The 72,089-nt window shown below is 46.7% G+C and overlaps 1 long non-coding RNA gene across 3 annotated transcripts; it reads right to left on the bottom strand.

Annotated features, from left to right (window-relative positions):
* Positions 1 to 22,629: 22,629 nt before the first annotated feature.
* LOC141172924 (uncharacterized) lies at positions 22,630 to 70,529 on the bottom strand. 3 transcript variants are annotated; one of them, XR_012252552.1, is made up of 5 exons: positions 70,445 to 70,529; positions 63,945 to 64,061; positions 62,452 to 62,541; positions 24,192 to 24,451; positions 22,630 to 23,167 (listed from the first exon to the last, which is right to left on the bottom strand). It is a non-coding gene; the product is annotated as an uncharacterized lncRNA (long non-coding RNA). The 3 variants fall into 3 exon arrangements; XR_012252551.1 differs by lacking the exons at positions 22,630 to 23,167; positions 24,192 to 24,451 and adding exons at positions 45,793 to 46,666; positions 68,904 to 69,184 and having other exon boundaries at positions 70,445 to 70,521; XR_012252550.1 differs by lacking the exons at positions 22,630 to 23,167; positions 24,192 to 24,451 and adding an exon at positions 45,793 to 46,666.
* Positions 70,530 to 72,089: the final 1,560 nt, after the last annotated feature.

Here is a 72,089-nt window from a genome sequence, read left to right as displayed (position 1 = left end):
TGTGCAGGGGGTACGGGTCGGTATCTCTCCTTTATGGGAGGATGGTCTCCCGTGGGGATGTGATGTTCTACCCCCTTTACTCACCCGAAGTCTAGCGGGTGTTTGCTAAACACTCTCTCGTACTCCTGAACCACCCGATAGACTCCCTGTTTTTGGTGTGAGGGAGTGGAGTCAGTACCCAAATGCAGTTGCTGACACCAGTCCTCCATTGGTTTCTTAGAGCCGTTACCTTCCTCTGGTTGAGATGGAGGCAAGGGTTCCACGGCCTGTATAGAGTTCTGGTTGATGGTGAACAATTTGGCTAGCGTGGCATACCGGGGCAGGTATACTTCTCTCTCCCCGATATTTATGATGCGGATGGGCACCCTCCCATGGCGTACATCGACCACCCCCCGTGCTGTCAAAATGGTGGGCCTACTGTCTGAGTAGACGGGTTCTACCATTGCTTGGTAGTCTCTACCCCTTAGACCAATAGCTGCCCGGCACCAAATCATCATCTCACTTTTTGGGGGCATGGCAATAGGGAACGGGTCACACATTCTCACGCTACCTATCTCACCACCAGATAATTCCACCTGTTGCCGCTTCATCAGTGCCCGGATCTCTTTTTGGAGGACACGCTGCTGGCTGGAACTGGCGTTCTTGGCAACCTGTTGCAAAATAAGAATCACCTCTGCAAGACAGTTTTCGATTACGTTAGTACCTAGGGTTATTTTTGGGTGACTCTCGCGACGGTCAATGTCCACAATGATCAGTCCTTGTGCCGGCAATTCAACTTTATCGACCTTGATGGTCACCTCTTTAAATCCTATCTGGGGCACGGGCTGACCATTGCTGGCTATAATGCTCAGGTCGTCATCTGGGTAGCGGGTTATGTCCGAGTCATTCCAGTACCGCTTGAAGAGCACGTACGGGATGGTGGTGACCTGTGACCCGGTGTCTAGTAGGGCACTCATAGGAATGCCATCCAGTACCACAGGCAAGACCGGACGTCCCCCTACGTATTTGTCACGCCAGTTTGATGGGCCTGATGATCTTAAGCCTGGGGGTTGGCCCTCTACCCCAGGTTGTGCCCGTTTAAATGACAGTACCTTGCCATATGTCCGGGTTGATTGCAGCGGCGGCAGATGGGTCGTCTGTCCTCGTTGTATCTGTCGCTGGGTCTTCCTCTGGCCGGCGGGGGCCTCCTCAGTCGGCGCCACGGGACGTCCTCCGGTCCGGATGCCAGCTGGATCTTTCCTGGAGAAGTGACCTGTAAAGACTGCACAGTTCTGGTTAGCGCGGCAACGCTCTTAGTCAGTTCTTAGACCTGATGGTGCAGGTCTGTTGCCGGGTCATTGTTCAAAGCCTGCGTATCAGCTCCCACAGGCCCTGCAGACAAGGGCGCCGCGTCCTGGTGATAAGTGATAGCAGGGCGCCTCTGGGTCACAGCGCCACCTGGTGCCGGTTCTCGGAGCACCCGGATGGCTCTGTCCTTGAACTGTGCAAAGTCCAGGTCAGGGTCCTGTAAGGCCATTGCCCGCAACTGGGTTCGGTGGGCATTGCACAGTAGACCCTCAATAAATTGTTCGGTCAACAGCTTGTCTTCATTTCCCACGCTGTCAGGGTCTGCCTGTTTAATGGCTCTCAGGGCCTCTTGTAAGTTTAGAGCATAGTCCCTTATACTTTCATGTGCCCGTTGTTTGCACCCGTAAAATCTGAGTTTTATTTCAGCTGAGGTTCAGGTGTCAAATGTGCCTTTCAGCCGGGCTAGTATTTCTCTGACAGTCCTCTTCTTCCCAGGTGACCAGGACTTTACCTCCCTTTGGGCTGCCCCGATTAACTGGGCCACCAGAATGCTCACTTTTTGCTCTTCTGTGAGGGGGTATACTTGGAAGAGGCTATCAAGTCTTTCCCTAAAGTCACTCAGGGTATGTGACTCCCCTGAGTACTGGGGTAGCCAGGTTACCCCTGGGATATAGGGCATGGTGAATGGCATGACCGCTGCAGCGGTTGCGCTGGCGGCCGGTGTGGCGGTGGAGCTCCCCACGGTGTCCGACATCCTCCTTCCCCCCTAGTGGACCGTGGCCTACCTTGCGATGCTCTTCTTCCGTAGGCCGCGGCTCCGCAGTCGATCGTCGGGGTTGAGGACCTGGCGTCGCGCTCCGATGACGTCAGCGTCGCTCTTCCTCCCTTCCAGGACCTTGCGCAGCGTCAGTGCGTGGGGCGGAGCTTCGAATCTCGCGCGCTTTCGGCGTCCACGCCCCTCTTCTTCCCGCGCGGCGTCCCGAAGATGGCGTCCGAAGGCGGGAAGCAGCTGCGGACGGCGGGAAGAAGGCAGAAGACGGTGGGAAACGGTCCAAGATGGCGTCCGATGGCGGGAAACGACTCTGGACGGCGGGAAACTTCGCCACAGGTAAGTTCAAAAGTCTTTTTCAGGCACGCAGTACCCGGTGGTTGCGGGCACGAAATCCTGCCGACTACGCCAAAGTTGACGCGCCCCCTGCGATCCTCGTCTGAGTTATATGGCCATCTGACTCTTCCTGAAAAATGAGAGAAGAAAAGTTGTTAGTCAGCATGTGACTGCAAGTATGCAAATCATATGAAAGGACGACTGCTCGATGTGATGTGAAGTTGACGCGCCCCCTGGGCCTGTGCTGCGCAGGGGGATACCCGGAGCCGGATCGCTGGGGGTTGTAGTTCTCCGTGGCGGTGACCCGGTCCGTGCCCAGAGCGGTCAAACCAGTGGCAGTCTTAGGTAATAACAATGTCCGACTACGCCACCCATGGATTGCGGTCAGTGGGGACCGCCGCTGCGCTGCAGACCGCTGAGGCTGATTTTGTTTGCGCAGCCGAGTATGGGATAACTCCCCACGGGAGAAGTATTGCCTCAGGGCAGCTAGTGTGGATGATGGGAGTGATGGTGTGAGCGTCCCAGTACTGATGGTGCTGGTGCGGCGATGAAACACAGAGACGTGTGGTGCAGTTCAGGGTCTTTACTGATGGTATAACACAGACCCTCCCGGGAGTACTGGCTAGCAGTAGGGGCCTGGTCAGTCTGTGAGCAAGCAGGATCTCCCCTGGCCAGGTGGAGTTGTAGGCCTCCCCGACTATCTGCACTCTTTCCTGGCTACCTTGCTCTATGCGGGTAGAAGTAGCCCACGTCCCTGAGTATACCGTGTGGTGCTCACCCGTATGGCCGGTGACTTGGGGCCTTCCGTTAGCCTCCGCTTCATGATGGCAGTGCTGGTCCCTTGCTTGTGACCGTGACTTCGGGTTTCTAAGGTCAGAGGACATGGAATCCCCTGCCGGTTGGATTCTGCTGCTGGACCTGGATGTCCCCACAGCCTCTGACTCCGTGTCCAGGTTTAGTGTCTTCAGCCAAGGCGAGCTTTCTAGCTTCCAGCCTCTGGCACTCGCTCCTGCTCCTACAGAGCTCCTGTTGTCACTTTCCCTGTGTCTGGAACTACACTCCAGGCTCTGACTGCTCTGCTTGTTCTGCAGGCCCTGTCTGTCTGACCTAATCCCGCCCCAGACCCAGTTTATAAGGGCAGATTCCTCCCCTCCCAGGTCTGGGTGGGCCGTGTTGCATGCTTAGGGCTCCTGACCAGAGAAACCTCCCACTTGCTCTCAGACATAATATTTCTATTACTGTGGCAACCAGACCCCTGGGGTGCCACAATAGCTACTTCAATTAAAAATTCTTTACCGTTTCCTCTCTACTCCATCTTCCTGCTTTTTTTTTTTTTACTTCCATTTATTTAATTCCATTGCATGCTGGGATACTCAAACGGGATGTCATCAGGGGGCCGGGACTGCAATCATTGCTGCTGCTATTTTCCCCACCCTGAAGTGAAGCATCATTAGTGACGTGACATCCTTTTCAGGGGGTGCGTTGGTCTCTGCTATACTGAGCATGTGCCAGTTGTCAATTCCGATACATGCTCAGTGTACGCTCCTTGCTCACAGTGCAAAACATCATCAGAACAGAAGTAAAAAAAAAAAAAACAGGAAGACAATGCAGAGAGGGAACGATAGGAAATTTTTAATGAAAATATATTAGAAAAGTGATTTCATTACTACATTAAACAGACAATAAGGGTGAAATTCAAATTTGTTTTCGGACGACCCCTTTAATAACTTGACATGCTCATTCCTGTCTGTTTACCAATCTATCTGTCTATCTATTTATCTATCTACAGTTGAAACCAGAAGTTTCCATACACTATATAGAAAGACACATCTTCATGTTTATCTCAATATCTGACATGAAATCAGAATAAACCTTTCCCGTTTTAGGTCAATTAGGATTACCATCATTTTTAATATTTACCAAATACCGGAATAATGAGAGAGAGAGAATGTTTTAAGACATTTTTATTACTTACTGCAAAGTCAAAAGTTTCCATACATTTCATTAGTATTTGGTACCGTTGACCTTAAACTGAATGACTTGGGTCAAACGTTTGGGATATCCTTCCACAAGCTTCTCACAATAGTTGGTCGGAATTTGGGCCCATTCCTCCTGACAAAACTGCTGTAACTGATCCAGGATTGTAGGTCTCCTTGCTCGCAGCCTTTTCAGCTTTGCCCATGAATTTCCAATAGGATTGAGATCAGGGCTTTGTGATGGCCACTCCAAAACATGGACTTTGTTATCCCTAAGCCACTTTGTTACCATTTTGGCAGTATGCTTCGGGTCATTGTCCATTTGGAAGACCCATTTCCGCTCAAGCTTTAACTTTCTGGCTGATGTCTTGAGATGTTGCTTCAGTATTGCCACATAATCTTCTTTCCTCATGATGCCATCTATTTTGTGAAGTGCACCAGTGCCTCCTGCAGCAAATCAACCCCACAACATGATGCTGCCACCCCCATGTTTCACATACAGAATAATGGCCCCACATAGTCCTCCATACAGTATAATGGGCCCACATAGTCCTCCATACAGTATAATGGGCCTCACATAGTCCTCCCTACAGTATAATGGGCCTCACATAGTCCTCTATACAGTATAATGGGCCCACATAGTCCTCCAAACAGTATAATGGGCCCACATAGTCCTCCATACAGTATAATGGGCCTCACATAGTCCTCCATACAGTATAATGGGCCTCACATAGTCCTCTATACAGTATAATGGGCCCCACACAGTGTTCCATACAGAATAATGACCCCAAATAGGGTTGGTGGTTCTGGTGTCGCGGGCCAAATGTAACCACCCTGCGAGCCAGATTTGGCCCACGTGCTGGAGTTTGACACGTATGATGTAATATCTATCTATCTATCTATCTATCTATAGTGGGATCGGAAAGTATTCAGACCCCTTTAAATTTTTCACTCTTTGTTTTATTGCAGCCATTTGATAAATTTTAAAAAGTTCATTTTTTTTCTCATTAAAGTACGCACCCCATCTTGACTGAAAAAAACAGAAATGTAGAAATTTTTGCAAATTTATTAAAGAAGAAAAACTGAAATATCACATGGTCATAAGTATTCAGACCCTTTGCTCATTATTGAGTAGAAGCACCCTTTTGAGCTGGTACAGCCATGAGTCTTCTTGGAAATAATGCAACAAGTTTTGCACACCTGGATTTGGGGATCCTCTGTCATTCTTCCTTGTAGATCCTCTCCAGTTCTGTCAGGTCGGATGGTGAATGTTGGTGTACAGCCATTTTCAGGTCTCTCCAGAGATGCTCAATTGGGTTTAGGTCAGGGCTCTGGCTGGGCCAGTCAAGAATGGTCACAGAGTTGTTCTGAAGCCACTCCTTTGTTATTTTAGCTGTGTGCTTAGGGTCATGGTCTTGTTGGAAGGTGAACCTTCGGCCAAGTCTGAGGTCCAGAGCACTCTGGAAGAGGTTTTCATCCAGGATATCTCTGTACTTGGCTGCATTCATGTTTCCTTCAATTGCAACCAGTCGTCCTGTCCCTGAAGCTGAAAAACAGCCCCATAGCAGGATGCTGCCACCACCATGTTTCACTGTTGGGATTGTATTGGGCAGGTGATGAGCAGTGCCTGGTTTTCTCCACACATACCGCTTAGAATTATCACCAAAAAGTTCTATCTTCGTCTCATCAGACCAGAGAATCTTATTTCTCATAGTCTGGGAGTCCTTCATGTGTTTTTGAGCAAACTCTATGCGGGCTTTCATATGTCTTGCACCGAGGAGAGGCTTCTGTCGGGCCACTCTGCCATAAATGCCTGACTGGTGGAGGGCTGCAGTGAGACTTTGTGGAACTTTCTCCCATCTCCCTACTGCATCTCTTGAGCTCACAGTGATCTTGGGGTTCTTCTTTACCTCTCACCAAGGATCTTCTCCCACGATTGCTTAGTTTGGCTGGACGGCCAGGTATAGTAAGACTTCTGGTGGACCCAAACTTCTTCCATTTAAGGATTATGGAGGCCACTGTGCTCTTAGGAACCGTGAGTAATGCAGAAATTCTTTTGTAACCTTGGCCAGATCTGTGCCTTGCCACAATTCTGTCTCCTAGCTCCTTGGGCAGTTCCTTTGAGCTCATGATTCTCATTTGGTCTGAGATGCCCTGTGAGCTGTGAGGTCTTATATAGACAGGTGTGTGCCTTTCCAAATCAAGTCCTATCAGTTTAATTAAACACAGCTGGACTCCAATGAAGGAGTAGAACCATCTCAAGGAGGATCACAAGGAAATGGACAGCATGTGGCTTAAATATGAGTGTCTGAGCAAAGGGTCTGAATACTTATGACTATGTGATATTTCAGTTTTTATTTTTGAATAAACTTGCAAACATTTCTACATTTCTGTTTTTTTTCAGTCAAGATGGGGTGCAGAGTGTACTTTAATGAGAAAAAAATGAACTTTTTAGAAGTTGCCAAATGGCTGCAATGAAACAAAGAGTGAAAAATTTAAAGGGGTCCGAATACTTTCTGTACCCACTATATCTATCATCTATCTATCTATCTATCTATCTATCTATCTATCTATCTATCTATCTATCTATCTATCTATCTATCACTCTCAGCCTGCAGCAGATTACGGTACACTGCTTATATAAGGAGGTGTCAGCGGTACACGTGGCTCCGGCGGCTGTTTGCACAGTGCTCTCTGTACACATATGTTGATATATTGCTCTTGCTTATTCTGACAGCAGTCTCTATACCGACCCTGACAGCACATGTAATATATTACAGTATGTTGTTCTTATCTTCACACCTTCTGCACATGTTGTAGAACTTGTGGGACTAACTTCTTTTCTTACATTGTTGGATTAAGTTTTTTGTACATCATGACTTCTGATAACGCAGGTATTCCTGCTATGTGCGGTTTAAGAATAGACAAGTACAGATGAAAAAAATAATAGGATTGAGAAGCTCCTGGGCTCCAATTGAAGCCCCCATCTGCCTGCACTAGTAAATATATACTATATATACCAAGCAATCCCCTTTTGGTGAGCTTCCTCCATCCTGGCTAACATTGTAAGCCCACATGGTTCAACACGATATTCTTTGAAGTGTCATCGTCAAAGCAGAATGGAATCTGTTCAAAGGGTTATGTGTGAATTAAAAAGGGTCCATATAATTTTTTGTTCTTTAACATGTCCTATATGTTGAAATAAGACTCTGCATCCCCTTGCCACGCCACGCTGGGTCTGTCTGAATGAAGAGACATGCTCAGTTATCTTCTATAAGATGACCTTGGCTTCCAGATGTCATGTGACATACAACCGGCAGACCACTACGATTGCATTTTATAGGGGATAGCAGCACCCACTGGGAACAAAGCAGAATAATGCAGCTGCAACACACATTAAAGACTAATTAAACTTTCTTTTTAGTTTAATTATCCTCCGGACATTGAAAAGTTCTGCATTTTTGTAACATTTTATTTTGGTCCTTCTTTCCCAAACTCTATGCTGCAGTGCTGCTTATATAATCAGTTTATGCTGCTTTATAAGCTGCTTTCAGCTGCTGCTCAGCAAGATCCATACACTGTATTCATACAATCAGGGTATGGGACTTTCCCTGTTTGAGTAGGGAAGATTTGGAGACAGAGGCTCAAACAGGGAAAGTCCCATGTCACCTTCACATTGGGGATTGAAGCTTGGCTACACCATATATTGAAGGGAAAAAAAGAGCTAGCACTCTAAACACTCCCCATGGCCCTTGTTGCTCTACGTCCCACTGCTGTGAACAGATAATTGAAGTAGGTTATCTGATGGAGAGCAGACATAAAGTTCAGACATGGAGGCTGGAAGGTGACACTTTTCTTGCATGGGAAAATAAGTTTCCTCTCTTCAAAGCCACATTTGGCTAAGAATATCAGATGCTCTGTCACCGATATCTTGTTATGAATATTGTTTTTTTGTGACAGACGCAGGTCTTATAGTTATGGGAGACATATTTTCGGGGTCATCATAAAGTGGCAGACACAATGTATTTACTTGCATCGCCATGCATTCTGCTAATCAGTCCTGAATTAATATCGGCCGGATAGATAATAATGTATATGCCATGTTTCCTATCTATCAAACTCATGATAGGAAACATGGCATTAATATCTTTCACCTGGGACCACCTGGAGGGCAGATATCCTTAAGATTGGGAATCTTATAGTTTTTTGGGCACTGATACAAATCCCATTGACCAGCCCCATCTGAGGTCACCAAGGGAAGTTATGTAGAAATGACTCTTATCTGATAAAAACAGATTTTGAATTATTGTCATTGCTCAGTGCTGGGAGATACAGCTTGCTGTAGTTCTGTACCGTTTCCAAAATGTATTGCTCTCATTCGCAAAGACCGGCACCATTTCTGTGACATCAGGTCTAGTACTTTTCTTTTGTTATCCCCTTTTATATTATGTGATTGTATATACTGTATTGTTTTGTCCCCTTACATAATATCTTTTGCATATTTTTATAAACACTGCCCGCTTTTCAGATTAAATTTTGGAATCGGAGGTGTATATACTATACATTCACTGTGAAGTTCCAATAACCTGCGTAGTAGCGAAAGCAGCCGTGACCTCATTCATCAATCGTCAGTCAATTGTGTAATTGTCATGGCGATTGAAGGCAGCAGAATGCTGCCCTTGACAAATTGGTGGCAGTGGTAGGATCTCGGCTAGATCGCCTTGCTGCCCCCTGACATCCCATATTTGTATTGCTTAAATACAGTGTATGGATCTTGCTGAGCAGCAGTTCAAAGCAGCTTCTAAAGAAGCATGAACTGATCATTGAAACAGCTCTGCAGCATGGTGTTTGGGAGAGAAGGATGCAAAATAAGATAATGAAATAAATAACAAATCATAATTTTTCACTACATAGAGGATAATAAAATAAAAAAAAAAGTTTTAGCAATATAATGTAAGTAGAACTAAGGAACCAACTTAGTCCGAGCAGCTGACATCTTTCTCTAACAGCTTAATATCTGTAGATCAGTGGATATATGATGAATGCAGGCGGACACAGAGGCTTGAGGCCAAGAAACATCCATTCTCACCGGTCTCTATGTATATTGTCATCTTTGTAAAGGGGAGATTATGAGCCCCTGTTTATTGAATGTCTGAGATGACAGACGGATATTAAATAATAGAAATCCGACCGGTCTCAGGTCTGTGAATGGGACAAGGGCCGAGGTAATTATTAAAAAGGATTAAAGATTGTCCCTTGTTTCCTTATCAGGAGCCGAAGTTTAATTAAGTCTTCTCATAATAAATAATCTTTCTTATGTGTAATGAGGGACATAATGAGCAGGTAGACCTGTATTATCATAACTTTTCAAGCTGCGACTGGGACTCTCGGTGACCCAAGCACAAGCTCATATGTATATTGTAGCTTTTCCAGTGTTACATCAGATTGTTTTCAGCCTGGAGGGAGCAAGAAGTAAAATTATGCCGTGGTTTCTCCACCAAAAAATAGATATACAGGTGCATCTCACAAAATTAGAATATCATCAAAAAGTTAATTTATTTTAGTTCTTCAATACAAAAAATGAAACTCCTATATTATATAGAGTCATTACACACAGAGTGATCTATTCCAAGTGTTTATTTCTGTTAATGTTGATGATTATGGCTTACAGCTAATGAAAACACAAAAGTCATTATCTCAGTAAATTAAAATAATTAACAAAAAACACCTGTAAAGGCTTCCTAAGCGTGTAAAAAGGTCCTTTAGTTGGTTTCAGTAGGCTCCACAATCATGGGGAAGACTGCTGACTTGACAGATGTCCAGAAGGCAGTCATTGACACACTCCACAAGGTCCCAGAGTCTGAAGGAAGAGTGGAGAGGCCACAATCCAAGCTGCTTGAGGTCTAGTGTGAAGTTTCCACAATCAGTGATGGTTTGGGGAGCCATGTCATCTGCTGGTGGAGGTCCACTGTGTTTTATCAAGACCAAAGTCAGCGCAGCCGTCTACCAGGACATTTTAGAGCAGTTCATGCTTCCCTCTGCCCACAAGCTTTTTGGAGATGGAAATGTCATTCTCCAGCAGGACTTGGCCCCTGTCCACACTGCCAAAAGTACAAATACCTGGTTTACACACAACAGTATCACTGTGCTTGATTGGCAGCAAACTCGCCTGACCTTAACCCCATAGAGAATCTATTATAGAGAATCTATGGGGTATTGTCAAGAGGAAGATGAGACACCAGACCCAACAATGCAGACGAGCTGAAGGCTGCTATCAAAGCCACCTGGGCTTCCATAACACCTCAGCAGGGCCACAGGCTGATCGCCTCCATGCCACATTGCCGCATTGATGCAGTAATTGATACAAAAGGAGCCCCGACCAAGTATTGAGGGCATTTACTGAACATACATTTCAGTAGGACAACATTTCGGATTTTAAAATACTTTTTCAAGCTGTTGTTATAAAGTATTCTAATTTACTGACTTTTGTGTTTTCATTGGCTGTAAGCCATAATCATCAACATTAACAGAAATAAACACTTGCAATAGATCCCTCTGTCTGTAATGACTATATAATATAGGAGTTTCACTTTTTGTATTGAAGAACTGAAATAAATTAACTTTTTGATGATATTCTAATTTAGTGAGATGCACCTGTATGTGTCTGAAACCTCAAGAGATTGACTCAGTAGGACGAAGTCGTATCTGGCATTCATTCTTTCCTACTTGTTTCTTACCAATTCTAAAAAGTTGATATCCTAGGATGTACATATTACTAATACATAAATGGTTGATATACCGTACTGGAGAATATTGATGTACCTCATGGCTCTCTGGTCAATGTCCGGTTCCATATGAATACCATATAGCACTGTGAAGGCACCATCTGATTAAATGGGTAAAATATGGCAATATTGGCACTGATTGGTTCCATCCAAACACAATATGGCACTATATGAACACTGTTTGATTGTCGGGATAAAGTATGGCACTCTCTGGACACAGTCTGATGCTATACGAATACAATATGGGTCTACATGAGCACTGTTTGATTATGTGAATATACAATACCATGGATGGCAAGAAGAACAAACAAATCAGTTTTGGTATAAATAAAGCCAGACATGTCACTCATAGTAAGGATCACCAAGCTACGACTTGCCTGCTTTGGACACATCATACGAAGAGATACTGGAGAAGGACATCTGGGTCGGAAGAATAGAAAGAACTAGATGAAGAGGAAGACCAGCAACCCGATGGTTTGATACGGTGGAGAAGACTCTGGTGGACCTATCTAGGCTTGCACAAGATCGATCTTCTTATAGAGCGTTCATCCATCAAGTCTCCACCATGACTCGAAAGTGAGCCGAAGACTCACAACAAAACACTACAGTATGGCATCAAGATGACAAAATTGCTGTTTTTTGTCACATTAGCTGTCCAAAAAAATGTAACAAAAAAAGAGCAATAAGTCGTATGGACTCCAAAACGATCCCACTAATATCCACATCTTGCCCAACAAAAAACTCGTTTTTGCAGGGCAACATGTAGATTTTATCGGCACCTCTTTGGTGGTTCATATGACTTTTTGATCTGTGTTTTAATCCACCTTGTTGAGAAGGACCTCATAAAGGTTTGGTTTTTTTGTAGGAAAAAAAAAAGTTATGGCTCTTAGAATATGATGACTGAAAGCAAATTTTTTTTTGCACGTTTGTTTTCTTAAGTAATAAAATGAAAAAAAAAACTATATAAATGTGGTACTATAGTGATTCATAGACCAAAGATACCAGATCATTTTTACAAAGTAAGCACCATAAAAACAAACCCCCAAATACAACGGTGGAATTGCTGTTTTTCTTTTCAGTTCTACCGCGCTTGGGATTTGTTTCCTGATTTTAAGTACAATATATTTGCTAAAACGAATTGTGTTACTGAAATTTGTTACGCAAAAAAAGCCGTTGTGTGGCTCACAGCGCCGATTGACTTTTTATTGTATTAGTCAGCGCTCCTTATGGGCATAAATCTGCCCGTATGCGTGTAGCTTTGGGCATTGATTGTTGGTTTAAATCCCTTAAATATTAACTAAATCAAACCCTGATTTCTGTGAAAATCCCCCCCAAAAAGCAATGGTAGAATTGCTATTTTTTAACCCCTCCTCCTAAAAAAAAAAATAGTAAATCAATCAACAAATTATAGATTTAAAGGGGCTACTTGTCCAACAAAACAACAAGTTCCGATACATCCAATAGAAAAATAAGTTATGGCTCTCAAAATGCAATTATGCAAAAAACAACAATTTGGTTACTTTTTTAATTCCTGAAGTGTTAAAACAGATACCTGTGAATAATATTTTGGAAATGATCAGTGAAAGGTATTTGTAAGTTTTTTTCCATAAATTAGATGGTCTTTTAATAAATCAGACATCAGAATAAATGATCATTTGCACTGGATTGAGTGCAGCCCTACAAACACTATAAAAATGTAAAACCTCCTCCCAGTGATCTACGACCATATCAAAGCGCTCCAGTAACCCAAATCTTGTCCTTTTCCTAACCCTTGTCCTATAAGACATCTTACATTATTCAGCACCACGTGTCGGTCTGAGATCATGAATTTCTTACAAGGAAGCACATCCGGCATTATGTCAAACACCATGTAGGCAAAGTGAAAACATGTGGGCATTAGAAAGAAAAGTGGAGGACGAAAAGACAGATGAAGTGTTTGAGAGGGAGTCCTCTACACACTCCGCTGAGTCTCTTGCAATGGAAAATATTACACCGAAAGCAAAAAAAAACCAAAACAAAAACAAAGTAAAACTCTGACCGACTTAAGTCATCCTGGAGAACGTAGTCGTGCTTTCATTAGGTAGGTCGTGCTGGTATTGTACGTGCAAGGCTGTGATTGAGCTGTCATAGATAACATCATGGAGCCTTTGAGTTTAAGACCATCTCGTAGGGTTCAAGAATGAATACTTTGACTATGTGACTTTCCTTTAAAATTAATATATAGATTGTAAATAGTAAAAGGAATCATGTTGTGGTCTGAATGGACAAGGATTTTGTACTTGCTATTAGGTTAGGGATCTGAAATCTATTTAGATATGGAGGCCTAAAAATTAAGACGTTTCTGTGAAAAAATGTGGCCTTTAGAGTTGAGCAGAAAGATTTTACGGACCTTGATCTGTAGTCCACGTTGGGACTACTTGGCAGCCTGACATTGTGGGAGAATAGTAGTCACAAGAGATGCACAGGATGTCAGTATTTGAGTGTGGTAGGCTGAAGAATTTCACTTTGCCCTGGACGGCTTTCATGGAGTACTGTCGAGGGTGCCGGATCAGTGGCCATATACCTTAACTAGCTGTCTGCTGAATGCTCATTTGGCGCTTCATTTCTAAACCCCTGCCATACATCCGCTCATAAGAGCATTCATGTGTAAAGTGACCGAGCGCAGTAGCTGTGGATGAGCAGCTGATGCACAATACCCTGGCACTTTACAGGAAAATTGTGTCCCAGTCCCAATGTGCTGTCAGGTGTGGGGTGAATCACACTCACTTGTAGGCAGCAGGCCTCCACTGTCTCCAGGCCTCCATCTCCAGGAGCCATAACTCAGGGGACACCCAGTTTGTTTTAACAAGCAAAGGTTTACTGGACAGTTAAAGTTTATCAGATTGTAACACGCAGTATTGGGCTCAACACTTCTTAGCTCTTGTTTCCTCAATACAGTACGTTTCCAGCATTACTATCCGTTCCTCCTGGACTATCCCTATGTTCACTGGCTCTATCAGCCCCAGAGATTTTGCATCCAGTGCCGCAGTGCACCAGAGATCCGCTACCTTCCCTTCACTCTGTTCTTCATCCATTGTCCCCTGTACGCCAAAGGATAAGGCACTAGCAGCCCACTGCACTTGAACTTGAGCTTTTGTTACATGCACGCCACTAGGTTCAGATAGGGGCGAAACAGGTTACATGAATTCTTTGGAATCCTGGGGGAACATTTACTTAGGGCAACCATAGACCATATGCTGCAGGTTCTCTCAGGCACACAGGGGTATTGTCCCTCAGGCACAGACACATAGGTTGTTTCACTTGCTGACCAGACACACTTGACAAGAGTCCTCATAAACGGTAGAACAGTAGCATTTAATAAGAAGCCGCACAGCCAGTGCAAGTTAAGTCTTATGAGCAACAGGCTCCAGTGACAAACAGTACAGTTTCCTTAGCAGCACAGCAGTTCACAGTCTCCCCAGTAGTACAGGACAGCACAGTTCTAATGCAAAGGCACATTAATAAACATAGCATTCTTTACAGTACAGTGAGATGGAGGAGGGGGGAGGGTTTGCTGACGGAGATGATCCCTGTGACACCATATCTCTTAGTCCTTATCTTTCTGCTTGACAATACTCTGCACTGCTAGTTCAGGAACTCTACCTGACCTGTGCTTAGCTTCACTTCTGACTTGAATCCTTTTCACTTGTAGGGGCGCTTCTGTGAGATACAGAACACACACACCACCTTTGTCTTCGGCTCCAGGTAGACAGTAAACAACTTCCCCACAGTTCCCCTGGGGCTCTGCTAAAACACTCCCCTTCACCTGTGACTGTGTTAACCCCTCTAGTTGCTGGATGCTTCTGGAGCACAACACTTCCTGTCTCATGTGCTTGTGTTACTTCTAATAGTTGCTGAATGCTTTTAAAGCAACAGCACTACTTCTGCATGTCACACTCTGCAGCAGCACTACTTCTGCATGTCACACTTTATTGCTGTACCTCTCTAACTATCTATCATGAATCAGACCCTTTTTACTGGGGCTTTCCCCTCCCACTATGGGCTAGTCCCTAACTTTAACTAGGTCTGTCCTTACAGCATGTGACTGGCAGATCTCCTTCACAAACATTATACATTACATTTACATGCATTAAACATATTACTTATGCATTACACTTTACCATATGTATAAAAGATGCTTAAACTTGTTCACACTATATTATAAAGTGATTGATGACTTCAGAGTCAGGAACACAATAGTAGAGTCCACCACTCTTACACATGTGTTCACAATGAGATAGAGGAGTAAGTTACTGCCAGGCAGGCACCTTTGACGGTAACTTATATCTGCGCAACCCAATGTGTCCAACCTTTCCTTCTTCCCAACATCTGCAGTGAGGAGAGAGTCGGAGGTCTATCATACACTTTGAGATAGTTCATCTGTCGCACCAAAACTAGTAGGTTCAGACAACATTTATCTAATGTGCATTAGCTTTAGATTAGCCACAACAATCAACGACAATCAAATTTCAGAGGTGGATTCTAAGTGACCAAATTGAAGGTTACAGCCCACCTTATGTTTGCTCAATCTCTCTTTCCTGGGGTCTATGGGAAACCTTACAAGACTTCTCTTCTTTACAAATAGAGTAATTTAACAAAGATGTCATGATTTTTTGCTATATTGCTAATCAAGGGGCATGGCTGTTCTTCTCTATCACAAAGGAAGAGATGTGAATGACAATATCGGCCCAGTTGCATTGTCTTGGCATGGTGGAGAGTGATTATATTGGAGCCATTACCTGAAGCACATGGGGTTCCAATTTGGAATCTGCCCCCTGGCACCAGTTGCAATCTGAACATTAATTGGGCACTATATGGTGCTATTATGTTGGCAGTGAATAGCAATGTAACCTTGGCCCTGTATTACAGTATGATTTGGGATGAAATTATTAAAACAAAACTCTTTCAAAAGGAAAGATGGGAGCCATACATACTTAATTTTCAGCCAGAGTCTCTTTTCTATAAAATTACAAATTTTTGGCTATATTTTCAAAGGCTTTCCTAGGATGACTAGTGTTTTTGTTACGCATCTGCCTTGGCTTGGCAGGGCTTCGCCACCTTCCCTTATGGCCGCTGCCTTCTGCTGTGCTCCACACTGGGTTTTAAAAGTGGACAAGTGTGCTCCTATACTATCATTTGCCTATATAATACCTAACAAGTCACATACATGTGTCTTGGTATTAAAGGCCCCGTCACACTTAGCGACGCTGCAACGATCCCGACAACGATACGACCTGTCAGGGATCGTTGCTGCGTCGCTATGTGGTCGCTGGTGAGCTGTCAAACAGGCAGGCTCACCAACGATCAGGGGAGCAGCGACATCGTGGAAAGAATCTTTCCACGATGTCCTGCTCCTGGTTACCAGCCTGCTGAAGCAGGAGCAGGCTGGTAACCATGGTAAACATCGGGTTACTAGGGGCACATGCGCACCTAGTAACCCGTTGTTTATCATGGTTACCACTCTGCTACGGTGAGCGGGAGGTTACCGCTCACTTTAGCAGGCTCGTAACCATGATAAACATCGGGTTACTAGGGACACACACACACCTAGTAACCCGTTGTTTATCATGGTTACCACTCTGCTACAGTGAGCGGGAGGTTACCGCTCACCTTAGCAGGCTCGTAACCATGATAAGCAACGGGTTATTAGGTGCGCGTGTGCCCCTAGTAACCCGATGTTTATCATGGTTAACAGCCTGATCGCTGCTCCCGCTGGTCACACACAGCGATGTGTGCTGACCAGCGGGAGAGCAACGACCAAAAAATGGTCCAGGACATTCTGCAGCGATCAGCGACCTCACAGCAGGGGTCTGATCGCTGCAAAGTGTCACACATAGCGACATCGCTGGTGAGGTCGCTGTTGCGTCACCAAAACCGTGACTCAGCAGCGATCTCGCTAGCGATCTCGCTATGTGAGACGGGGGCTTAAGACTCTTGGTTCTGTTTGTTTTACTGTGCACAACTGCCTGCATTGTCTTGAACTTTCCTTTGTCCTGTCTGCCTGTGGCCTCCAGTGCTTCAAGTACTCGCTCCATACGTTCCTTCCTGCTGAAACATCAATGCCTGGGATACATGTGCCCACCTGGACATGGGCTTAGAGGATCCAGCTCACAAGGTGTGCCATTAACAGTTTGATTCTTACTACTTACTTTAGTGCTTATATCTACAGATTCAATGACATAAAGTCCTACTCATCGTTATTGGCACCCATGAAATTTAAGTACGTAAAGTGGAATATCCCCTGAAAAAAATTAATCAAGTGAAACAGTTTTCTGTATAGAGCAGTCGTGCTAAATACAAAAGAGCAAATGATAAACAACAATTCAAAACAAAAAACAATGGGAGGGAAAAATAGAAAAACCTACAGCTTGCTGTGTCACTGGTATTGGCACCTTTACATTAATTAAGTATGGAAACACATTTTGACTCGCCTGTGGTAAATCACAAAAGAGATTCACCTGTGATTAATTGTCGGTGCCCATGTGACATGAATTAGCTAATGAATGATGACTTCAGTGTTTTAAAAAGCCCCATGGTAGGCCCTGTTCCTTTGTCACAATGATGAAGACAAAGGAGCTGTCTGAGGACATCAGAACTGCTATTATTAACAAACACAAGGCTTCCAAAGGGTACAAGGCCATCTCTAAAGACCTTCGTATCCCAGTTTCAACAGTGCGCAATATTATTGAGAAGTTTGCCAAGCATGGAACTGTCAAGAACCTCCCTGGACGTGGGGGAAAGAGGAAAATTGACAAGAGATGTCTTCAAAGGTTGGTGTGAGTGGTGGAAAAAACACCACATCAAACATCCAAAGACCTGAAGGCCAACCTGGAACAGTATGGGTTCATGGTTTCAACAAGTACCATATGCCGCACTAAACCAAGCAGAGCTTTATAGATAAAGGCTATGGAAGAAACCATTGCTGAAGAAATTACATAAAAAGGATAGACTGATCTTTGCCAAAGAGTACCTTGACAAACCACAATCCTTCTTGGAAAATGTTCTGTGGACAGATGAAATAAAAATAGAGCTTTTTTGCAATGCAAAGCAACTGTTTGTTTACAGACGACGCAATGAAGCTTATAAGGAAAAGAACACCTTACCAACAGTTAAGCATGGTGGAAGATCCATAAGGCTGTGGGGTTACTTTGCTGAGTCTGTTACTGGAGGCCCTGACCATATCACAGGAATCATGAAATCAGAAAATTATCTAGAGATTTTAGAACGAAATGTCATACCCAGTGTAAGAAAACTTGGTTTGAATTGAAGATCATGGGTCCTCCAGCAAGACAATGACCCAAAGCACACATCCATAAGTACACAGGAATGGTTGAAAAAGAAAAAATGGACTGTTTTAAAATGGCCAGCAATGAGTCCTGACCTCAATCCCATTGAAAATCTTTGGGTTGAGCTGAAATCTGCCATTGGGCAAAAGACCCCTCCAAACATTCAAAAGCCTGAACAAACTGCAAAGGAAGAGTGGGAAAAAATTCCAGCTGAGAAGTTCAAGAAGCTTATAGATGGCTACAAGAAACGTTTGGAGGCTGTCAACAATGCCAAAGGGTGTGCAACCAAGTATTAATTAGGGCGGCCTTTATTGCTGCACATGCTGTTTATTCTCTTTCTTCTTTGAAATTGCAACATGGAAGTTGAAAAACAACATTTTATTGTTGCATTACTTTGGACCACTAATTAAAAAATCCTGAGGATATAATATGGGTACATCTCCATTTATTTCTCAAGATACTGTACAGTCTATGAAAACAATGAAGAATGCCAATAATGGTGAGCAGCACTGTATACTGTGTTGAAAGGGACAACTCATCAATGCCAAAAGGCTACACCACAAATGGCTCCTAATAAATTCTGTTGCATGATGGAGGGAATTCAAGCAAGATTCTCCAAGAAAATACACAAAAATTAAGCTCCTTTAGGAAATGTACAGATATAGTGGTAAGTCCTTGAGGGTTCACAACCTTTTTTTGTTTTCATATGTACATCTGCTCGGTATATTCAAATAATTCCTTGCAAAAACATATAGCCAGGAAAAATCAAGATGTGAAGAAGCAGGTGGACGATGATCCAGGTGCTCAGCTGCACTTATATGACTTTATTGTACAGCTTTCTGTCAAATTACTGGAGTGAGACCATGTATATGCCAAGAACCCTCAAGAATGTGGTTTCTTAGTGATAAGTCTTCTTCATCATCAAAAGTATGTACAATAATCTGACTGTATGTACCAACAAGTAATGACAAGACAGATAGAAGAATTTCTGAATAGGAAGCAGATTCACTTTAGTCTTAAGGAGTTTGCACTTCTGAGCACAGCAATGATCTCATGGTAGATATCTATTAACAGCATATATGGCAGGTTTGCACAACCTTTCCATTCCAAGGGCCAAATTGTTAGGTTGTTCCACTCCCAAGGGCCACACTAAAGCTTAAAGGAGTATTTTCTTCTGCGGTATATAGTAAAAGTACTATATAATGCATGCAAAAATGTCTTATTTTATTTACTCACAAAGTATATGACTCTTACTGGTCATGCCTCATTAGCAGGTGCAAAGATTGGCGGTCAAACTCAGGTGGAAGTATAATCCTTGTGAACAGCAAAGATAAAATGAAGAATAGTCTTTATGGAAAAAAAACCTTATGTAGTGGCATCTGTTCTGTTGCATAACACATAGATGTTTACATCCTCACGCAATGAGTCCGTAGGTCACGTCTTTGGTAGTGTTGGGCGAATTTGTTTGGCATTTCAGAGTCGTGTTTGTTATCTGCGTGACACCGTGGCAAATCAGGGATATTTGTGGGTGGAACCCCGAACACAAGCCGGAACCCCGAACACAAACACGAATTTGGAATGCCGAACAAATTCACTCAACATTAGTCTTTGGTATCACCATGGTAGTCAATCACAGTCTGCTGGCAAACATTTCAGCAACACTTCCTTCACTAAGACCCATTTTTTTTGTCTCCCTCCTGATATGGGAAGGGACACAATCAGAAGATATGGAGTTCATTACATATATGAACGATAATAGCCTGAATTTAAAATTCATTTATACTTTGGAAAACACTACTATCAATTTTTTGGATATTTAACTGGTCAATCTGAATCCATCATTATTACACCCTTTATTAAACCCACTGCGACAAATTCTATCCTCCTAGCAACGTCATGTCATCCAAGGCACGTAATTAAAAACATCCCAGTTGGCAAATTTTTCAGATCTAAATGCAACACCTCTTTACATTCAGATTTCATAAAAGAATCACAGACTAAGAAGAGGAAGTTAATAGAACGTAAAGATCCGCATTGGATGTTGGATAGGGCTGATAATATTATTCAAAATATTAAAAGAAATGATATGTTGAGGGAAAAATCCAAAGTGCAAAATCACATTACTTTTAGCTCTACTTTTAGCCCGCAATTCCATGATATTACTGGCATTATAAAAAAAACACTTACCGATGTTACAGGATCAAAAATAGAGGCGGGTACTTAGTAATCCGATTAATTTTGTGGCAAAAAAAACAACCACCTTTGGTAATTACCTTTCCCCTAGCCTATATTTGAGTGGGGATCAAACTAAAAACCATCAAAAAATCAGAGTTGATCCAGCTTCTAGTAAATTTGCAGATTCATTGAAAAATAGGAGAACTTTTAAAGCTTGCTATTTAAAAAAAGCAACATGGCAGCTGTGCGTTTCAAATGCACACGACGTTCTTTGTCTGAGCTGGTATTTCTTTTTTTTTCAAACTAAAAACCATACCTGGCTAAATGTTAAGGGATTTTTTCCTTGCGGCCATAATGTTTGCACTTGTCAATCGAACAAAAACTATCACATCATCAGTTGCACAAAAGCCTTTTAATATCACTTCTTACATTAATTGCAACACGACTTCCAAAGTTTACCTAATTACATGCACCATGTGCAGACTACAATATGTTGGCTGCACAACAGGACCATTAAAAATACAAATCTGTTGACATTTATCAGATGTGGTCAAAAAAACTTTCATTCAAATGCTCTGCAGTGTCCAAACATTTTTCTGAACATGGTGGTGTGCTGGCAAACATTTCAGCAGCACTTCCTTCACTAAGATCCAATCTTTTTGTCTCCTTCATATGCACGATTACCATAAGGGCTGTAAAGGTTTTTTTTGCTTTCAGGGATCCTGGCTGCTAAGGAACCTAAACTACACAAAGGGTTACATCCACCAAGTCGTTGCATACAAGCTATGACGTTTCACTCATAAAGTCCAAGAGTATGTTTCACCTTCCTCATGCTCCCGCTAAATATAAATTATGGGCTTTAGGGTCTAAGGTGCTGATTCTAATATTTTTCTTCATTTAAAATAAGCTAGCTACTGCCTTCAATGGGTGCCAACCAAATATACATAATAAGGTCCAAAATGTGGGGTTTATAGACATCATAGAAAGTTATTGGCCCAAACTAATAACCCACTTACGTTCCAGTTATCTCTAATGGTTGCCATAAAATCAAATAATCATAGATATGCAGTATATGAGATTTACATGTTTTTTCTGTTCCTAACATTTCTCCATTCGTGACTGCTCTCCTGCCAGCAGCAATGGACTACATTGAAAACCGAGGGCTACATTGACTGAAAATGATTACCAGACCATTTTGGAGATGTCTTGTCTATGAAGATGATGCATTCTGTCTATTCTGTCTAGTAGTAGTTAACCCATTCCCGACCTAAATCTTAGTCCTGCCAGTGTCTTCAGATGTTGACTTCATGCTCCATAGTTTCACGCTGACTCCACACATGGCTCTATACATTCTTATGGGACACATGCCACCAGAACAATCAACTGAAATCTTGAAAGAGTTCTTAGCTAAAGTATGGGAAAATTTCTTAAGGCGCCGTCACACTTAGCGACGCTGCAATGATCCCGACAATGATACGACCTGTCAGGGATCGTTGCTGCGTCGCTATGTGGTCGTTGGTGAGCTGTCAAACAGGCAGGCTCACCAACGATCAGGGGAGCAGCGACATTGTGGAAAGAATCTTTCCACGATGTCCTGCTCCTGGTTACCAGCCTGCTGAAGCAGGAGCAGGCTGGTAACTATGGTAAACATCGGGTTACTAGGGGCACACGCGCTCCTAGTAACCCGATGTTTATCATGGTTACCACTCTGCTACAGTGAGCGGGAGGTTACCGCTCACTTTAGCAGGCTCGTAACCATGATAAACAATGGGTTACTAGGTGCGCGTGTGCCCCTAGTAACCCGATGTTTACCATAGTTACCAGCCTGATTGCTGCTCCCGCTGGTCACACACAGCGATGTGTGCTGACCAGCGGGAGAGCAACGACCAAAAAATGGTCCAGGACACTTTGCAGCGATCAGCGACCTCACAGCAGGGGCCTGATCGCTGCAAAGTGTCACACATAGCGACATCGCTGGTGAGGTCGCTGTTGCATCACCAAAACCGTGACACAGCAGCGATCTCGCTAGCGATCTCGCTATGTGAGACGGGGGCTTAAGACGTCAAACCTACATTTTGCTTGAATAAAACCAATTGCAGTTGAAGATCTAATGACTACCATAACATTTCCTAGTCTCCCAACGAACATTGGTTGCTTTGATATCATTTTAGGGCATAAACTACAGTATGTCACCCTCCACTCAAACCTCTCTACATGATTTTTCGGATTAAAAAGTTGGAACGTTTTCTAACTGTATGCTAGTTTTAATATATTCCAAAAATTAATCCATGTCAGTACATAAAGGCAGATAATTTTATCTGAGGTCATTGCCCTCGTCGCGAGGCTACATTCATTCCAGCTGTACTTTAGAAGGTGGTTGGCAGCACTAGAAAAATATTACAGAATGTATTTGTAATAAACATCTTGTATAAACCATAGTATGTAGTTGAGGTACTTGGCAGGACCTTTCCCCTCCATTCCCTGGATTATGTGGGATTTTCTGTGGCATTCAAACTAGGAGAGAGACAAAATAAGTAAATACACTAAAATGAGCTTGGAAAGTGCAAGCAAACATTTACTGCAAATGAGAAAATATCACTTTACATATAATCTATATCACAGTTGGATTTATTTTCTCTGTAGACAGAGAGTCTCAGATTGTTTTGGCATGGGTTTACTAATCCAATTCTACAAAATGGGCACTTACCAAGTAATAGAACAGATCTGCTTCCTAGCATTTTGCTTTGCATGAACCCCGCTCTTAAATTTTATTTTTCTTTGTAGCACCCTTTAAGGTCATGGATGACAAATATAAGCGCAGGTAACTTGCAAATATAGGCTTTTTATATTGTACCAGTAGACGTGGGCATCAATTGTAAGAGGGCTGAAAATAAGTTTGCCACCCTTTTATAAATATCATAGGCTGCTGCTATGTACATCCATTGTTACTACTTGTTGAACTGTCCAGGAATGTGCTAATGCCATGCAAATCTGAATATTTATTGCAATGTTTTAAGCTAAGCAATGTATTTACAATTGTGCTGAAATAACTGTGCGGTGGATCCAGTAAGATGCCCCATGTGTGATGAGCGAGCTAAAATGTAGTAGCAGGAATATTGACTGAAGTGATGAAAGCAAAGCATAAAGAGGTAACACACTGAGCTACTTTGTGAATTCGGGAGTGCGGGATTGATATTAGTATGCATGGCACTACCCCATGGGTGTGTACAGAGAGCTGAAATTTTCCTTTGTTGGTTTGACAGGGATGAGAAGGATTTGCAGACAAACTGACAGCTAACCAGCTGAACATCATGGCTCCTTGTCTGAGTATGTTAAGTGGCAATGGTGATGACTGAAGTGATATATATAAAGTTTATAGGCACCTGTGAAGACACGGGGGTCTCCCATGGGCAGAATAATACTCAGACAACACAGGGTGAGGGTAAAACACTGTGGCAATTGAACAACCAAACAGACAATAAGCATATAGAACAGTCCCAGCAAATACCCAAGATGGTACAAAATTACAGAGTCTCACCCTTCCGCAGACTTGCCAAGATTTGAGCAGCTGTGACTGAGGCTTCCAGGGTCAACTACCACAACCAGTGGCACCCCGCTTTGGGCGGGCACCCACAGAGAGGAGGTAGCGGCAAGCTTAGGAAGTCCATGGAGGTACGTGGCCAGGTGACCTTATTGTCCCAACCTGGATTCTTCAAAACATCTCTGAGAGTTCAGCAATGGTCAAAGGAGCAGATCCGTATTCCTCCAGCTGGAGCCATGATCTCCTAAGCTAACATCCTGTAGAGTCACACAGAACAGAGCCAGAGACTCGTTTTATAGTTCACAATTGTCCTTTCAAGCCATCATCCACAGGTCAAGGGTCAGGGATGATGACATTAACTCACAGTGCCTGAGTATCCACAGCTCATCCCACAATGTTCACTTGCAAAAACTGAAGGATAAACTATGACCACCCATACAATGCAAATCAACAAGCTGCATGTGCTGGTATGATGTGTAATCAACATATTAGCAAACAGCATTGTTCAATGACCCTATCTTGCAAAGAGAACAGTACAATAAACTGTAGGAGATAATATAAGAGGTAAATAACAGCCATTTATCAATTTATAAATACAAAGTCAACCTTCAAGAAGCATTAACATCCAGACTCATGAATAATAGTTATGTCTCTGGGCCTACTGAATTTATGTCTGGCATAATTAAGAAATGCTGTGTCGTCACAGCCTCAATTCATCAAAGCTATTACACGTAAGTCGTTTTGAAAAGTTGCTACATTTTTTGCAATGTAGAGTTGCATAAAATGTTGCGACTTTTGGTGTTTTCACTCCAGTTTCGCCCAGCTGCACCAAAATAAGTGGAGCTGAGGTGGGACAGAGGCATGACATCACAGCTCATCTAATTTATGATGAGCTGCAGAATTCCTTACATCAGAAATCTTACTCCATTCACAGATTGGAGTAATACTTGTGGCGAGACACACTGAGGTGAATGCCACTTGTCAAATGCTCTTGATTCATTATGAGTCATACACTTCTTAATGTATCAGAAGCATTTGACTTCAACACTGCCTCATCAAGATAGGCATGAAAATCGCTGGTCTTGATGAATTGGGGCCAAAAAGTTAACACACGGAGCTGTGTTAAATGGGAAGTGTGGAGTTAGTGTTACCAGCCCAGTGGTTGTGTACAGAGATTTACATTTTCATATTTTGTTTTGCTAGGGATGTGATCAGGGGTGTACATAGAAATCATGGGGCCCCATAGCTGAAGTTCTAATTGGGCCTCTCCCTAAAGAAAAAAAAAATAATATTCGTCATGGTCACAGAAGAGCATATCTCACAACTTTGCAGCCTTTACAAAGTAATTTTCCTCCTACTGAAGCCCCTACATTGCCCTTTCATTGCACCCATAAAGTATGATGACAACAAAAGGGCCCCACAAACACTGTAAGATACCCCCACAGTGAATTCCTCCACAGTACCCTCCACATGCACAGTATGATGCCTCTACTGTGACCCACCCCTCAAATCCCCCAGAAAATTATGGCGACCCCAACACAGTATGATCTCCCAACTGTGACCCTCACACAGCCCTCCATGCAGTATAATGGGCTTACATACAATATAATGGCCTCATACCTCTCCACACTGTATAATGGCCCCCAACTAGGCATGCACACAGTATGATAGACCCCAAACAAACCTTCACACTGTATAGTTGCTTGCATATGGTATAAACACCCCCACATAGCCCTCCAAATATTATAGTAGCCCCCATATAGCCTTCCATACAGTATAATGCACCCCATATTACTTCATATAATATAATGAACACCTCATAGTCACCGCACAGTATCCTGCACTCCCCATAGTCCTCCGAACAGTATCCTGCACTCTCCATAGTCTTCCATGCAGTATAATGCACTCCCCATAGTCCTCCATACAGTATAATGCACTCCCCATAGTCCTCCATATAGTATAAAGCACTCCCCATGGTCCTCCATATAGTATAATGCACACCCAATAGTCATCCATATAGTATAATGCACTCTCCATAGTCCTCCATATAGGATAATACACTCTCCATAGCCCCCATACAGTATAATGCACTCCTCATTGACCTCCATATAGTATAATGCACTCCACATAGTCCTCCATATAGGTTAAATCACTCCCCATAGTCCTTCATATAGTATAATGCACTCCCCATAGTCCTCCATATAGTATAATGCACTCCCCATAGTCATCCATATAGCATAATGCACTCCCCATAGACCTCCATATAGTATAATGCACTAACCACAGTCATCCATGTAGTATAATGCACTCCCTTCCATCCTTCTTACAGTGTAATGCACCACATAGACCTCCATACATTATAATGCACTTCACATAGTCCTCCATATAGTATAATGCACCCCCATAGACCTCCATATAGTATAATGCACTAACCATAGTCATCCATGTAGTATAATGCACTCCCTTCAATCCTTCTTACAATGTAAAGCACCCCATAGATCTCCATACAGTATAATGCACCTCACATAGTCCACCGTATAGTATAATGCACCCACCATAATCCTCCATACAGTATAATGTACTCCATATAGCATAATGCACGCCCCACAGTCCTCCATACAATATTCTGGCCACCACAAAAATCTTACTGATTTAAATGAAAAAAAAAATACAATACTTGTCTTTCCTCCTTGTTCCCCTGCTGCTCTGGTCTGTGCAGCAAGCATTCTGAAGCGCCATATATCTCAACGCAGCAGGTGCCATGTAGTTACGTCATCGCGCCCTCTTCTCTGAGATGTCAGATGTTGAGGAATAGTGATGGAGGAGGAAGCGTCAGCTGACGCTCCCTCTTTCATCATTGCTTTCAACTATATTGGCATCCAGGAGGCCGATACATTTGAACTTGCAATAATGGGTGGGGGGAAGGCGGTTCAGGCTCTGGCACTGGGCCCCACCCGGCTCACGGGCCCCATAGTGGTCGTGTGTGTTGCCGCCATTGGCAGTACGCCACTGGATGTGATGGATTTTCATGCTAAGTTTAACATGCCCAGGCAGGGAGCATTTGAGTAGCAGGAACGATGACTGAAGTGATTAATGCAAAGAATAAAGAGGTAAAAGACTGAGCTGCTGTGTGAAATGTGGAGTGTGAAGATAGCATATGCATGCTTGGCATCACCCTGTGAATGTGTACAGAGAGCTAGATATTTCTCTGTCATTTTGCTGGGGATAAGAAGGATTTGCAGATAAGTTGAAGTAAGTAAGATAAATGTCCAGAGAGAATGTTTGCAAATAAGAGGGAAGTAACACTTTCCTATTGGTGTGCCCAACCAAGAGACTAGTTAGTGCTGGAGTGCAGGGGCATAACAATCGTAGTTGCAAAGGATACCAGTGCCAATTGCACTTGGATGTGCGTTCTCGGACTCACATTCAGCCTGCCGGCTCCCTGCATTGCAATACACGCTGCCGGCAGCAGACATCGACTTGCCTGTGATGGGTGGCACCTGACATTGACATCACTCACTGCCCATGGAGGCACATTGAAATCAGCTGAAGGCTTCTGTGCTGACCATAGAGGACTCGGCACATCGTAGGAGCATGGTAAAAAGTAAGGATAATAATTTGTTTCTTTTTAAAATGTTCTGAAGCAGAACAGAAGGGGCCCAGGATGGCAGGCATTATACCAGGAAGAGGCCCATGATGGGGGACATTGTTATAAGATGGGGGCCTTATTACCTGAAGGAGCCAGGATATGGACAATATTCCTGGAAGGGGCCCAAAATGGGGGATATTATTACACTAAGGAGCCAGCATGGGGTACATTATTACATAAGGGGGGGTGAACAGACATGTTTTTATAGAATCTGGAACTCTACAAGGGCCCGTACATATGACTAAGTGCAGGTGGGGTCCCAGGCCCAAATTTTGTACTGGGGACCATTGGACCCTGGTTACGCCACTGCTAGAGAGGTTGATGTAAGATGCTGCATCCTACATTGCACTTGGCCGCTGTATCCAACAGCTGTAACTAAGTTGAGAGACAGACCTTGTGTTTCTATTTTGTAAGGTACAAGTGTTGAGAGAAACTATAACCACTATGACTGTTCCCCAGTTTGTAACTTCAACTCTTGGTCTTTGAGGTCATTATCGTCACTCATTCCTCGGCCTCAAGTCCCACTGGCTGTCATAGTTCTTACATACTTACATTTAATTTTTCTGGCGACTGGCTTATTTGGTAGAGTTACTCCATGGTTCCACATTCCAGTTCTGACTCCATTACCTGTGGCGCCCCTGCGGGTCCAGTTGTCACAGAGGTAATGCATCTCAGCCAGAGGTGTGGTACCCCACTCTCAGGTAAGGAGGGAGCACTACCCGGGACAGAACCACTCACATCCAACACTACACCACTCCATTAGGGAAGGTCCAGATAGCTCCTAAGGGAGAGCACAGGCCTGGTCCCTGTCAGGGGGATGGAACTAAGTAGAGGAGGTGGGTGGAGGTAGTAGTTCGGTGGAGCACTGATGAGAGAGTATAATAGACAGGTGTAAACATCTAGAAGAGTTCAGTTCTGCTCAGGGGAGCAAGGAAGGACTGTGTGGAGTAAGGTCCAGACGGTGAGGGGGCCCAGTCAAAGGGGCCCAGTAAGAGAGTGAGAGGAGCAGGGAGAAAGGCTCCAGAGAGAGAAAGGATCCTAGGGGCACGGGAAGTGCGGAGTCCACCCGTGCGCTCGAGTTCACGCTGACCGTGAAGGGATCAGGCCGCAGTAGGGGACCGGCCCCAGACTAGTGGAGTACTTCAAGACTCAGCTAGCAAACTGGAGGTTGCGGTATCTTCATGTGCCATAGCCAAAATCCACACACAATCATTGAAAAGGTGGCCATATAGGACAAAGGGGACAGAAAGGACGTCGCCCAACAAAGCCCGCGGCCACTGGCTCGGGACACTGTGTGTGAGGCACAGGGCAGGAGGGCGAGAGCCAGCGCCGAGAGATGACCTGGGAAGGTACATGACGTGCCCCCTGGGCCATGGGGTACTCGGTAGCCGGGCCGGTTGGTGCTGGGGATGTCACGGTAGCAGTGACCCGGTCCGTGACCTAGGGCGGTCGATTAAAGATTAAAGAAAAGGGGAATAAAGTTTTTAGAGATAATGTTCGTGATGCCACCTGTGGTATGTGGCTATATGGGGCCGCCGCTGCGGTGAAGATCCTCTGGAGCTGATGGTGACTCAGCAGAGTTGGTTCAGCTCTCCACCGGCAGAGCTTAACTCCAGGGCTGTGGATGGTGATTTTATGAGGTAGATGTTATTGGTGCTGTGTAATGCAGGGCTGGTGATGGCACAGCAATAATTCAAGGACACAGTGGGGTGCAGTCTTCAGGTTTTACTCACAGTTGTTCAATTCTCCAGGTTACAAGGGCCAGTGTGTAACCTCCCATGTCGTCCTATGTCCTCCAGGGTAGGGATCCAGCTATCTCTCAGGTACCTCAGGAGCACTTAAAACGGGACCCCGTTCTATGTACCTTTCCTGGTCATCTTCCCTGCACTGGTTCTCGCCCTCCTGCCCTGTGCCTCACAATCAGTGTCCCAAGCCAGTGGCCTCGGGCGACGTGCAGTCCCCTGGACCCTATGCGGCCACCTTTTCGGCGATGTAATTGTGGATGTTGGCTGCAGCACCTTGAAAATGCAGCAGCCTCCGGTTATCTATCTGAGCCTGGTTGCTCTCCACTAGTTAGGGGCCGGTCCCCTTCTGTGGCCTGATCCCTCCACGTCCGTGTGGATTCGGGCGCACGGGTGGCTTCCTGCACTCACTGTGCCCCTGGGATCCCCTCTGTCTTCCTCTGGAGCTCTTCTCGCTGCTCCCGTCCTCTCTCAGTCTCTCCTCTTGGGCCTCTCAGACTAGGCCCTGCTCCTTTCTCCACTCCTCCTGAGCAGAGCTCCTCCAGAGCTCCTGCTCCCAGCTCTCTCTCCTCTGTACTGGGCTGACTGAACTGTCTGCTTCTAGATAGTTCCCTTCCTTTTTATACTCCTACTGACGATGCTTCCCTGACCTACTTCCTCCACCCACCTCCTCTACCTAGTTCCACCCTCCAGCTAGGGACCAGGGACTGTGCTCTCCCTTAGGAGCAATCACTCCCTTCCCTTCTGAAGTGGAGTGTATTGGATGTGGGTGTGTGGGTCCAGGGTAGTACTCCATCCTTACCTGAGAGTGGGGTACCACACCTCTGGGTGAGATGCAGTACCTCTGTAGCGACTGAAGCCGCAGAGGCGCCATATACACAAGCAAGAGTCCCGTTCAAGTGCACCCAAGTTATCTGAGAGTTGGCTGGATCACTTCCCAGGAGAACACAGGACAACGTGGAAGGTTATAACCAGTTTCAGCGGTAACCTGGAACTGCCTAAGAACTGTGAGTAAAGCCTGAAGACTGCACCCCACTGTGTCCTTGATTTATTGCTGCGTCACCGGCCCTGCATTACTCTGTCCCTGCCAACAACATCTACCTCATCAAGTCCTATATACTGCCCGGGGCTTAGCTCTGCCCGTGGAGAGCTACACTATCTCTGCTGTGTCACCATCAGCCCCAGTGGATCTGCACCGCAGCGGCGGCCCCCTACAGCCGCATACCACGGGTGGCGTCACAAATCTTTATTCCCCAATTTACTTTATATCTGGCTTTAGTGACCGCCCTGGGCCACGGACTGGGTCACTGCCACCATGACTACTCCAAAAAGGACCGGCCACCGAGTACCCCACGGCCCCAGGGGGCGCGTCAACTTTGGCGTCATGAACAGGATGAACTGACCCGTTACAACGGGTCCCGTGCACCTATAGACTGTGCTTGTTACCGAGTAGTGGCGCCCGTCCCAGAAGAGCGGGTGCCATTATGTGTGTGCAAAAGGACGAAAAGAAGCCTCCCATCATGGGCCGAGTTCTGGAATGGCTCCAAAACGGAGCCCACCCCATGCACCTGCGGCCATATACTTAGACTTGTCCATCAAGCTGGTGGAGCCGCCCCCTGGTGTGGCCTACAGCAAGCTGGAGTGGAACCGCCCCCGAAAGGGGAGAGGAGAAGAAAAACCTTGGAGACAGGGCAAGGCCACAGGTGGAGGAGTCAGAATGCACCCGGCCGGCGCCATGGAAGGAAGTGATGACCAGACTCCCGCTCATGGCCTGCAGGAGACTCCCCCCTTAACCTGAAGGGGGTCCTGAGTCAATTACCCTCCGAGGACATGGGGTTCCTGCGCACCGAGGTGCAGGAGCTGGGGTGGCGGATGGAGGAGGCAGGTTGCATGGTGGAAGGACGAGCTGCTGGAAAAGCTTACCTGGCAGTGGCCAACGCCCAGTCCTGCCACCAGCACCCCAGCCCCGGCGGGGCCTGTCTTGAGCCCAGAGGAGACGCGCAGCACCAAAGCAACAGTAAGCGCAGGTAACAGCAGCGCCCCTGCCCCGGGCACCGACGACACCCTCCTAGGCTCCCTAGAGGAACCATCTGCCCCTGCACCCGGCTGGGTGTACAGGCGTGCAAGGTGGGACTGGTCCACACGGGTCGAGGACCAACAAAAAGCCCCTTTAGTGAGTGCCCACACCAGCGCCCCAAGTTGCCTCGCCAGAGGAGAGGAGTACAGGTGGGAAAACCCGGAGGGCAACCTCATGGGATTCCCCAGGGAGACCCAAGCGGAGGCCCTGCGGAGGGAGGAGTACTGCCGGTGACAACTCTGAAAGCTAGAGGCGAGAACGGTGGGTGCAGTGGGAGGCGATGGAGGCCCGTAATATGCAGGCCAAGACCCGGGCCCGCAAAGCCAAGCCCGCCAAGCAGAGTATCCACACAGAAGGTACCGTGGTGAAATTCGACCTAGAAGGAGGTTGGGGCTTTATCCGGGAGCCTAAGGTAGCCACGGACCTATTTGTAACCGGCGTGATGGGAAGTCCCACCTACAACAGGGACACCCGGGACGGGATCTGTACCCCGGAGACAGAGTCACCTGCACCCGTCACCGTGGAGAACGTGGGTGATACACCCTGAATGTGCACAGAGTGGAGGAGGAGGACGTACCCCTGCCATCAGAGGCTGATGACCCGGCAGGGCCATCTAGTAGTGACTAGAGATGAGCGGTGTTCGACTAGAACTGTTCGCCAATCTCAAATTCGAGCTGTTTTGGGCGGTGTTCGAGTTGTTCGACGAACCCGAACGATTTGCAAAAAATTCGGCTGTTCGAGGTTATGTTCGATAACTGTTCGTGCACCAAAAGCGTGTCCTGCATGTCTGGCGCTATTTAGAGCACCAATCATGCAGGGATTGTCTGCCACTCACTGTAATGCCACAGCCATGGTGGTTGTGGCATTACAGTGATTGCCCAAATCGATGGGAACAGTGCCAACAGTGAAACATGAAAAGCCGGCAATTCAGCAGCGGCATACACCTGTACCCGACAATTTAGAACCGAAAGAATAGAGCTTCACACATAGATTAGATAGATATAAACAGGTCAGCCACATATATACGAAGTACAGTGAAAGTGCTGCTTACTGTACTTGTCATTTAGCGTAAAGGATTTATCAAAAAAAATAATAGTGTTTTCATGCACCGTCTCTTTAAAAAAGCCGGCCGGCAATTCAGCAGCGGTACCCGACAATTTAGAATAGAAAGAATAGAGAATCACACATAGATTAGATAGATAGAAACATGTCAGTCACATATATATGAAGTACAGTGACAGTGCTGCTTACTGTACTTGTCATTTAGCGTAAAGGATTTATCAAAAAAAATAATAGTGTTTTCATGCACCGTCTCTTTAAAAAAGCCGGCCGGCAATTCAGCAGCGGTACCCAACAATTTATAACAGACAGAATAGAGCTTCACACATAGATTAGATAGATAGAAACATGTCAGTCACATATATATGAAGTACAGTGATAGTGTTGGTTACTGTACTTGTCATTTAGTATTAAAACAAAGGATTTATTATTAAAAAAATTGGCGTGGGGTTCCCCTTAATTTTAGGCTCTAGCGGAGGTTAAGCAGACGGCTGGGGCAGATGTTTGAAGCCTGGGAAGGGGGTAATACCCACGGAGCTTCCCAGGCTACTAATATCAGCCCCCAGCTGAATACATAGCCTTTACTAGCTATTAAAATGGGGGACCCCCCAAAAAAAATGACGTGGGGTCCCCCCTAATTTAATAGCTAGCAAAGGCTAGGCAGACAGCTGGGGGCTGATATTAATAGCCCAGGAAGGGAGCCATGAATATTGGCCCCCTCCCAGGCTAGAAACACCAGCCGTCAGCCGCCCCAGAAATGGCGCATTCATAGGATGCGCCAATTCTGGCACTTAGCCTCGCTCTTCCACGCTGCCCTGGTGCGGTGGCAGGGGGTAATAGGGTTGGGGTTGATGTCAGCTTATAATGCCAGCTGACATCAAGCCCAGGTTAGTAATGGAGAGGCGTCTATAAGACACCCCCATTACTAACCCCATAGTCAAAGTTAAAAAAAACACAAACACCCAGAAAAAAGTCCTTTAATTGAAATAAAGACACAATCCTTTATTGTTCTAAATTAAACCATACTTACCGTCACGCCCATTCCAGCTGAAGCCAACGATCTCCTGCAATAAAAGAAAAATAATAAAGCAACCTCATCCTTACCTTTCCATGGTTCCCACGACAGCTTCAGCTCTGCTACATCGAGATGACAGGCTGGACCGCAGCAGAACGCTGGCATCCAGCCTCTCATCCCGCAGACACTGAGAAGCGCAGCCTTGCTTGCGCTGCTCAGCGTCTCTCTGTGACGACATCCAGATGAGCCGAGTTCATGTCCAATGAACTCGGCTCACCTCATGCACGTCACTGACAGCGTGGGAAAATTCTCACGCTGAAGCGGTGAGTGCAGGAGAATTCTCCCACGCTGTCAGTGACTTGCATAAGGTGAGCTTATGTCCAATGAACTCAGCTCACCTCCTGCACGTCACTGACAGCGTGGGAGAATTCTCCTGCACTCAGCGCTTCAGCGTGAGAATTCTCCCACGCTGAAGCGCTGAGTGCAGGAGAATTTTCCCACGCTGTCAGTGACGTGCATAAGGTGAGCTCATGTCCAATGAACTCAGCTCACCTCCTGCACGTCACTGACAGCGTGGGAGAATTCTCCTGCACTCAGCGCTTCAGTGTGAGAATTCTCCCACGCTGAAGCGCTGAGTGCAGGAGAATTTTCCCACGCTGTCAGTGACGTGCATGAGGTGAGCCGAGTTCATTGGACATTAACTCGGCTCATCTGGATGCCCTCACAGAGAGACACTGCGCTTCTCAGTGTCTGCGGGATGAGAGGCTGGATGGCAGCGTTCTGCTGCGGTCCAGCCTGTCATCTCGATGTAGCAGAGCTGAAGCTGTCATGGGAACCATGGAAAGGTAAGGATGATATTGCTTTATTATTTTTCTTTTATTTCAGGAGATCGTTGGCTTCAGCTGGAATGGGCGTGACGGTAAGTATGGTTTAATTTAGAACAATAAAGAATTGTGTGTTTATTTCAATTAAAGGACTTTTTTCTGGGTGTTGTGTTTTTTTTAAATACTTTACTAGAAATTCATGGTGGTCATGTCTAATATTGGCGTGACCCCATGAATTTCGGGCTTAGGGCCAGCTGATAATGCCAAGCTGGCCCTAACCCCTTTATTACCCAGTGAGCCACCGCATCAGGGCCCTGGATGAGTTGGGTACAGCGCCAGAAGATGGCGCTTCTATGAACGCGCCATTTTCCGGGGTGGCTGCGGTCTGCAATTTGCAGCGGGGGTGGCCCAGAAAGCTTGGGCCTCCCTGCGCTGCGGATTCCAGCCCCCAGCTGCCTAGTTGTACCTGGCTGGACACAAAAACAGGGCGAAGCCCCACGTCAATTGTCTTTAAATTATTTCATGAAATAATTAAGAAAAAAAGGGCTTCCCTATATTGTTGTGTCCGGCCAGGTACAAATAGGCAGCTGGTGGTTGGGGGCAGCCCGTTCCTGCCTGCTGTACCTGGCTGGACACAAATATAGTGCGAAGCCCCACGTCAATTTTTTTTAAATTATTTCATGAATTTCCTGAAATAATTTAAAAAAATTGAAGTGGGGCTTCGCACTATGTTTGTGTCCAGCCAGGTACAGCAGGCAGGAACGGGCTGCCCCCAACCACCAGCTGCCTATTTGTACCTGGCCGGACACAACAATATAGGGAAGCCCTTTTTTTCTTAATTATTTCATGAATTTCATGAAATAATTAAAAAAAATTGAAGTGGGGCTTCGCACTATATTTGTGTCCAGCCAGGTACAGCAGGCAGGAACGGGCTGCCCCCATCCACCAGCTGCCTATTTGTACCTGGCCGGACACAACAATATAGGGAAGGCCTTTTTTGCTTAATTATTTCATGAAATTCATGAAATAATTAAAAAAAAAGTACGTGGGGCTTCGCCCTATTTTTGTGTCCAGCCAGGTACAACTAGGCAGCTGGGGGCTGGAATCTGCAGCGCAGGGAGGCCCAAGCTTTCTGGGCCCCCCCCGCTACAAATTGCAGTCCGCAGCCACCCCGGAAAATGGCGCGTTCATAGAAGCGCCATCTTCTGGCGCTGTACCCAACTCATCCAGGGCCCTGGTGCGGTGGCTCACTGGGTAATAAAGGGGTTAGGGCCAGCTTGGTATTATCAGCTGGCCCCAAGCCCAAAATTCATGGGGTCACGCCAGTATTAGACATGACCGCCATGAATTTCTAGTAAAGTATTTAAAAAAAACACAACACCCAGAATAAAGTCCTTTAATTGAAATAAAGACACAATTCTTTATTGTTCTAAATTAAACCATACTTACCATCACACCCATTCCAGCTGAAGCCAACGATCTCCTGCAATAAAAGAAAAATAATAAACCAACCTCATCCTTACCTTTCCATGGTTCCCACGACAGCTTCAGCTCTGCTACATCGAGATGACTGGCTGGACCGCAGCAGAACGCTGCCATCCAGTCTGTCATCCCGCAGACACTGAGAAGCGCAGGCTTGCTTGCGCTCCTCACTGTCTCGCTGTGACGGCATCCAGATGAGCCGAGGTCATGTCCAATGAACTCGGCTCACCTCATGCACGTCACTGACAGCGTGGGAAAATTCTCACGCTGAAGTGGTGAGTGCAGGAGAATTCTCCCACGCTGTCAGTGATGTGCATGAGGTGAGCTCATGTCCAATGAACTCAGCTCACCTCCTGCACGTCACTGACAGCGTGGGAAAATTCTCCTGCAATCAGCGCTTCAGCGTGAGAATTTTCCCACGCTGTCAGTGACGTGCATGAGGTGAGCCGAGTTCATTGGACATGAACTCGGCTCATCTGGATGTCGTCACAGAGAGACGCTGAGCAGCGCAAGCAAGCCTGCGCTTCTCAGTGTCTGCGGGATGACAGGCTGGATGGCAGCGTTCTGCTGCGGTCCAGCCTGTCATCTCGATGTAGCAGAGCTGAAGCTGTCGTGGGAACCATGGAAAGGTAAGGATGAGGTTGCTTTATTATTTTTCTTTTATTGCAGGAGATCGTTGGCTTCAGCTGGAATGGGCGTGATGGTAGGTATGGTTTAATTTAGAACAATAAAGGATTGTGTCTTTATTTCAATTAAAGGACTTTATTCTGGGTGTTTGTGTTTTTTTTAACTTTGACTATGGGGTTAGTAATGGGGGTGTCTTATAGACGCCTCTCCATTACTAACCTGTGCTTGATGTCAGCTGGCATTATAAGCTGACATCAACCCCAACCCTATTACCCCCTGCCACCGCACCAGGGCAGCGTGGAAGAGCGAGGCTAAGTGCCAGAATTGGCGCATCCTATGAATGCGCCATTTCTGGGGCGGCTGACGGCTGGTGTTTCTAGCCTGGGAGGGGGCCAATATTCATGGCTCCCTTCCTGGGCTATTAATATCAGCCCCCAGCTGTCTGCCTAGCCTTTGCTAGCTATTAAATTAGGGGGGACCCCACATCATTTTTTTTGGGGGGTCCCCCATTTTAATAGCTAGTAAAGGCTATGTATTCAGCTGGGGGCTGATATTAGTAGCCTGGGAAGCTCCGTGGGTATTACCCCCTTCCCAGGCTTCAAACATCTGCCCCAGCCGTCTGCTTAACCTCCGCTAGAGCCTAAAATTAAGGGGAACCCCACGCCAATTTTTTTAATAATAAATCCTTTATTTTAATACTAAATGACAAGTACAGTAACCAACACTATCACTGTACTTCATATATATGTGACTGACATGTTTCTATCTATCTAATCTATGTGTGATGCTCTATCTTTCTGTTCTAAATTGTCGGGTACCGCTGCTGAATTGCCGGCCGGCTTTTTTAAAGAGACAGTGCATGAAAACACTATTATTTTTTTAAATAAATCCTTTACACTAAATGACAAGTACAGTAAGCAACACTATCACTGTACTTATTATATATGTGACTGACATGTTTCTATCTATCTAATCTATGTGTGAAGCTCTATTCTTTCTGTTCTAAATTGTCGGGTACAGATGCTGAATTGCCGGCCGGCTTTTTTAAAGAGACGGTGCATGAAAACACTAATATTTTTTTTAATAAATCCTTTACACTAAATGACAAATGCAGTAACCAACACTGTCACTGTGCTTCTTATATGTGTGACTGACATGTTTCTATCTATCTAATCTATGTGTGATGCTCTATTCCTTCTTGTCTAAATTGTCGGGTACCGGTGTATGCCGCTGCTGAATTTGCCGGCCGGCTTTTTTAAACAGAGTGTCTTCTGAGCAGTTTGTCAGCTTTTGGATACCTTTGCAGGTGTTTTCTATGTGTTTCTATGTGTTTTTGTTTGCCTGCCATTGGTTTTAACGGTGTTCGACGGTGTTCTAAGGTGTTCGACGAACAGTTCGACGAACAGTTCCTCGAACATCCCGGTGTTCGACGAACCGAACCGAACCCGAACACTACGGGGGTGGCTCAACACTAGTAGTGACCATATGCTAACCCGGAGGGAGCACCACCACTGAACTACACTGTGTTCCAAATTATTATGCATATAATATTTTCTGAGATTTTCCCAAATTACCTATATGAATTGCAGTCATTGTAATTTTCCAGTCAAATAACTATTAGAGTACAATTGAAAGGTTTTTGTACAAACTGCCTATGATAACAGTATATTTTTAAAAAAATAAAAAACTCAAACTGCACTTAAAATGCATGTTCCAAATTATTATGCACAGCAGAGTTTTCAACCTTTTCATTTTAATAAAGAACAAAAAAAATTTAATTTTTGAAGTTATAAGCATTAGCAGGTTATTACAGACTGAAATCAACAGTTTTCAACTCAAAACTTTATTCTAGGTGATGTTACATTTGCACAAAGGACCGCTTGTTCGAAAGGAGCTTCTGAACTCTCTCGTCCATTGAATTTGTCAGGTTTTGGATGGTTTCTGCTTCAATTGTTTTGCATGAGGACAGAATACCCTCCCAGAACTGTTGCTTAGATGTGAACTGCCTCCCGCCATCATAGACACTCCTTTTGATGATGCTCCAGAGGTTCTCAATGGGGTTGAGGTCAGGGGAGCATGGGTGCCACACCATAAGTTTGTCCCCTTTTATGCCCATAGCAGCCAGAGATGCAGATGTGTTATGTGCAGCATGAGACGGGGCATTATCATGCATGAAATGATCTCGATGGTCCAGATGGATGGAGTGGAGGATGGCTGGTTGATGTGACGCGCCCCCTGGGCCATATTCTTTAGTGGGAATATCCGGAGCCGGATCAGATGGGGGTTGTAGTCTTCCGAGTGGCTGTGACCCGGTCCGTGCCCAGGGTGTCAAACTCAGTTGTATGTGGCAGTCCTACAGATGTTATAAGTTCTTTATTGTCGACTACGCCACCCGTTGTATTGCGGTCACTATGGCCGCCGCTGCAGCAGGGTCCGCTGAGGCTGATGGTGTAGGTGCAGCTTTTGGTGGTATAACCCCCAACGGGTGGGGTATAGCCTCAGGGGGTCAGGTGCAGAGGATGGGGGTTGTGGTGGTGCAGCATAGGTGTTAAAGGACGACAGAGTCGGGTTGTGCAGTTCAGGGTATTTACTCACTGCTGATGTTCCGGTCACTCCAGCTTCAAGTGACCTCCCGAGCCGTGCTGCGTCCACCAGGTCCTGGATCCAGCCAACCCCCAAGCGAGTCCGGAGCGTGACCCTGAGCTCTCCTTCTGTCCTTTCTCTGGCCGTCCCCACTATTGATCCACCCAGGTCCAGCTCCCTCGGGCCTTCTGTTGGGTGACCCTTGGCCTTGGGTTCCCTGACCCTCCACGTGGTATGCCTTCGTGGTGGATGTGGTGGGTGGCCGTGGCAGACGCTGCCCACGGCCTCCGGTCTCTGGCTGGGGTGTGTTTTTGCCCCCACCAGCTTGGGTTCCGGTACCCTGATGCCGACTCTTCACCCGTGGATTGGATTTGGGGTCTTAGAGTCCTCTCTTTGTCCCCTCTCTGGGTCTTTCCTTCTTTCTCCTCTCTCTCTCTCTGGGACTGCTCTGCTCCTCTTCCTCTGCTCTGCTCTGACAGACTGACTCCTCTGCAGAGACTGACTGACTGACCCTGTTCTTTGATGGTGCCCACCTTATATACACCCTCTATGTGTGAGCTCAGGTGACCAGCACCCAATGAGCTCCTATCTTTACCCAGGCTGCTCCCCCTATCTGCCCCTACACTACTTGGGATGTACCACCCCCCTCCCACTCCAGCCAGGAACAGACTCGGTCGTACCTGCACATTTCTAAGTGGGAGTACCGTCGGCCTGTTCCTCGGAAATGGGATGTGTGTAGTGCATGCAGCCTACCGAGCTCAGTTCCACACTCCATCCTTACCCGGGAGTGGAATATCACACCTCTGGGTTGAGGTGCAATACCTCTGTAGCAGCCGAATCCTCAGGGTGCTACATTCCCCCCTGGTAAATCACAGCACGTCCTCGGGCTGTAAGATAAAAACAACACCAAACATACATTTTTTTTCATAAACATATAAAACATATTAAACAACATATCTTAGCAGATAAAACATTCTCGTCGCCTCAGGCTCCTCCTCCGGTCACTGTGCAACGTGTGACCGGGTAAAGTGCGACAGTCTCTCTGGAAAACTGGTTTTCCTATAAAACCGGTAGGGGGCGCTTTAGGACGCGCAACTATATACAGGGATATGGCCGCTCTCAGTCCTCGGCCAGGTAATGGGAATAGGGATGACCGCTCTCAGTCCTCGGTCAGTGGGATTAAAGGGATAAACGGGTAAACAGTTCACAGATGCTGGTCCCAACGGGGACTATATTAGCAGCAGTAACAGTTTCAGTTTCAGTTTATGGTGCCCCGACGGGCAACTATATACAGCTCCTGCTTCGCTGTACTTAACGACGGCGTCCTCCTGCTCTTTCTTTATTGTTACCTTTGGCTCTAGTTTCAGACCCGTCCGGGTCCTCTTGTTCTTCCTCCTCACACCGCAGCTCTTCCTCCGTCAGGCGATGCACATGGAGGGCGTAGGGTCCTTTGGCACACTTGTGCCGGGTGAAGGTGACCTCGTCCCCGATGTAAAGGTCACGACCTCTGTGTCCCTCCGGTAGGTGGGACTCAACGTCTCTCCTGGTCACGAAGACGTCGCCTAGGGTGCGGTGGTCTCGGATGAAGCCCCACCCATGCTGCATATTAAACTTTATCACAGTCCCGGTGGTGCGGGGACTATGCGCTGCACGGGGGTCTCTCCTGGCCCGGCTCTTCTGCTCCGCGCTCCTTACTTGAGCTTGCTGTTCCCGGACCCGCCTCTCTCTCCGCTCCCTCTCAAAGTCCTCGAGCTGTTGGCGGCAGCACTCAGCACGCTCCGCTGCAGCTGCCCGAGTCTCTTGAGTGAACCCCATGAGATCTTCTCCGGTGGGGTCCCACTCGAACTGCGCTTCTGCTAGCGGGGGCGAGATCCTCTTTACGGGCTTTGGAGCCGGGATCAGGGGTTCATCCAGGGGTCTCTCTCTCCGGAGTCGGGGATGGTGGAACTCCGGTGGCCATATAAATGGCTGCCCATCCGGGCACGTATGCTGGGCGTACAGGTCCTCTCCCAGATGCGGCACTCTTGGTCTTATGGGCGCGGTGGTGTTAGCGCCCGGGTTGCCCGGGCCTTGCGGCCAGGCCTGGGTTATCTGGAAAGTGAAGGGCACCGTAAGGACGGCGGCGCCCTGGGCTACTTGGCCCTGCGACCAGGCCGGGGGCTCCGCGGAGGTAGGGGGCGCTGTTGGTATTGCGGCGCCCGGGGGTACTAGGCCTTGCGACCAGGCTGGTGGTACTTCCTGCTTGGTCACGCTCGGGGTCGAGGCGTGTGACGTCACAGGGGTCGCGGCTCCCGTTTGAGGCCTAGTCTGCGGCGGTGACGTTGCAGCGACGGGCACGGCAGGATAGACTTCGGGCTCTGCGACGGGGAGCTGGGGCAGGTTCGCGGTTTCCCGGTTTGGGGTATAGACGTCCCCTTTACCTGCCTCCACTCGTTCGGCTCCCTTCTCGGCGCCGTCTCCGGCCTTCAGTCCTCCCGCGCCATCCTCAGAGGCGGTCTGTTTCCTCGTCTTGGGTGGCGTGCTCCGCTGACAGGTCTCGGTCTGCTGGGCCATCTCACGGCTCCACTCCGCCAACGTCTCTCGCTGCACCCGGGCCATCCTCCTTGCGAGGCCCTCCAGAGCGGTCTGCGCACACTCCCGGTCTCGGGGAAGCTGTGCTAGGACCTCCACTAGGCCTAGTGGGGTCGTTGTTTCCAGCAGGCTCCTGACCAACGGGTCGGTGCTGCTCTGCTCTCCCTCCTCTGTTTCTAGCAGGCTCCTGGCCAACGGGCCGGTGCTGCTCTGCTTTCTCGCCATCTCCGGGTAAGCTCCTCCGATATTCTTCTCCCGGCTTCTTGCCTCCGGGTGCGCTCGCTCTAGACTGCTCCAGGCGGCACCCATCTTTGTTCTCTCCTTTCGTCTCCTCCCCCTTCGAGGGCGGTCCCGGGGCCACTTGGTGATTGTCAGCTCCAGGGGCAGTTCTTTCACGCTGACAGACACCTCTAGCATCACAGTCTCTGTTGGTGGGGGCGGTTTCCACTTTTGGCGCCATTTTCGGTCCTGGCCCACGATGGGAGGTGGCCTCTCGCCATCCTCTGGCACGCCCATAATGGCGTCCGCTCTGACAAGGCGGGAAACCTTTGGAAATGGCGGGAATCGCTTCCCAGTGGCGGGAAACTCTGCAGATGGCGGGAAAAAGCTGTTAATGGCGGACAACCGGCGGGAATCGACTGGTGATGGGGTCCGATGGCGGGGACCCTCCGGAACCGGCAGGAGACTTCTTTTTGAGGTAAACTCGTTCTTTTCTTCAGGCACGCAGTACCCGGGTGTTGCGGGCACGTAATCCTGCCGACTACGCCAAAGTTGACGCGCCCCCTGGGCCATATTCTTTAGTGGGAATATCCGGAGCCGGATCAGATGGGGGTTGTAGTCTTCCGAGTGGCTGTGACCCGGTCCGTGCCCAGGGTGTCAAACTCAGTTGTATGTGGCAGTCCTACAGATGTTATAAGTTCTTTATTGTCGACTACGCCACCCGTTGTATTGCGGTCACTATGGCCGCCGCTGCAGCAGGGTCCGCTGAGGCTGATGGTGTAGGTGCAGCTTTTGGTGGTATAACCCCCAACGGGTGGGGTATAGCCTCAGGGGGTCAGGTGCAGAGGATGGGGGTTGTGGTGGTGCAGCATAGGTGTTAAAGGACGACAGAGTCGGGTTGTGCAGTTCAGGGTATTTACTCACTGCTGATGTTCCGGTCACTCCAGCTTCAAGTGACCTCCCGAGCCGTGCTGCGTCCACCAGGTCCTGGATCCAGCCAACCCCCAAGCGAGTCCGGAGCGTGACCCTGAGCTCTCCTTCTGTCCTTTCTCTGGCCGTCCCCACTATTGATCCACCCAGGTCCAGCTCCCTCGGGCCTTCTGTTGGGTGACCCTTGGCCTTGGGTTCCCTGACCCTCCACGTGGTATGCCTTCGTGGTGGATGTGGTGGGTGGCCGTGGCAGACGCTGCCCACGGCCTCCGGTCTCTGGCTGGGGTGTGTTTTTGCCCCCACCAGCTTGGGTTCCGGTACCCTGATGCCGACTCTTCACCCGTGGATTGGATTTGGGGTCTTAGAGTCCTCTCTTTGTCCCCTCTCTGGGTCTTTCCTTCTTTCTCCTCTCTCTCTCTCTGGGACTGCTCTGCTCCTCTTCCTCTGCTCTGCTCTGACAGACTGACTCCTCTGCAGAGACTGACTGACTGACCCTGTTCTTTGATGGTGCCCACCTTATATACACCCTCTATGTGTGAGCTCAGGTGACCAGCACCCAATGAGCTCCTATCTTTACCCAGGCTGCTCCCCCTATCTGCCCCTACACTACTTGGGATGTACCACCCCCCTCCCACTCCAGCCAGGAACAGACTCGGTCGTACCTGCACATTTCTAAGTGGGAGTACCGTCGGCCTGTTCCTCGGAAATGGGATGTGTGTAGTGCATGCAGCCTACCGAGCTCAGTTCCACACTCCATCCTTACCCGGGAGTGGAATATCACACCTCTGGGTTGAGGTGCAATACCCCTGTAGCAGCCGAATCCTCAGGGTGCTACAGATGGACACCCCATGCAAACACGGCTACAGCGCTAACAAGGAGGAGGTGGAGTAATGTTTTGGGCTGGAATCATGGGGAGAGAGATTGTCAGCCCTTTTAGGATCCCTGAAGAGGTAAAGATGAACTCCATAATGTATGTTGAGTTTCTAAAACAGCACTTCCTTCCATGGTTCAAGAAGAAGAACCGTGCATTCCGCAGCAAGATCATTTTCATGCATGATAATGCCCCGTCTCATGCTGCACATAACACATCTGCATCTCTGGCTGCTATGGGCATAAAAGGGGACAAACTTATGGTGTGGCACCGATGCTCCCCTGACCTCAACCCCATTGAGAACCTCTGGAGCATCATCAAAAGGAGTGTCTATGATGGTGGGAGGCAGTTCACATCTAAGCAACAACTCTGGGATGGTATTCTGTCCTCATGCAAAACAATTGAAGCAGAAACCATCCAAAACCTGACAAATTCAATGGACGAGAGAGTTCAGAAGCTCCTTTCGAACAAGCGGTTCTATGTGCAAATATAACATCACCTAGAATAAAGTTTTGAGTTGAAAACTGTTTGATTTCAGTTTGTAATAACCTGCTAATGCTTATAATTTCAAAAATGACCATTTTTTTGTTCTTTATTAAAATGAAAAGGTTGAAAACTCTGCTGTGCATAATAATTTGGAACATGCATTTTGAGTGCAGTTTGAGTGTTTTATTTTTTAAAAAATATACTGTTATCATAGGCAGTTTGTACAAAAACCTTTCAATTGTACTCTAATAGTTATTTGACTGGAAAATTACAATGACTGCAATTCATATAGGTAATTTGGGAAAATCTGAGAAAATATTATTTGCATAATAATTTGGAACACAGTGTAATGTATAATAGTTACCCGGTTAAGGACATTATGGTTGTGGACAGTGAACAGCCAGAACTTTTATTGTAACAAGTTAGCACTTCTTAAGGTGCTTCTTGTTGGTTTTATAGACCACTGAACAAAAACCCGTTTGGCGTGGCCGAACACGTGGTCCAACAAGTGGATCAGGTATGTCCTGCAGCCACGCCCAGGGCCTACTTTGGGGGTTTTAGAACGGGTCCCTCATATTGCACTTGAAACAGTGAGATGGACACCCTGATAAGGATCTCACTACAGCCTTATGAACTTACTTGAAAAAAAAGTGATAAAATGTTTTATAGCTGATAAAATGTTATTTAAAGTGATCTTATATTGTTTTATATACCTGGTAGTTATATACCAAACCAAAAAAGATGACGAAACAGAGGCCACTAGTATTTATGCAAACTAATCCAAATTTTATTAGACAATTATAACAAGCACAAAAGGGGAATAAAGGGCACTTGCCTCCTGACGAAGGGAAACCGAAACACGCGTCGGGGCGGTAGCTCCACGTGCACAGCCTCCATCATACACCCTTGTACTAGCCTTTTCTTCTTTGATTCCCTTGTATGTATATACAAGGTTATGGTGACCATTTGATTACTAGATGACTACTCGGACACATGTGTGTGTGTATTGTATTATATAATTATGTATTAGGGGCAGCCTTGAGTTAGATTACATCTTTCCAACCATTTAGGCATATGTACAGGGCTCTGCAGGTATTACATCTTGGTACATCTAGCTATATAATATCCATTGATTGATTACGTTCTCTTATTTGTTATGTGTACAGCCTACCTGGCAGGCTCAAAATTGGGCATACACTACCGTTCAAAAGTTTGGGGTCACCCAGACAATTTTGTGTTTTCCATGAAAACTCATACTTTTATTTATCAAATGAGTTGCAAAATGATTAGAAAATATAGTCCAGACATTGACAAGGTTAGAAATAATGATTTTTATTAGAAAGAATAATTTTCTCAAACTTTGCTTTCATCAAAGAATGCTCCCTTTGCAACAATTACAGCATTGCAGACCTTTGGCATTCTAGCTGTTAATTTGCTGAGGTAATCTTGAGAAATTTCCCCCCATGCTTCCTGAAGCCCCTCCCACAAGTTGGATTGGCTTGATGGGCACTTTTTTGGTACCATACGGTCAAGCTGCTCCCACAACAGCTCAATGGGGTTGAGATCTGGTGACTGCGCTGGCCACTCCATTACAGATAGAATACCAGCTGCCAGCTTCTTCCCTAAATAGTTCATGCATAATTTAGAGGTGTGCTTTGGGTCATTTCTCCTGTTGTAGGATGAAATTGGCTCCAATCAAGCGCTGTCCACAGGGTGTGGCATGGCGTTGCAAAATGGAGTGATAGCCTTCCTTATTCAAAATCCCATTTACCTTGTACAAATCTCCCACCAGCACCAAAGCAACCCCAGACTATCACGTTACCTCCACCATGCTTGACAGATGGCGTCAGACACTCTTCCAGCATCTTTTCAGTTGTTCTGCGTCTCACAAATGTTCTTCTATGTGATCCAAACACCTCAAACTTTGATTCATCTGTCCATAAAACTTTTTTCCAATCTTCCTCTGTCCAATGTCTGTGTTCTTTTGCCCATATTAATCTTTTCCTTTTATTAGCCAGTCTCAGATATGGCTTTTTCTTTGCCACTTTGCCCTGAAGGCCAGCATCCCGGAGTCGCCTCTTCACTGTAGACGTTGACACTGGTGTTTTGCTTGTACTATTTAATGAAGCTGCCAGTTGAGGAGCTGTGAGGCATCAATTTCTCAAACTAGAGACTCTAATGTCCTTGTCTTGTTGCTCAGTTGTGCAGCAGGGCCTCCCACTTCTCTTTCTACTCTGGTTAGAGCCTGTTTGTGCTCTTCTCTGAAGAGAGTAGTACACACCGTTGTAGGAAATCTTCAGTTTCTTGGCAATCTCTCGCATGGAATAGCCTTCATTTCTAAGAACAAGAATAGACTGTTGAGTTTCACATGAAAGTTCTCTTTTTCTTGCCATTTTGAGAGTTTTATAGAACAAACAAATGTAATGCTCCAGATTCTCAACTAGCTCAAAGGAAGGTCAATTTTATAGCTTCTCAAATCAGCCAAGCTGTTTTCAACTGGGCTAATATTCTTGTGCAAGGGTTTTCTAGGGTTTTCTAAACATCCACTAAACTTCTTACACAGTTATCAAACACAATGTACCATTAAAACACTGGAGTGGTGGTTGTTGGAAATGGGCCTCTATACACCTATGTAGATATTGCAATAAAAACAAGACGTTTGCAGCTAGAATAGTCATTTACCACATTAACAATGTATAGAGTGTATTTCCGATTCATTTAATGTTAGCTTCATTGAAAAAAAATGTGCTTTTCTTTCAAAAATAATGAAATTTCTAAATGACCCCAAACTTTTGAACGGTAGTGTATATATATATACATATACATACAAGCTTATGGCAGCTGCTACGTGGTGCTATCCTTATGGTTTAAACCATTTGCACTCTGCACTTTATTCTTCTTTTGTGCTTGTTATAATTTTCTAATAAAATTTGGATTACTTTGTATAAATACTAGTGGCCTCTGTTTCGTCATCTTGTTTGGTTTGGTATGTGGTTGTTACTGACGATTTGGCCCTGACATGGTCCGTATAATGGTAGTTGAGAGATATATATGTACAGATAGTGTATAATATATGTTCCCTATAGGGTACATACACTACCACCTTCCTCCATGAATTGTATTTACTGGTAGTTATATGTAACGTTTAAGAAAAAGTGCCTCCCATAAAGGGAAGAAAAGCTATCTATTTACTGTTTTATCCGGAAAAGCATTTAAAATCTTGCATGTCTTAAAATTCTTGTTTTACGCTGTTCGAGCCCGCGGATGTGCTGTGTTTAACGGGGGGGGGGGAAATGTGGCACCCCTGCGGGTTCAGTTGCAACTGAGGTACTGCATCTCAGCCAGAGGTGTGGTACCCCACTCTCAGGTAAGGATGGAGCACTACTCGGGACCCAACCAGTCACATCCAACACTACATCACTCCATTAGGGAAGGTCCAGATAGCTCCTAAGGGAGAGCACAGGCCTGGTCCCTGTCAGGGGGATGGAACTAAGTAAAGGAGGTGGGTGGAGGAAGTAGTTCAGGGCAGCACTGAAGAGAGAGTATAAAATACAGGTAGAAACATCTAGAAGAGTTCAGTTCTGCTCAGGGGAGCAAGGGAGGACCATGTGGAGTTAGATCCAGATGGTGAGGGGGCCCAGTCAAAGGGGCCCAGTGGGAGAGTGAGGAGAGAAGACCGGAGCAGTGAGAAAGGCTCCAGAGAGAGAAAGGATCCTAGGGGCACGGGCAGTGCGGAGTCCACCTGTGCGCCCGAGTTCACGCTGACCGTGAAGGGATCAGGCCGCAGTAGGGGACCGGCCCCAGACTAGTGGAGTACTTTAAGACTCAGCTAGCAAACTGGAGGTTGTGGTATCTTCATGTGCCATAGCCAAAATTCATACTCAATCGCTGAAAAGGTGGCCATATAGGACAAAGGGGACAGACAGGACGTCGCACAACAAAGCCCACGGCCACTGGCTCTGGACACTGTGTGTGAGGCTCAGGGCACGAGGGTGAGAGCCAGCGCAGAGAGACGACCTGGGAAGGTACACAAGCAAGGGGTCCTGTTCAGGTGCACCCAAGTTATCTAAGAGTTGGCTGGATCACTTCCCAGGAGAACACAGGACGATGTGGGCGGTTATAACCGGCTGCAGCGGTAACCTGGAACTGCCTAAGAACTGTGAGTAAAGACTGAAGACTGCACCCCACTGTGTCCTTGATTTATTGCTGCGTCACCGGCCCTGCACTACACTGTCCCTGTCAACAACATCTACCTCATCAAGTCCTATATACTGCCCGGGGTCTTAAGCCCCCGTCTCACATAGCGAGATCGCTAGCGAGATCGCTGCTGTGTCACGGTTTTGGTGATGCAACAGCGACCTCACCAGCGATGTCGCTATGTGTGACACTTTGCAACGATCAGGCCCCTGCTGTGAGGTCGCTGATCGCTGCAAAGTGTCCTGGACCATTTTTTGGTCGTTGCTCTCCCGCTGGTCAGCGCACATCGCTGTGTGTGACTAGCGGGAGCAGCGATCAGGCTGGTAACCATGATAAACATCGGGTTACTAGGGGCACACGCGCACCTGGTAACCCGTTGTTTATCATGGTTACGAGCCTGCTAAAGTGAGCGGTAACCTCCCGCTCACTGTAGCAGGCTGGTAACCATGATAAACAACGGGTTACTAGGTGCGCGTGTGCCCCTAGTAACCCGATGTTTACCATAGTTACCAGCCTGCTTCTGCTTCAGCAGGCTGGTAACCAGGAGCAGGACATTGTGGAAAGATTCTTTCCACGAAGTCGCTGCTCCCCTGATCGTTGGTGAGCCTGCCTGTTTGACAGCTCACCAGCGACCACATAGCGACGCAGCAACGATCCCTGACAGGTCGTATCGTTGTCGGGATCGTTGCAGCGTCGCTAAGTGTGACGGGGCCTTTAGCTCTGCCCGTGGAGAGCTGCACTATCTCTGCTGCGTCATCAGCCCCAGTGAGTGGATCTGCACGGCAGCGGCGGCCTCCTATAGCCGCATACCACAGGTGGCGTCAAAAATCTTTATTCCCCAATTTACTTTATTTCTGACTTTACTTAGTGACCGTCCTGGGCCATGGACTGGGTCATTGCCACCGTGACTACCCCAAAAAGGACCGGCCCGGCTACCGAGTACCCCACGGCCCCAGGGGGCGCGTCATACCAGCTTGAGCTAACCTGACTATGTCTACTAACTCCTGAATCCCTGGTAGTTCATCAAACTAACTTCTCAGTTTTGCTTCGTCAGTGACTTTCAACAGTCTTTGCCCCTAACTGCAATACCACCAAACTGTCCCCGTTAATTCTGGTTCCATCTCGATAGATATTACAAGGCATTTAGAGCTAGACATAAAGGGCTTTAAACACAGGACTAGCTTAAGGCACTGAAGCAAAAAAATATTGATTATTTGGGAACAAATGCACGTTTCATGGAACATTTAAATAAATAGCTCCGTCTATCTTCTCATTCCATAAAGTTAATAGAACTTGTGCTGAATGTAATAAATCTCACCGGGACTTTTCATAATGAAGATTAAAGATTTGCACAGAATAACACAATGTTTCTAAAATCATTTAAATATTAAAAGGAAATGGCTGTCTCTGATCTCAGCACTTTAGTATGTTAATGTTCAGCATTAGCATCTAGGGATATTACAGAAAGAAGATAAATGCTGGTTTATTGTCAGAGTACATTAACAGGATGTATATTTTATGTATAAACTCAACCGAAATACAAAATTTCCCATTAACTTTGATAAGTTATTATGAATACCTGAACATAAAAATGAGCCCCCCCCCCGCAAAACCAAAGTCTCACCAAGAACATAAGAACATAAGATTTTTACAAGATGGAACTTTTTTCAATGGAAACTAGAGATGAGTGAATTTGATGTTAATCAAATTTGTGACAATCTTTCTCGGAATTCGCTCAACCCAGAGCTTAAAATAGCCACCACCATTTTAAGCATTGCAGAAGATTGCATCAGCCAGAGATGGATCACGTGACCTTGGTCGTGGCTGGGGGGATTTCCTATAATGCTTTGCAGCTATTACATCACATGGTATAGCACAGCCATATGAAAAAGACTATCATGGCCAGTATAAAAGCCAAGGCAGGAAATGCAGCAGCCAATTTATGGTGAATCTGGATAGTGAAAGGACATCACAGCTCATAGTTTAGCCATATTAGATTAGACTAGGAGGAAAAGAGAATAATACAGATTTATTTGATGGGGAGGGAGATAAGAGAGTCACTGTGTGTGTGTGAGGCAAGGACACATTGCTGGCAACATCTGTTTCATTAGTGTGGATATAACATTGCTATTCTGCCAATTTTTTATCCTACATGATTACAGGCTAAGTTTTGACTATTTTCATTTGGTGCTGGAGATCATCCCCTTTTGGACTATTGAGAACTTCTGATTTACAGTGAATCGATTCACTACTAAATTAATTTTCAGCCAAAATTTGGCAAAACTGGTGAATCCGAATTTCTAAAGCTTCACTCATATCTAATGGAATCCAGAGATTTGTAGCTACAGTGGTGGCCAAAAGTATTGGCACCCCTGCAATTCTGTCAGATAATACTCAGTTTCTTCCTGAAAATGATTGCAATCACAAATTCTTTGGTATTATTGACGCGCCCCTGGGCCTGCTGTGTCGCGCAGCGTCTCGCGCACGGGGACTTACCCGGAACCGGATCAGATGAGGGTTGTAGTCTCCGAGTGGCGGGGACCCGGTCCGTGCCCAGGGAGTCAACTCAGTGTGTCGCAGTCTTGATAGATGTTATTTGAGTGTCGACTACGCCACCCGTTGATTTGCAGCTATGGAGCTGCCGCTGCAGGGCAGACCGCTGAGGCCGGTGTAGAATTGTGCAGCGTGATAGTATAACCCCCAACGGGAGGGGTATGGCCTCAGGGCAGCCGGCGTGGAAGATGAGGGTAGCAGGAACCACTCACAGACAGTGCGGTGTAATTCAGGGTCTTTACTGGTAACAACGATAGACCCTCCCGGAGTACTTGCTAGCGAACGGGGCCTGGTCAGTCCTTGAGATGGGATCTCCCCTGGCCAGGCGGAGTTGTAGGCCTCCCAAACTGACTGTACTCTTCTGGCTACCTTGCTAGAAGCGGATATAAGTAGCCCACGTCCCTGAGTGTACCGTGTGGTGCTCACCCGTATGGCCGGTGACTCGGGGCCTTCTAATGGCTTCCGCTCCACGATGGCGGTGCTGGTCCCACGCGTGTGACCGTGCCTTCGGGTTTCTGGGCCTGAGGACCTGAAATCCCCTGCCGGTCGGCTTCTGCTGCTGGGTAAGAGTTAGTCCCCACAGCCTCGGACGCCGGGTCCGGTAAGAAAGCTTCTCAGTCAGGGCGAGCTCTGCAGCTGCCAGCCCCTGACTCGTAGTAGTATTGCTCCCACTGAGCTTCTGCTGTTTCTTCCTGTGACTGTTTCTTGTCTCTACTCTCCTTGACTGACTAACCCTGCTTCAGCCCCGGGTTTATATAGGGGAAGGTCTTCCCCTCCCAAGACTGGGCAGGAGGTGTGGCATGCACAGGATCCCTGACCAAAGGACCTCCCACCTGCTCTCAGACATAATATCTCTATCACTGTGGCAACCAGACCCCTGGGGTGTCACATTCCCCCCTAGTGAAATTTAGTAATCCGGGACTAAACATATTTTAGAAAAACATAACAAGATATAACAATAACAATACAATAAGAAACACATAAAGGTGGTCACGGCATGTCCGTAACCGGGTGCAGTCTTTGAAGAAAGCAAGGTGTCCATTTCACCAAAACAGGGAGACGTAACCAGGTAGGGGTCTGTCCTACCCCGAGTCCTTAACAGTCTCTAGTCCATCCTGGGTTACGCTCCAACTAATTGTACAAGGATTCCCGGTAGATCCACCAAGGATTCCTAAAAATAACTGGAAACACAAAATTATACACAAGCAACAATACACAGATAAACATAAATAAAACAATTTATACACTTCAAATCCTCCAGCGTGCGGGTAACTGGCCTCTAGTGGCCCTAGTGGACCTACGGAGCTGACTGTCTGGCCCTGAACTACCGGGTGTAGGAGCTGTCAAGGGTAAACTGGGCAGCTGTCTACCGGCTCTTTGTCTCACTAGGGGTACGGCAGGCTCACTATAAGCAGAGGGTTGATCCTCCTGTTCTGCTTGTGTGGAATCTTCTGCCTCCTGGACCGGCTGTTCTTCCAGCTCTACCTGTTGCCCCGTAGGTGCTTGGGATGCTGGTTGGAGGAAGGTGAGTACGGGTACCACAACTGCACCATTGACTTGAGTCCAAGACCGAGGGAAGTCCCCGAGCACAGTACTAACCATATCTTCCCTTTCCTCTACGGGTCGATGGTCTTCTTGTTCCTCTTCATGGTTCCTCAGTTGTTCGGGACACTTCTTCAGGTGGTCCCGGGATACAATGGCTGTGGTTTCCCCTCCGTCTTTACTGATGGTACAAACCTTCGGGTTCTCGTGGCTTGAGGGCAGTACGGTGTACGGGTCCTTCTCCCACTGGTCGTCCAACTTGTGGAGCCGTCTCGTCCTCTTCAAGACCTGCTCTCCGGGTACCAGGGGAACAGCGGGAGCATACTGGTTGTAAGTTTTCTCTTGTCTTTCCCTAGCCTGACAGAGACTTCGCTCCACGCTCTCCTGTACTCTCCGGTACTGCTGCTGCCTCTCTGTGTCCCAGTCTGTTTCTGGTGAAGTGTCCTCGGGTGTCAGGACTCCCATTTCCAGGTCAACAGGTAACTTACCAGGTCTTGCCCTCATTAGGTAAGCCGGGGTACAGTTGGTGGAACCTACCGGGATGTGGTTGTATAGGTCCACCAGATCGGGCAACTTCTCAGGCCACAGACTGCGTTCTTCCAGGGGCAACGTTTTTAGAAGATCCATTACCACCTGGTTCATTTTCTCACAAAGTCCATTAGTTTGCAGATGGTAGGGTGTCGTCCTTATCTTCCGGCAGCCATACAGATTGCAGAATTCCTGGAAGACCTCCGCTTCAAAGGCAGGTCCCTGGTCCGTCAGCACTTGGTCCGGATATCCGTGTGGACGGCAAAAGTGCTGCTGGAAGGCTCTAGCTGCTGTTTGAGCCGTTAAGTCCTTGACGGGGACGACAACCAGAAACCGGGAGTAATGATCCACGATGGTTAACGCGTAGACGTAGCCACTTCTGCTTGGGGTCAGTTTTACATGATCCAAGGCTACCAGTTCCAACGGTTGCCGGGTGACGATGGACTGCAGGGGAGTCTTCTGGCTGGCACGGTCCTTCCTTCTCAGGTTGCACGGGCCACAGTCTCTGCACCACTTCTCGATGGTTCCCCTCATGCCTACCCAGTGGAACCGCTCGCGCAGCAGGAACTCCAGCTTCTTCCACCCGAAGTGTCCAGCTCCGTCGTGGTATGCCTCCATCACCATGGCTGCGTCTCTTCGTGGCACCACTACTTGCCAGAGTAATTCATGCGTCCGGGAGTTAACCATTCTGCGGCACAACTTCCCTTTGTAAAGGAACAGTCGACTCTTGTCTGCCCATAGTTGTTTGGCTTCCTCCGGAGCGTCTGGTTCAAGGCGAGCCTCCGGCCGAGTCAGCATCTCCTTCACCAGTCGGACGGCAGGGTCGCTGTCTTGCGTTTCCGCCCAGTTGTAGTGGGGTAAGGGGTTCAACGTAGCAGCCTGCTTACTCCTTACCCGGTGTGAATACTGGATAGTCCCATGACGGTGGAACGCAGGGAGTTCAACTTCTTCCAGTCCCTCCGGATCTTCTCCTCCGTCCGGCAGGTTGGGCATCCTGGACAGGGCGTCCGCGTTGGTATTGGAGCGTCCTGCCCGGTATTTGATTGTGAACTCGTAGTTGGACAGACGGGCCATCCACCTCTGCTCCAGGGCACCGAGTCTTGCCGTGTCCAGGTGTGTCAACGGGTTGTTATCCGTGTACACGGTGAACCGGGAAGAAGCGAGGTAATGCTTAAAGCGCTCGGTGACTGCCCATACTACGGCCAGGAACTCTAGCTTAAATGAGCTGTAATTCTCGGGGTTCCTTTCGGTGGGTCGCAGTTTTCGGGTGGCGTAGGCGATTACTCGTTCCTTCCCCTGCTGGATCTGGGACAGTACGGCTCCTAGCCCGATGTTACTGGCGTCGGTGTAGAGGATAAAGGGCTGGCTATAATTCGGGTACGCCAGGATTTCGTCCCCCGTGAGGGCCATCTTCAGCTGGCGGAAGGACTCTTCTTCCAGCTCCTCCCATTTGAAGGGCGGCTTCTGGTTCTTGGCCTTCCGGGACTGGCCTATCAGGAGGTCCTGCATAGGTGCTGCCTTTTTGGTGAAACCGGGAATAAACCTTCGGTAGTAGCCTACCAACCCGAGGAACTGCCGCACTTCTTTTACGCTGGAGGGGCTTGGCCATTCCTTAATTGCGGTGATCTTATCAGGGTCGGGAGCCACTCCGTCAGCGCTCACCACGTGTCCCAGGTACTGCACCTTTGGTTTCAGGAGGTGACACTTGGAGGGTTTCACCTTTAGGCCGTAACTTGCCAGAGCTTCGAACACTTCCGCCAGGTGTTTCAGGTGGTCCTCATACGTCTTGGAATATACGATGACATCGTCCAGGTACAACAGGACCGTCTCGAAGTTTCTGTGGCCCAGACAACACTCCATTAGTCGTTGGAAGGTTCCCGGTGCGTTGCAGAGTCCGAACGGCATGCAGGTGAACTCGCTAAGTCCCATCGGGGTGGTGAATGCGGTCTTCTCCCGGTCCGCCTCTGCTACAGGAACCTGCCAGTACCCGCTAGTGAGATCCAAGGTAGAGAAGAAGTTAGCAGATCTTAAAGCAGCCAATGACTCCTCTATCCTTGGTAAGGGGTACGCATCCTTGTGTGTGATACGATTGATTTTCCGGTAATCTACACACATCCTCATGGTGTTGTCTTTCTTTCGGACTAAGACTAGTGGAGCTGCCCAGGGGCTACAGCTATCCCTGATCACCCCAGCCTCCTTCATGTCTCTAAGCATCCCCTTGGCGTGTTGGTAGTGGGCAGGGGGTACGGGTCGATACCTCTCTTTTATAGGAGGATGGTCTCCCGTGGGGATGTGGTGTTCTACCCCCTTGACTCGCCCGAAGTCTAACGGGTGTTTACTGAACACTCTCTCGTACTCCTGAACCACCCGATAGACTCCTTGTTTCTGGTGTGCGGGAGTGGAGTCAGTACCCAGATGTAGTTGCTGACACCAGTCCTCCATGTTTTTCTTAGAACCGTTACCTTCCTCCGGGTGAGATGGAGGCAAGGGTTCCACAGATTGTATAGAATTTTTGTTAATGGTATATAATTTGGCTAGCGTGGCATACCGGGGCAGGTACACTTCCCTCTCCCCGATATTTATTATGCGAACGGGCACCCTCCCATGGCGTACATCAACCACCCCCCGTGCTGTCAAAATGGTGGGCCTACTGTCCGAGTAAACTGGTTCTACCATTGCCTGGTAATCTCTACCTCTCAGACCAATAGCTGCCCGGCACCAAATCATCATTTCACTTTTTGGGGGCATGGCAATAGGAAAAGGGTCACACATTCTTACGCTACCAATCTCACCGCCGGAGAGTTCCACCTGTTGCCGTCGCATCAGTGCCCGGATCTCTTTCTGGAGCACCCGCTGCTCGCCGGAGCTGGCGTTCTTGGCAACCTGCTGTAAAAGGAAAATCACCTCTGCAAGACAATTTTCAATTACATTAGTTCCTAGAGTTATTTTTGGGTGACTCTCATGTTTGTCAATATCTACAATGATCAGTCCCTGTGCTGCCAGTTCGACTCTACCGATTTTGATGGTCACCTCTTTAAATCCGATCTGTGGCACGGGCTGGCCATTGCTGGCGATGATACTCAAGTCCTCGTCAGGGTAGCGGGTAATATCCGAGTCATTCCAGTACTGCTTAAAGAGCACGTACGGGATGGTGGTGACCTGTGACCCGGTGTCCAGTAGGGCACTCATGGGAATGCCATCCAGTACCACAGGCAAGACTGGACGTCCTCCCACATATCTGTCGCGCCAATTCGATCTGCCTGGTGATCTTTTTCCTGGGGGTTGGCCCTCTACCCCAGGTTGTGCCCGTTTAAAGAACAGTACCTTGCCATATGTCCAGGTTGATTGCAGCGGCGGCAGATGGGTCGTCCGTCTTCGCTGTATCGGTCACTGGGTCTTCCTCTGGCCGGTGGGGTCCTCCTTGGTCGACGCCACGGGATGTCCTCCGGTCCGGATGCCAGCTGGATCTTCCCTGGGGTGGAAACCTGTAAAGACTGCACAGTTCGGGTTAGCGCAGCAACGCTCTTAGCTAGCTCTTGGACCTGATGGTGTAGGTCTGGAGCCGGGTCATTGTCCAAAGCCTGCGCATCAGCTCCCACAGGCCCTGCCGACAAGGGCGCCGCCTCCTGGTGGTAAGTGATAGCTGGGCGCCTGTGGGTCACAACGCCACCCGGTGCCGGTTCTCGGAGCACCCGGATGGCTCTATCCTTGAACTGTGCAAAGCCCAGATGGGGATCCTGTAAGGCCATCGCCCGCAACTGGGTTCAGTGGGCATTACAATATAGTCCCTCTATAAATTGTTCGGTCAACAGCCTGTCCTCGTTTCCCACTCCATCAGGGTCGGTCTGCTTAATGGCCCTCAGGGCCTCTTGTAGGTTTAGTGCATAGTCCCTTATACTCTCATGCGCTCGCTGCTTACACCCGTAGAATCTAAGCTTAATCTCGGCTGGGGTGCGGGTATCAAAGGTATCCTTCAGCCGGGTTAGTATCCCTGCGACAGTCTTCCTCCCAGGTGGCCAGGATTTTACTTCCCTTTTGGCTGCCCCGGTTAGTTGGGCCACCAGGATGCTCACTTTTTGCTCTTCTGTGAGGGGGTACACCTGGAAGAGGCTATCCAGCTTTTCTCTAAAGTCATGCAGGGTATGTGACTCCCCTGAGTACTGGGGTAGCCAAGCTGCTCCCGGGATATAGGGCATGGTGAAGGGCATAACTGCAGCAGCGGTGGCGCTGGCGGGGGTTGAGGCAATGAAGCTCTCCTCCGCATCCGACATCTTCCTCCCCCCTAGTGGACCGTGGCCTACCTTGCGATGATCCTGTTCCGTACGCCGCGGCTCCGCAGTAGATCGTCAGGGTTGAGGACCTTCCGTCGCGCTCCGGTGACGTCAGCGTCTGCTGGGCTCCTTCCAGGACCTTACGCAACGTCCGGACGTGAGGCGGGGCTTCAGTTCTCGCGCGCTTTCGGAGTCCACGCCCCTCTTCTTCCCGCGCGGCGTCCTCAAGATGGCGTCCAACGGCGGGAAAACTCCACGGATGGCGGGAAGAAGGCTGAAGATGGCGCCGGATGGCGGGAATCTTCACAGATGGCGGGAAGAAGGCTGAAAATGACGCCGGATGGCGGGAATCTTCACCGATGGCGGGAAAACTTCACGGATGGTAAGTTTTAAAAGTCTCTTTCTTCAGGCACGCAGTACCCGGTGGTTGCGGGCACGAAATCCTGCCGACTACGCCAAAGTTGACGCGCCCCTGGGCCTGCTGTGTCGCGCAGCGTCTCGCGCACGGGGGCTTACCCGGAACCGGATCAGATGAGGGTTGTAGTCTCCGAGTGGCGGGGACCCGGTCCGTGCCCAGGGAGTCAACTCAGTGTGTCGCAGTCTTGATAGATGTTATTTGAGTGTCGACTACGCCACCCGTTGATTTGCAGCTATGGAGCTGCCGCTGCAGGGCAGACCGCTGAGGCCGGTGTAGAATTGTGCAGCGTGATAGTATAACCCCCAACGGGAGGGGTATGGCCTCAGGGCAGCCGGCGTGGAAGATGAGGGTAGCAGGAACCACTCAGAGACGGTGCGGTGTAATTCAGGGTCTTTACTGGTAACAACGATAGACCCTCCCGGAGTACTTGCTAGCGAACGGGGCCTGGTCAGTCCTTGAGCAGATGGGATCTCCCCTGGCCAGGCGGAGTTGTAGGCCTCCCAAACTGACTGTACTCTTCTGGCTACCTTGCTAGAAGCGGATATAAGTAGCCCACGTCCCTGAGTGTAGCGTGTGGTGCTCACCCGTATGGCCGGTGACTCGGGGCCTTCTAATGGCTTCCGCTCCACGATGGCGGCGCTGGTCCCACGCGTGTGACCGTGCCTTCGGGTTTCTGGGCCTGAGGACCTGAAATCCCCTGCCGGTCGGCTTCTGCTGCTGGGTAAGAGTTAGTCCCCACAGCCTCGGACGCCGGGTCCGGTAAGAAAGCTTCTCAGTCAGGGCGAGCTCTGCAGCTGCCAGCCCCTGACTCGTAGTAGTATTGCTCCCACTGAGCTTCTGCTGTTTCTTCCTGTGACTGTTTCTTGTCTCTACTCTCCTTGACTGACTAACCCTGCTTCAGCCCCGGGTTTATATAGGGGAAGGTCTTCCCCTCCCAAGACTGGGCAGGAGGTGTGGCATGCACAGGATCCCTGACCAAAGGACCTCCCACCTGCTCTCAGACATAATATCTCTATCACTGTGGCAACCAGACCCCTGGGGTGTCACATTATTATCTTCATTTAATTTGTCTTCAATGAAAAAACACAAAAAGAATTGTCCTAAAGCCAAATTGGATATAATTCCACACCAAAACTAAAAAAAGGGGATGGACAAAAGTATTGGCACTGTTTGAAAAATCCTGTGATGCTTCTCTAATTCGTGTAATTAACAGCCAGTGGGACCACCAGCCATTAACTTGTAGCCAGTTAACATGGATTAAAGTTGACTCAACCTCTGTCCTGTGTCCTTGTGTGTACCACATTGAGCATGGAGAAAAGAAAGAAGACCAAAGAACTATCTGAGGACTTGAGAAACCAAATTGTGAGGAAGCATGAGCAATCTCAAGGCTACAAGTCCATCTCCAAAGACCTGGATGTTCCTGTTTCTTCCGTGCGCAGTGTCATCAAGAAATTTAAAGCCCATGGCACTGTGGCTAACCTCCCTAGATGTGGACGAAAAAGAAAAATTGACGAGAGATTTCAACGCAAGATTGTGCGGATGGTGGATAAAGAACCTCGACTAACATCCAAACAAGTTCAAGCTGCCCTGCAGTTCGAGGGTACCACAGTGTCAACCAGTACTATCCGTCGGCGTCTGAATGAAAAGGGACTGTATGGTAGGATACCCAGGAAGACCCCACTTCTTACCCCGAGACATAAAAAAGCCAGGCTGGAGTTTGCCAAAACTTACCTGAGAAAGCCTAAAACGTTTTGGAAGAATGTTCTCTGGTCAGATGAGACAAAAGTAGAGCTTTTTGGGAAAGAGCATCAACATAGAGTGTACAGGAAAAAAAAAAGAGGCATTCAAAGAAAAGAACACGGTCCCTACAGTCAAATATGGCGGAGGTTCCCTGATGTTTTGGGGTTGCTTTGCTGCCTCTGGCACTGGACTGCTTGACCGTGTACATGGCATTATGAAGTCTGAAGACTACCAACAAATTTTGCAGCATAATGTAGGGCCCAGTGTGAGAAAGCTGGGTCTCCCTCAGAGGTCATGGGTCTTCCAGCAGGACAATGACCCAATACACACTTCCAAAAGCACTATAAAATGGTTTGAGAGAAAGCACTGGAGACTTCTAAGGTGGCCAGCAATGAGTCCAGACCTGAATCACATAGAACACCTGTGGAGAGATCTCAAAATGGCAGTTTGGAGAAGGCACCCTTCAAATATCAGGGACCTGAGGCAGTTTGCCAAAGAAGAATGGTCTACAATTCCAGCAGAGCTTTGATGATTACCGGAAGCGGTTGTTCACAGTTATTTTGGCTAAAGGTTGTGCAACCAAGTATTAGGCTGAGGGTGCCAATACTTTTGTCTGGCCCATTTTTGGAGTTTTGTGTGAAATGATCAATGATTTGATTTTTGCATCATTCTCTTTTGTGTTTATTCCTTGCAAGCAAATTAAATGAAGATAATAATACCAAAGAATTTGTGATTGCAATCATTCTCAGGAAGAAACTGAGTATTATCTGACAGAATTGCAGGGGTGCCAATACTTTTGGCCACCACTGTACAATGTACATGATTATGTTTGACATTATGGTCAAAGTTTGAGCTCTGGGAAGTATGATCTTTGAAGGTAACATGACAAACTCGGTCAACACTTTTTTTATACACTTCGTTTGTCATATGTGCCAGAAAAACTCCAGGCACATGTAGCGGACATATATATAAGGTCCTATTACTAGGCTGGTGTGCATTGGTATACCAATTTTTCACTATTTACTGTGGGTAAGGAAAGTATTCAGACCCGTTTAAATTTTTCACTCTTTGTTTCATTGCAGCCATTTGGTAAATTCTAAAAACTTCATTTTTTTCTCATTAAAGTACACTCTGCACCCCATCTTGACTGAAAAAAACAGAAATGTAGAAATTTTTGCAAATTTATTAAAAAAGAAAAACTGAAATATCACATTGTCTTAAGTATTCAGACCCTTTGCTCAGTATTGAGTAGAAGCGCCCTTTTGAGCTAATACAGCCATGAGTCTTTTTGGGAATGATGCAACAAGTTTTTCACACCTGGATTTGGGGATCCTCTGCCATTCTTCCTTGCAGATCCTGTCCAGTTCCATCAAGTTGGATGGTGAACGTTGGTGGACAGCCATTTTCAGGTCTCTCCAGAGATGCTCAATTGGGTTTAGTTCAGGGTTCTGGCTGAGCCAGTCAAGAATGGTCACAGAGTTGTTCTGAAGCCACTCCTTTGTTATTTTAGCTGTGTGCTTAGGGTCATTGTCTTGTTGGAAGGTGAACCTTTGGCCAAGTATGAGGTCCAGAGCACTCTGGAAGAGCTTTTCATCCAGGATATCTCTGAACTTGGGCACAATTAATGTTTCCTTCAATTGCAACCAGTCGTCCTGTCCCTGCAGCTGAAAAACACCCCCATAGCATGATGCTGCCACCACCATGTTTCACTGTTGGGATTGTATTGGGCAGGTGATGAGCAGTGCCTGGTTTTCTCCACACATACCTCATAGAATTATCACCAAAAAGTTCTATCTTCGTCTCATCAGACCAGAGAATCTTATTTCTCATAGTCTGGGAGTCATTCATGTGTTTTTGAGCAAACTCTGTGCGGGCTTTCATATGTCTTGCACTAAGGAGAGGCTTCCATCGGGCCACTCTGCCATAAAACTCCAACTGGCGGAGGGCTGCAGTGATAGTTGACTTTGTGGCACTCGCTCCCATCTCCCTACTGCATCTCTGGAGCTCAGACACAGTGATCTCGGGGTTCTTCTTTACCTCTCTCACCAAGGCTCTTCTCCCACGATGGCTCAGTTTGGCTGGACGGCCAGGTCTAGGAACACTTCTGGTGGTCCCAAATTTCTTCCATTTAAGGATTATGGAGGCCACTGTGCTCTTAGGAACCTTGAGTAATGCAGAAATTCTTCTGTAACCTTGGCCAGATCTGTGCCTTGCCACAATTCTGTCTCTGAGCTCCTTGGGCAGTTCCTTTGAGCTCATGATTCTCATTTGGTCTGACATGCACTGTGAGCTGTGAGGTGTTATATAGACAGGTGTGTGCCTTTCCAAATCAAGTCCTATCAGTTTAATTAAACACAGCTGGACTCCAATGAAGGAGTAGAACCATCTTTAGGAGGATCACAAGGAAATGGACAGCATGTGACTTAAATATGAGTGTCTGAGCAAAGGGTCTGAATACTTATGACCATGTGATATTTCAGTTTTTCTTTTTTAATAAATTTGCAAAAATTTCTACATTTCTGTTTTTTTTAGTCAAGATGGGGTGCAGAGTGTACTTTAATAAGAAAAAAAATGAACTTTTTAGAATTTACCAAATGGTTGCAATGAAACAAAGAGTGAAAAATTGAAAGGGGTCTGAATACTTTCCGTACCCTCTGTAAGGTACCACATATATAGATGATGTGAATCAGTCAAAATTCAAATTTGCCTATTTGCACATTTTTTTTCCGGGAAATTCGATTTGCGGAGAAGTTATTCTCAACTAATTTAACGTCCCTTATTGTGCTCTAGGGTCTCTCTAAACCCCAGAGCATAATAAAAGTAATATGTAAAAAAATATATAAAAATCCTTATCCTTATTGGTCACTTCTCACCATTTTCTGATCTCTCGCCGCTTGCACTGGAATCCACGGGCCTCTCTTGCTGAGTCGGTATTTCTGAGTATCACGGAGCCTAGAAGGGTGCTGCGCAAGAGCAGAGGAGATAACAGCGTCACAATGTCATAAGTGTAAGGTTCTTTTTGTTAATTTTTAACCTTTTTATGGTTCAGAAATATGGTGGGGGAAACTTTTATTTCCGTTACAAAATTACGCGGCAAGTTGTATGTCCAACCGCTGCTCCATTCGTTCTTTATGGGGCTGCCGGAAAAAGCTGAGCACATTGCTCGGCGGCCCCATAGGAAATAGATGGAGTGGTGCTCAAGCATGTGCAATGTCGATCCATTCTGTTGGGGATTAAAGTTCATTGGGTCCCAGAGGTCAGACCATCACTGATCAATAAGTTATCCTGTGGACAGGTGATAACTTGTTTTTTAGCAACTTTAACAAAAATACAACACACGTAACTTTTAACATTATACATCGTACATCCCAATACACAGGCTCCATAGAAACTTGTTGATACTGATGATTCATGTTGTTCATCTATCTACTTTTGCAAAAAACATTGCTAAATGTTGCATACCGATCTAATTTTCGGTAATTATAGGATTAGCTGCTTCCACTTTTACTTTACTGCAGGATGTATAACTATTTCCAGCCCTCTAGGTACTAATATATACAAATTATAGTTCCCCTCAAAATATCAACCTTCATTGAAGAAGCCTTTATTACCTGCTTTATTATTTCAAATACCTACAATTACATCATTATGACAAATGGTCAAAATAACTAGATGACACCAAAATGTTGTTTATGGTGGACGGACCCTAGATATAGTAGAAGCGAGGACGTGGGCTGAACATGTTCTTTTAGTAAATGAAGACAAGAATTGTATTAGATAAGTTCAGGTTTTTAGCTGTGTATAAAACAACATTTTTATAGCTCTTAGGTCAGAAAAGTAATACTAGGTAGTTCCTACATTTGAGGAAGTCACTCCTTTGTCATCGGTCTATAAGAGTCTGTGTAATCATTCAATACATGAGCTTGGTGAGTGTCTTGGTATTAAGACTTTCTAGTATGACTTCCTAATTGCTCTGAAGTTCTGACAGATACCTTTTTGAAGTTTCCAGTACCTCTGCTACCTGTCTGTGGTCTCCCGGATGTCTCCAGTCTGCCTGCAGCTTCCATACCTCTACTACCTGTCTGTGGTCTCCTAGACATCTCCGGTCTTCCTGCAGCTTCCATACCTCTGCTACCTGTCTGTGGTCTCCCGTAAGTCTCCAGCCTGCCTGCAGCTTCCAGTATCTCTGCTACCTGTCTCTGGTCTCCCAGACGTCTCCGGTCTGCCTGTGGCTTCCAGTACCACTGCTATCAGTTTGCAGTTTCCAGTACGTTTGCCACCTGACAGCAGTCTCCCGTACCTCTGTTACTTGTTTTATGCATGTCTCAGCTGCCTTTGCACCAATGCCCGTGGCCCATGTACCCACCTTAATCTTGGGGTTCGAGGATCCAGCTATTCCAGTGAGCCTAACACTTGAAGGCTGGAACAATCAAACAATTACGTTGCAGTCACTGGGCCCCATTTTTATTATGCATAGGACGGCCTGCATGGAAAAACAAATTACTGCATGCAAGTTTTATGGACAACAGAAAATGTCAAGATATGCTAAAATTATGGCAAAGACAGTGTCACCGTTGAGAGGGCACTATGCTAACTTTGAGTTGGGTAACAGTAAAAGGTGTCCTGCCATTATATTTATTTATGGGCTCCTTTCTATGATCTTTAAAGAATAATTAAACACAGATAATCAAGTCAGAAATTTGTAGCCCAATGTGGCTGAAGATGGGATACAGTGTTGACCCCTTGAAGGTGGAGATCAATATATAACTTTGTCAGGACTTAAATATTGATGACCTATCTTTAGGATAGCCAATTGAAATTCCTTTATTTGACCCTATTAAACCCAATCTTTCAGAAAAAAAGAAGGAACAAAGGTGCCAATCAAGTAGATGGCACTGAGTCGCAGTACCAGGCACTGATGTCTGACCAAACAAGCTGCTGTGCCTATGTTGGCATGTTGGTAATAAATGTGACATGCTACTCTCTGAACTCTCCATTGTGTTGACTGTCTGGGGTCCTGGGGGCCAGTCCTTTACCATCATCTATTCATGACATACCATATGGATAGGTCATCCATATTCAAGTACCACAAAACCCAATTAAAGATGTTGTCCCATAAACAACCACATGTATTAACTGTCCATATGAAAGATGATAAAAATAGGACCAACTGCTAAGATTACAACCTGTCCCGAGAACGTAGAGACTAAAGTACATTGTGTGAATGGAGCATGTGCGACCACCACTTCTATAGACAGAATGGAACAATGGTCGCACATGCTCACTACCACTCCACTCACACAAGGATCCCCCCCTGTTCTCATGATTGGCCAGAGTACAAGAAATCATACACTTCCCAGGAAACCTCCAATGGAAGGCCCTGACTAGAAGATCGGTGTTTACGTGTCGATCAGGGACTGAGGATCTCTTCTCTGGTCTGTAACCTCTCCAATGAATGAGGTATTAGAGGGAATTATGGACTTTGAGAATCAACAACCTTTTTTTACATCAAACTCCAAACTGTCATTGACGGAAAGTGGCGGAGGTGGAGATGAAGGAGACAAAATGGAAGGGACAAACTCTTTTAGCAGAGATTTATGGAATACATTTGGAATGCGGAAAGACGGAGGGAATTTTAATCTGAAGGCCACTGGGTTAACTACCTCCAAAATCTCATATGGACCAATAAACTTAGGACCCAACTTTGCTGATGGTACTTGACGCGCCCCCTGGGCCGTTGGGTACTCGGTGCCTGGCCGGTCGTTGCTAGGGGAGATGTGACAGTGGCGGTGACCCAGTCCGTAACCCAGGGCGGTCACTAAAAAGGGGATTATTTACAGGGGAATTTAATAAAGTTTTTATGTACAGTTCGTGACGCCACCTGTGGTATGCGGCGAAAGGGAGCCGCCGCTGCAGAGCAGGTCCTCTGGAGCTGATGTCAGTGCAGCAAAGCTGGTGTGGCTCTCCACAGGTAGAGCTTAGCTCCAGGGCAGTGTAGATGTTATAGGTGATGCTGGGCGTTGTAGTGCAGGGGTTGATGACGCAGCAATAATCAGTCCACAGCTTAATGGTGGTTTCCTCTTATCTTTACTGGCGGTTATTAGGCAAACCGGGACTAGGGTACTGGCTAGAAGTGGAAGTCCGGGCAGCCTGGAAGCAAGTAAGGAATCCACCTCGCCAGGTGAAGTTGGAGGCCTTCCCTTTCCACTAATCTTTGGCCCTGCTGCTTGTAGCTGTGCTGCGGCCCTCGTCTCTGAGCGCTACGTCTTTGTGCTCACCTGTATGGCAGGCAGCTCGGGTCTTCCTGGAGTGTCGCTCCCACGTGGCGGTGCTGGGCCCTGCGGTGCTTCTGAGCCTCCGGGCGTCTGATGGGGCTAGGAGACCTGCAGTCTCCTGCCCTCCGGTTTCTGCTGCTGGGCCTTCAGTGCCCCACAGCCTCGGACTCCGGTGTCCGGTTCTTCTGTGTTGGTTCCTTCTGGGGTGAACTGCCGCGCAGCTCCACTCCCCAGCTCCTCTCTCGTCAAGGTCCTCACTTCAACTCCTCACACTAAGTCTAACTAACCCCGCCCCCAGATCCCAGTTGCCAAGGGGAGGAGCTCCCCTTGCTGGTCTGGAGCCAGGACAGTGTTGCATGCTTAGCAAAACCTGATTAGGGGACCCCTGCTTGCTTCCAGGCAAGGCATCACCTCTTGTGAGGGAGGCAATGCCGCTGTGGCAACCGGACTCCTGGGGTGCCACATACTTTCAATTTAATATTTTTGGAAGAAAGTCATACCTTATCACCAACTTTGAATATGAGGCCCCCTGAACGTTTCCTATCAGCTTTCCGTTTCTGGTGATGCATAATTGGCAAGAGTACAAGAAATCATACTCTTATCCCCTGTCCTGTGGATAGTTTATTTATGGTTTCACAAGAGCTTAGTACATGGCAAAGTAACATAACTTTTGATGGGTGATGTTCCCGGTACTAGGACCTCCACCATGTCTTGGACAAAGGAGCAGAAGCTTTTGGCAGAAGAGTCTCATGTATGATACTTTTTGGATCTTTTCAGACTCCATATACTGGCGGTAGACTGTCTATATGTTCATGCAACGTTTTCCTTAAGTAGGTAAGTGAAAAAGATATGACCACAACCGATGAGGGGCAGTACTCCGCGGATAGGGGTTTCAAAATCTAGCCCCACTAGGACTTAAACATATCAAATAGTATGAAGATGAAGTTCCTGAATTTTAGCTGAAAAGTCAAGAACATGACCCCTTACTTTGACTATTTACCATGAGAATTTTTAAGGTTGTGAGAGTTAATATGTATATTTCTTGTCTACATGCACAAACTTCTATTTATCGATGTGAAGGTTAATATTAGATGCCCGTTTTTTTTTTGACACCTGTGCTATATAATTTTTTTTATATATATATATACAGTACAGACCAAAAGTTTGGAGACACCTTCTCATTTAAAGACTTTTCTGTATTTTCATGACTATGAAAATTGTACATTCACACTGAAGGCATCAAAACTATGAATTAACACATGTGGAATTATATACTTAACAAAAAAAGTGTGAAACAACTGAAAATATGTCTTATATTCTAGGTTCTTCAAAGTAGCCACCTTTTGCTTTGATGACTGCTTTGCACACTCTTGGCATTCTCTTGATGAGCTTCAAGAGGTAGTCACCGGAAATGGTTTTCACTTCACAGGTGTGCCCTGTCAGGTTTAATAAGTGGGATTTCTTGCCTTATAAATGGGGTTGGGACCATCAGTTGTGTTGTGCAGAAGTCTGGTGGATACACAGCTGATAGTCCTACTGAATAGACTGTTAGAATTTGTATTATGGCAAGAAAAAAGCAGCTAAGTAAAGAAAAACGAGTGGCCATCATTACTTTAAGAAATGACGGTCAGTCAGTGCGAAAAATTGGGAAAACTTTGAAAGTGTCCCCAAGTGTAGTTGCAAAAACCATCAAGCGCTACAAAGAAACTGGGTCACATGAGGACCGCCCCAGGAAAGGAAGACCAAGAGTCACCTCGGCTTCTGAGGATAAGTTTATCCGAGTCACCAGCCTCAGAAATCGCAGGTTAACAGCAGCTCAGATTAGAGACCAGGTTAATGCCACAACAGAGTTCTAGCAGCAGACACATCTCTACAACAACTGTTAAGAGGAGACTTTGTGCAGCAGGCCTTCATGGTAAAATAGCTGCTAGGAAACCACAGCTAAGGACAGGCAACAAGCAGAAGAGACTTGTTTAGGCTAAAGAACACAAGGAATGGACATTAGACCAGTGGAAATCTGTGCTTTGGTCTGATGAGTCTAAATTTGAGATCTTTGGTTCCAACCACTGTGTCTTTGTGCGACGCAGAAAAGGTGAACGGATGGACTCTACATGCCTGGTTCCCACCGTGAAGCATGGAGGAGGAGGTGTGATGGTGTGGGGGTGCTTTGCTGGTGACACTGTTGGGAATTTATTCAAAATTGAAGGCATACTGAACCAGCATGGCTACCACAGAATCTTGCAGCGGCATGCTATTCTATCCAGTTTGCGTTTAGTTGGACCATCATTTATTTTTCAACAGGACAATGGCCCTAAACACACCTCCAGGCTGTGTAAGGGCTATTTGACCAGGTGGGAGAGTGATGGGGTGCTACGCCAGATGACCTGGCCTCCACAGTCACCAGACCTGAACCCAATTGAGATGGTTTGGGGTGAGCTGGACCGCAGAGTGAAGGCAAAAGGGCCAACAAGTGCTAAGCATCTCTGGGAACTCCTTCAAGATTGTTGGAAGACCATTTCCGGTGACTACCTCTTGAAGCTCATCAAGAGAATGCCAAGAGTGTGCAAAGCAGTCATCAAAGCAAAAGGTGGCTACTTTGAAGAACCTTGAATATAAGACATATTTTCAGTTGTTTCACACTTTTTTGTTAAGTATATAATTCCACATGTGTTAATTCATAGTTTTGATGCCTTCAGTGTGAATGTACAATTTTCATAGTCATGAAAATACAGAAAAATCTTTAAATGAGAAGGTGTGTCCAAACTTTTGGTCTGTACTGTATATATATATATATATATATATATATATATATATATATATACAGGATTGGATTTATATCTTATCCAGTCAGATTTTTAAGACTGTAATATGCGACTGTTTTAAGATCATTCTCTACACCGGAATCCAACGCTTTGTCTGTTAATGGTCTTGATGGAGATTATGCTTCCCTACATTACCCTGGAGCCCGCCAGTCCACAGCAGCGGGGGCACTGACCCCTTGTTCCAGCACATGTCACGCTCTGTAATATGTAACATTAGATAATAATTACCAGTCCCATCTGGGAGTGATGTGGAGCTCACTGCTTGCATACTAAAAGAGAGGAGCCAGATAGTAGAGAGACCAATGATGCAGGGATAAATCTCCCTCCGGATCACTGAGCCATGTGAAAGATGGACATGTCTAATATTTAGGGAGGTGCAAATAATTCTTGTCATTAGTTGAAGTCAGAGAGAAAACTGCAGCTCTCTGGAGGGTTCCTCACTGCGCAGCTTCATCCAAAGCCTTCTATGTGTTCGCAGGGAACGTGCCAAGACAAAGGCTCCTGGAGATCTGGAAGGTGAATGGTTATTGCTGACAGTTATCAAAAAATATTACTGTGCCCAAGAGTTAATCCTTTTAACTTGGGTCATAAAGAACAAATTCTGAGATGTAGCAGAGAAATAAATCACTTATGTAATTGTAGATAGGAGTTTATGAAAATCAACTGTAGCACGTGAAGTCTGTATTATTGTGATGCCATATAACGTCACGTGGTACCTGCAGTACTGTGCAAAACTTTTGGGCAGGTGTGGAAAAAAAAATTCCTGCACAGTAAGAATGCTTTCAAAAATAGAAGTGTTAATAGTATATTGTTATCAATTCACAAAATGCAAAGGGAGTGAACAAAAGAGAAATCTAAATAACAGCAATATTTGGTGACCGCCCTTTGCCTTCCAAAACGCTTTGATTTTTCTAGATACACTTTCACAAAGTCAGGGATTTTGTAGGATTATATTCAGGTGTATGAGTAACCTATTATAACAAACAGGTGATTATGATCATCATTTTCATATCTAGGTTGAAACACAGTCATTAATTAAAACAGAAACATCGATGTAGGAGGCTTAAAACTGGGTGAGGAACAGCCAACCTCTGCTAGAAAGGTGAGGTTGTGGAAGATAGTTTCGTGGTACCAGTCATACACTATGGCAAGACTGAGCACACTAGAACTAGACACAAGGTAGGGAATTGGGGAGAGGGGGGGAGGGTTAAAGCTGTTCACGCTGGTAACATGGATAAATCCGTTGCTGTGATTAGAAACCAGTGGGTACCTGTTGTTGATTGCAGCTGACAGAGAGCAAAAACAAAGGTAGCTTCTGGCACAACCAACTGGATAAAAAATATCTAGATTTATTGAATCAAATTAAAAGTCCATTAAAAGTGAAAAAACTTAATTGTTATTGGACTTTTAATTTGATTCAATAAACGTGTATATATTTTTTATCCAGTTGGTTGTGCCGTAAACTACCTTAATTTTTTCTCTAGACGCAAGGTGGTTCTACTGCTTCAGCAATGTCTCTCCCAGGCAAAGATTTCAAAGCTGACTGAGGTTTCAATATGTACTGTACAAGCTCTTTTGAAGTAGCACCTGTGACGCTAAGTCACTAACTCACGGAGCGACTGTGAGGCGGATAATCAGACGTTCTGAGGTCAATACCAAGAGAACCCGTAGATACGAAGGGATAAGACAAATGCGTAAGTCAGGTCACAGTCCATGGTCAGGCAGCAGAAGATCAGAACACAGAACAACAGAATGAGGGAAACACTCACCAGGAAGCAAAAACTACGTCTGGCAGGGAACAGGGGCAGTCAGCTCAGTTAAATAGCTTGGGCAATCTCCAGAACATGGAACACCTGGAGACTGCCCTGCAAATCCCAGTCAAAGATTGGACAGCCGAGCTGTCTATCAAAGCACCGAGAGCCCGACTTGCCACTCACAGGACTGGACAGCCAAGCAGTCCATCAAAACACAGCAAGAACCAGTTCAATAGCAATCTCACACAGAATGTAGGAATCGTGACAGTACCTCCTCTTCAATGGGCGGCCACCGGACCCCCAGGTTTCCCAGGAAACCTCCGATGGAAGGCCCTGACTAGAAGATCGGTGTTTACATCTCGAGCAGGGACCGAGGATCTCTTCTCTGGTCTGTAACCTCTCCAATGAATGAGGTATTGGAGGGAATTACGGTCTTTGAGAATCAACAACCTTTTTTACTTCACACTCCAAACTGTCATTGACGGAAACTGGCGGAGGTGGAGATGAAGGAGACAAAACGGAAGGAACAAACTCTTTTAGTAGAGATTTATGGAATACATTTGGAATGCAGAAAGACGGAGGGAGTTTTAATCTGAAGGCCACTGGGTTAACTACCTCCAAAATCGCAAATGTACCAATAAACTTAGGACCCAACTTTGCTGATGGTACTTTCAATTTAATATTTTTGGAAGAAAGCCATACCTTATCACCAACTTTGAATATGGGGCCCCCTGAATGTTTCCTATCAGCCTTCTGTTTCTGGCGATGCTAGTGTGGCACCCCAGGGGTCTGGTTACCACAGTAATAGAAATATTACGTCTGAGAGCAAGTGGGAGGTTTTTCTGGTCAGGAGCCCTTAAGCATGCAACACTTCCTGCCCAGACCTGGGAGGGTAGGAATCTGCCCTTATAAACTGGGTCTGGGGCGGGATTAGTCAGTCAGAGCCTGGAGACAGTTCCAGACACAGGGAGAGTTACAGCTAGGAGCTCTGTAGGAGCAGGAGCTGAAGACCAGGGGCTGGAGCTGAGCAGAGCTCGCCCTGGCAGAAGAATCCAAGTACCGGACACCGGAGTCCGAGGCTGTGGGGACGTATATTCACCAAGCAGCAGAAACCAGCCGGCAGGGGATTCCACGTCCTCTGGCCATAGAAGCCCGGAGGCTCAGTCACAAGGAAGGGACCAGCACCGCCATCGAGGAGCGGAGGCTATCAGAAGGCCCCAAGTCACCAGCCATACGGGTGAGCACCACACGGTATACTCAGGGACGTCGGCTACTTCCACTCGCTTACAGCAAGGTAGCCAGGAAGAGTGCAGACAGACGGGGAGGCCTACAACTCCACCTGGCCAGGGGAACTCCTGTTTGCTCGCAGACTGACCAGGCCCCTTATGCTAGCCAGTACTCCCGGGAGGGTCTGCCTTAATATCATCAGTAAAAACCCTGAACTGCACTGCAAAGACTCTGAGTCGTTCCTGCTTTCTCACCACATAGAGAACTACTAGTACTGGGACGCCCGTGCACCATCACTCCCATCATCCACGTTCCCTGACCTGAGACTATACTCTTCCCGTGGGGAGTTATCCCGTCATTTGCTGCGCACACCACACCAGCCTCAGCGGTCTGCCTGACCGCAATCCACGGGTGGCGTAGTCGGACATTAAAA

This window comes from Phyllobates terribilis, unplaced genomic scaffold (assembly GCF_046119375.1).
Source record: "Phyllobates terribilis strain yellow unplaced genomic scaffold, ASM4611937v1 Scaffold_1__5_contigs__length_1240528914, whole genome shotgun sequence".
Taxonomy (NCBI): Eukaryota; Metazoa; Chordata; class Amphibia; order Anura; family Dendrobatidae; genus Phyllobates; species Phyllobates terribilis.
The sequence above is the reverse complement of the archived record's forward strand: the minus strand, read 5'-3'. Positions and strand labels throughout refer to the sequence as shown.